Source organism: Haemaphysalis longicornis, unplaced genomic scaffold, assembly GCF_048455015.1.
Source record: "Haemaphysalis longicornis isolate Haplotype H1 unplaced genomic scaffold, Haemaphysalis longicornis Haplotype H1 scaffold_9, whole genome shotgun sequence".
Classification (NCBI taxonomy): domain Eukaryota; kingdom Metazoa; phylum Arthropoda; class Arachnida; order Ixodida; family Ixodidae; genus Haemaphysalis; species Haemaphysalis longicornis.
In genome coordinates this window covers 24,212,738-24,284,826 of record NW_027526460.1, presented here as the reverse complement: position 1 = coordinate 24,284,826, position 72,089 = coordinate 24,212,738, and the positions used below count along the sequence as shown (strand labels likewise).

Sequence of the window (72,089 nt, the reverse complement as noted above, 5' to 3'; positions counted from 1 at the left end):
GAGCACTTCTTGAGGTCTGAGCTCGGTGCGCGGAGGCTGGTAGTACACGTCATCGGCGCAGCGCAAGGGGCTCGAGGTGGCTTCCAGGAAGCTCACTGTTTTCCGCAACGCCGAGCGGACGATGTGTGGCGAGGCTGCCTGGCAGTCATTCTTTGCGTGCTGCAAAGATCGAATGTCAGTCGAAGTTGACATTGCTTCCATTGCTGTAGAAGCCCATGTTCGGAAGATTACCGCCGTGTCCTTCAGAGCGGAGCTGGTTGGTTGGTTGGTTGGTTGCCTCAGACCATGGCACATACCCCCGCGGGGGATTGGCCAAGAGGTTTTGTACCTAATGAGGATGTGACCTATATTATTTTAGATCCCAAAATTTAGAAAAGGAAATACCGAACAGAATTTTTCAGCTACAGCGCGCGTGCCTGTTTCTTCTCCTGAATGTCCTCTTCTGCTTTGTACTGGTGGTTGTGGTTGCCGTGCCAGAAGATATATGGCTCATACCCACACAGTGGGATCGGCCAGGAAAGGGGCGCTCACCGAAGTCTTCTCACTTGCTGCAGCACTGCGTCTACTCCTTCTTGTTCATACGATTATAACGCACACACAGACGCTGTTGGACGAGTGTTGAAAAGGCGGCAAATGATAAAATAAAAATTATCTAATTATGGACAATTAACTTCATAAAAAGAAGAAAAATGAATGAAGAGAATTGTTGGAATGCGGGGCAGCGAAAATCGGGGAAAATGTCAACCAAGTCCTCCGGTGGTCGTTATCAAATCATAAATGTAGGGCTAAGATTCCTTTTATTTTATTGGCGAGGTTGTTGGAACCGCGTAAAAGTGGCGAGACAAGGCAGAAAATCCACTGCTCTCTCGAGCTAAATGCCCGCACGTTCAGGGAGGAGGAGGAAAAGCTTTATTAATATATAATTAATATATGATACTATATGGTAATATATGATATGATTTAATAATATGTGATAATATATATATACGATGTGATACAATTAATATATGATTAAAGGGAGGGAGAGGCTGTAAAGCCTCTCTTGTGTGGGTGGTGTTCCTTAGTCCGGGATCCCATTGGTCCAGGCCGCCGCCCGTGCCCGCTGGACGAGAGCCCGCTGAGAGTCCAGGTCCGTGCAGCCAGACAGGGGCGCATGTACCCAGAGTGCAAGAGATGAGAGCCAGAATAGGGGTTGAGGTTCCTTTCTTAATTTCGCCCTCTACTAATATCAGGGACGGTTATTTTAGAAGTGACGAAAATGTAGTGGGACGGCATACGCATGTACACAAAACGAATAAGATTTTGCTTTTGGGGGAATTCGCACATCATATCCCGTGCCGATAGCATACTGCGGGAATCACCCAGCCGCTACGAATGTCTGAAGCCGAACAATAACTTCACAAAAAATTTCGTGCTTTCTTTTCAACCTTTCCGTGTATGGATTGGTGGTACCTTGGCAGTGGCGGTCATTAGTTCATTAGTTCAAGATTCATAAGCTATCTCAGCAGCATGGCAAATCGTGAACTGGAATGAATCGTGTTTTGTTTCTCGCATTCATTCGGAAGCCCAAAACCCCCGGTCAATACACTCGTCAATAGAGTATTGCCAAATTAAAATTCCATCTGGTAATTATTTGTATTTTAACGGCTTCGCTCAAAGCTTGTGTCAGCTTCCCTGTAATTTGAGTGGATATCAGTGTCAATCAGTTTTGAAAGCCAAGTTTCACACTTAGTCTAGTCGTACATGTCTCTCCTACTGCACAGAGGACGCGAAATATCCTTCCGGGACTTTCCAGACGATGAAACGATTTTCGGACTGCCTCCGGTGATGAAAACCCTGTCGAATAGTTCCTCGCGGAGTAGGCGTCTGGAGGCTCAGCGTTTCTGGAACGAGATCATTTAAGAAAAACTCAACGGACGCCCACGTCGCCATATTTAAGCGAGCTTTTTTCAAGCAAAAGCTATTCGCCTCCAAGCGTTGCTCCACTTTCACCTGCTTCAACTCAAAGCTTTCACGTAGGCGTACTCTCGTATAAGCTCCACGCTTGGAATTTCTCGTTCAGCCACCATTTCTATCAGCGGCAGATTCAGGCGCTTCCGTCAGAAAAAAGAATACATCGCTGCATTTTACGCTTAGCTTGCAAGATCCTTCCTTGCTGCGCAATTTCCAATTTTCCGCACCCACATCGTTGTCGGGTTTAGGCTTCGCACTCTTCAAGCAATATGGGAAGCGTAGAGACCTCGCATGAAGACAAGGGCTCAGAACTTAATTGCGCTGAAGCAAGGTGTTCAGAGGTTGGCTGTTGTATTTTCCTTTGTGATTTTTTTTTTATCTGGGCGTATGCTTCGACCGTTTTTGGTTCAGTCCGTATTCGGAATATTCAAAACGGTCGAGGATTTCGGTGCAGCTACGCTCTATAAGTTGTTTTTGTTGTAGATGTAAGGAATATTTTGGCAAACCCTTGCCAAGGGAGTAAGGTGACGAAGTGTTTTTTTGGGGGGGTTCAAAATGGAGGTGGGTAGTTCATTGCTTTCTCGCGAAAGCAGGCGGGGGGAGGGGGGTCTCCAGTCCAGGTGGCTATGGCAACATGTCGTAGGTTGCGCCCTGAAACCGAGCTCGAACTGGTCACCCAGTCGCTGCTAGCGAGATGGCCCTTCCACTGATCAGCAATTGGGGCTGGAAAACGGAAGGAGGTGGCAGACTTCGGGTGAGGTGGCACGTCCATGACGTGTGGCATACGGCGCAAGAAGGTAAACACCCCATACCTAACGAACAGGTGCTGGGGAGTTATTCACTTACCGTGTGTGCGTGCTTGCGGATAATCCAATCAAAACAAACGACGATAGTTTTGAACAGCAGAGCTGTTCAAAATTGGAGCTTCAGCTTGGTCCGTATTCGTTCCCATAAAAAAATACCAAGAAAAAAATACTGAGCGCACGTAAACGCGTGCCTTTTAAGGAGTACCCAGTGTCGTGCAGGCTTACGCCTGGGTTTGTGCCACGTGAGGAACTCGAAAAAAACAATACCAAGAAAAAATACTGAGCGCACGTGAGCGGGCACCACTTGATGGGCGCCCGGCATCGTCCAACTCGACCTTCGAGGACACTCTAGGCCAGCGTTCGTGGGCGGGTGGTGGTTGTGGTTTGTGGGAGAGGAAAATGAAAGGAAATGCACTGGGGATATTTTGAGCTCGGCAGGGAGCTAACCTGCATACAACCCAGTGCAGAGGAAGGGAAGTAGAGGGGGAATCACACGATGGAGTGAACAGAGACAGAGAAAGAGAGAGAAAGGTATAAAGAGAGCTGTCAGTCCTAGAAAGCTGTCATTCGGGGCACATCAGTCAATCACTGCACTCCGGGCTACAGCCGCTGCGTGAGGCCGGTCGTCTCCAGGAAATGGAGCAGATGGGCGAAGACTTCCCGTTGGATTGCAGCAGCGTTCGTGGCGTGATCTCTCACGTACTCTCATCCTCGCCAGTTCCCGTAGATTCGCGCCTGATGTGTGGAGAACAGAACGGCTCGCGCTACAGACGCCGAGTTCGCGAAGCCGTTGGCCGCAGGTTCAAACGCGTGCTAACGCGGTCCACTTTGGGAGAGATGTGAAAGCCTGCGCACAAAACTATCCGGGCCTGCCATTCATGGAGAACTTTAAGCGGCAAGTTCAGAAATCCATGTGAGGTGCAAAAGCCGGGTCTCCAACGAAGCGAGAGGGGCCGCCAGCTCTGCTGTTTCTCCAGCCTTGCACCACTATAGGCTGCACCAATATTTTTAGCTTTGAGTTCTATCGTCTTCACACGAATGACGGGGCAGCGTTGCAATGCTAGGGAGATTAAGGATGAAGTTCTTTCATGAAGCTCTGTCGCGACGATTCTTACACTACGGTGATGTATCAGGCGACACAGCCAAGCAACATCGCTAAGAGGGCGGACAAAACGAGGGCACGGTCCTTGCACGTCGCTAGACTAGAGGCAAACAATACCAGGAGTTGGCAGAGGACAGAATATGTGTACCTAAGCGTGGCGCTTTTCCCAGCTGAGCTCATCACGCTTTGGTGACCCATTCGTATACTTCACACCATCGTAAGCTTGCAACTCACCAAGAAAGACTTAGAAAGCAAAGAACTAACAAAACAAACCGGGCTTACATTGCGTCAAGACGGTTACTTGAAAGTCGCGAAAAAGGAACTGTCCTACATGAGACAATACACGCATCGTACATGAACCAGGAGAACAATACTGGCTTTAACGGTTCTTTCGTGGCGTGCGGGACAACAAACTTTCAACGCGGTGGACGCAGCAGCGAGGCGAGGGGGGGGCGGAGGGCTTCATTCACGGAGCACACTAGAGATGGCGCAGCGAATTTGCCCAGCGTAAGGTCCCTAAAATTACTAAGGTAGCGCCATCTTTAGATCTCGCCGCCTTTCGCCCTCGCCCGCGCTCCTTTCCTACTTCGTTTTTTGCCATTTTCTTTTTCGCAGAAGTCCCGCCCAAAAAGTTCCTCGCGTCCGAGCCGCAGCAAGAGCGTTAAGCGCACACCTTCTTCCCAGATGGCGCGAAAACAAAACGTAGACACGTCTGAGGTGATGCAAGTCGTGGCACTCATTCGAGGTGACCTTCAACGGGAGCGCCTCTCTCGGCAGGAAGCAATTAAAAAAATACGCATTCGGTCGGAACAACACATCAAACAAGCCACAGCTATGATTCAGTACCTTACTGGCCGGATATCTGAGTCGGAATCTTGTGAGGAACCGCCACGAAAGGTTGCGCATCCCAAAACTGGTCCGCATTGAAGCACGCGTTGCAAATCTTACAATGGAACTGTCGGAGTTTCAATCAGTCCGCCCCTATTCTCAGCAGTCGCGTCGCTCAAATTTCACCCCTCGTTATACTCCTCCAGGAAACCCGTTGCATCCCTCGCCTATCGGGGTACACCGCCTATAGCGACCCCAGTATTACCCATTCCAGCCGTGGTGCTTCGTCAACTCCTGTAGGACAGGCAGCGGTTCTTATCCGCTCGGATGTCGCCGGCCGTCAACTCAAAGTTTCAGGGCAATGTACAGAAAACCATGAAGCAGTCATTGTGCACATTAGATTACCAGATGGCAAGCCCCTCGTAGTCGCTTCAGTCTATTACCGCCCCGTCTCAGGCTCCCAGAGAGGCATCACGTATGACTGGCTGCGACACCTCGTCTCGCAGTTTCCCCGAACCCAAATCATCGTGGGTGGGGACTTTAATGCTAAGAGCACAACGTGGGGCTATGCTTATTCTGATTTGCGTGGCACACATCTCGAGTCCACTATTGAGGAATGCGGACTTACTCTGTTAAACGATCCTGGCTCATTCACCCGCATAGGCCTACATCCTCGTCAAAATAACACAACACCAGACCTCACCTTCGCTACCCCTGGCATTTCCCGTGACTGGAACCCTTATAACACTACGTGGGGCAGCGACCACTTTCCAATACTTATCACCCTCCGCGGAAAGCGACTCCGAGCAAAGAAAAATATTCCTCATATAAACTGGCAAACCTTCCGAGCAATAAGCTCCCTATCCACCCCAACGACGCTGGAAGAGTTCATTGCCACCTTGCAAGACGCCAAGGCTCAGTCTGGTGAAGTTATAGAATGTGACGCAACAACGGCTTCTCTTGACGCGCATCTTGCCAACTTGTGGAAGGGTGCCCATACCCTCACTACTCAGTACCTTAAAAATGGTAAAAGGCACAAAGATCTCCTCAAAATCCGGCACCAATACAAGCTCATACGCGAGTATCAACGCTCTCTCGCTAATGAAAGCTGGCATAATCTCTGTTCCGACCTCGGCCGGGACCGTGGCCTCAGCAAACTATGGAGGGTTTACCGAGGTCTCTCCGGTAAAGGCAAACGTCGCTCTACGCTCTTCGCCACACTCACCCTACAAAATCCGCCTGACATCGTGGAACATAACCTCATCTCCACATTCTTCCCACACGCCTCCTTGAATCCGCACCCCCCCCCCTTTCCTGCTAATATAATTCCATCCCCTGATGAGGACCTAGACAGCCCTTTCACTCTTCCTGAACTTCAGGCCGCTCTTCACCAAGGCAAACTCCATTCTGCGCCTGGCCATGATGGTCTAACATGGCAGCACCTCCGTAACCTGGACGAGAACACCCAGCTGGTACTCCTTGAGATCATTAATGACCACTGGGCCACAGGGACGGTTCCCGACACACTCAAGTTGACCTTGGTTAGCCCTATTCCCAAACCCAACAAGGATCCGGCTCAGCTCTCTAACCTGCGCCCCATCTCCCTCACCCCAACTCTGTGTAAACTCACCGAAAGACTAATCAACAACAGAATGCAACACTATCTCGAGTACGTACAGCCCTGGTTTCATCCATCCCAAACTGGCTTTCGTCCGAATCTCAGCACCCACGACTGCCTTTGGCTCCTTCGCAGAGTCATTAACCGTAAATCGCGTGCCGGTAACCCGGACTATGTTCTAGCCATCGACATGCGAAAGGCATTCGATAATGTGAGTCAAGCCGCCATCCTTACCGAATTGGCTGCTGCATATCCAAGCCAACGGGCTCAAAATTGGATAAAATCCTTTCTGGAAAATCGGCCTATTCAGCTTAGTGGCACGCACCCGGGATGGCGCCCCAGAACCTATTTCTTGGCTAGGGGGGTACCCCAGGGTTCCATCCTCGGGCCCGTGCTTTTTAATTTGGCAATGACGCGAATCGCTCGTCAGCTAGAGACCGATACCACATCACGTTTTGCAATCTACGCTGATGACCTCACGGTGTGGACTGAGGCAGCTGACTATCCGGACGTCGAAAGTATGATTGTTGAACTACAAGCAGCGGCTTCTAGTCTAGCCCACAGCCTCCCTTCACTTGGGTTAGAGTTGGCTCCTGATAAGACAGAGTTTCTACTCGTTCATGGGCTACATAGCCCACCATCTCACTTCCATCATGTTATTTATCTGGCCGGAACGCCAATCCAAACCAAGTGCGACCAGGTTCGCATCTTGGGAATCCCATTGGGCAGCCACAACAGTGCCAGTCGTTGGATCACTCAACTTAGACGCAACTGGAAACCAATGCTGCATTTGATTTCCAGGATGTCTAATAAGTATGGTGGAGCTAGTCAGGCTGCTTGCCTCGCGCTCACTCGAGCAGTTGCCCTTGGTCGAATTCTGTACGGCGCCCCCGCATATGACCGCCGTCCAGCTCACATGAAGCAACTACAAATTCTTCATCGTGCGTCCCTGCGGACGATCACAGGCCTCCCACGGCACACTAGCGTCTGCGCCTTAGAGAAAGCTGCTCCTCTGCCTCCCCTGCCAGAAATTCTTGAAGAGACCCGGAAACACCATCAACTCCGGCGCACGCTCGCTATCCAGGGTGCTGCTATTACTGCATGGGACTCTCAAACGCACCCAATCGGACCCATGCCATCTCCTCCCCCACCCCCTTGGGCTCGAAATACCGTGGTTTCTTCGCAACGGTCGGCTATCCCTCGAGCTAGCGTCGTTCCGCGTCTGCGCGCCCTCCGCCGATGCATGGCACAGAGGCTACCAAACGATGTGGACATATTTACAGACGCCAGCCTACAAGACAACTCTATCGGTTTGGCTTGGCACTGCGAAGAACGCCCTGATCTTAGCGGCGCCACTACTATGGCTACCATCGCCCCGTCACCTCTTCAAGCCGAGCTCCATGGTCTCCTAGGAGCCCTGGATCACATGACCTACATGGCTCGTGCACCACCACCACCCAGGGTTCGTCTCCTCACTGATTCCCACGCCGCCATCAGAGAATTCAATAGGGCTTACTCTGATCACCCTACCGTTCATCACATCCAGGCCATGGTTAACCTACTGGCCCGAAACGGAACGCAAGTCCGCGTAGCCTGGATTCCGGGGCATGTGACCCAGGGGGTCGGCAATCACGCTGCTCATAATGCAGCGCGGGAGAGCCTTCAGTCAACACCTCCCTTGATTGCTCCCGATCTTGCACCAGATCCAGGTCTACATCCGCGCCCCCAACTGGATCATGCTAAATATTCTCGCCGAAAGCGGCTCGCTGAGAAGACTCCGCAGGGCTACCTGCATGGTGTCCCCACCCTACCCCGTTCCGCAGAAATCTTTGTTAATAAGACAATCGCTAATGCGGCCCTCACACCCTCCACACTTCGGAAATGGTTCCATTTGGACTCCTCAGGCTCTCCGTACTGTCCTCATTGCCAGCAGAATGTTTTTTCAGACCTCAAGCACCTCACTTGGCACTGTGCAGCGTTCGCATCTTCTCGCGATTCTTTGCTCAGTGCTCTGCCCCCCAACTCGTCCCCTGATGATCCCCCGTACGAAGACCCCAATTTTCTGCATGCTCTAGGTGTGTTTTCTATTAAGAGTGGCCTGGCAAGGGTAGTGTGAGATGGGGTCTACAATCCCCCTCACAAAGAAATCACTGATCATCGATCTCCAACAAGTCATCTCTAACGATTAAGTGATAACCTCCCCCTCCTCCCTTCTTCCCCTTCCGCAACTACGGCCATGTGGCCTCCCCCATCTTAATAAATGTCATTCATTCATTCATTTTCGCCGGCGAACGCCGCGCGCCATTGGCCAAGGGAAAAGTCACGTGGTTTTTCTTTTTTTGCTCCGCCGCCGGGTCGCCTCGCCGATGCCTCGCCGGCTGGGACATTGCGCAACGCCGCCGCTGCGACGCCATTGCTGGCTTCCGAGTCACCGAGCTTCAGTACCGGCTTTATCGTAGGCGCCAGCTAATAGCAAAGTAAGAATTAGCTGCTCGTTTCGAAAAAATGTCGTACCGGTGTCGTTTTTATGTTGCTTCTCGGTGCCGATGTGTTGTGCCTTAGGCAGCGCGAATATCGTCAGGCAGGGCCCAAGACTTCGTTATTCCGTCCGGGAAACGCGACGCAGAAAGGAGAAAAGTTTGGTTGCATAGATTTGAACAGGCATACTTCAGGCCGACGCTGCCATCACTCTTTAGCGAGGTAAGTTTCTGAATGTTTGTTCTTGCATGCTCTGTTAAATTGTGCGCGAGCTTGAGCGGTCACTTGCGAAGAAATGCGTATTCCCTTCGCGACCGTCGTCCACGCTTTGTTCTGAGTAGGCATTGCGCGCAGCGCCGAGTTCGTCCCGTCATAAGCTTTGCTTTGGATAAGAGGCCGTGTATTTGTCATGTGCGCGCTTAACTTCCAGCATCAATATCAGCAGCGTAGCATGTTCAGTCAGTTGTCGTAAGGTTTTCGTGACGCGAGAATTGTTCACCTGGATTCATGCTTGTTTTGGCCGACGGCAGCTTGCGTCTGACCGTGTATCGTGTGCGTTCCTAGTGCGTGTCGCTCTTTTTGGCGTGAAGTCATGTTTTTTGTGTTAGCGACCCGGGTGGTATTATAATCCCGTTGTTATGACATTGGAGTGATTTGCTGCGTAATATGGGCTTGGTCGGTGCGGCGCAAATTGAGGCTGTTGCGAGAAAAAAAAATTGCGGCTAGGTAAAACAATTTAAGGCCAGCTAATATAGTGACCGCGCCGTTGACGTACGTTTGATTCGCAATTTCTGTTATCGCTTTATTAAATTCGTGCACGTTTGAATGAGCACTTCAAATGCATATTCGCACCGTAACGGCTGTACGCCCTTTCTTCCGTGTATGCACAGAGGAACGTTAATTACAACTTACGTTTGCATTACACGTGATGCCGTACATTTGCAGTGTGCGCGCTTACTTCATCTTAGTAGTCAATGGCGCAGCGTATCCAGTCATTGCGATTTGAACCAAAACACACTGGGCGACTATATTATTTTCAGCAGACGTATTTTTGTCCAGCAAAGCGCTTGCTAAACGGGTTTAGTGTAGCGAGTTGAGCGGACGCGGCACTGAGCAGATGCGCGAACACGAATTTGACCATGCTACGGTAGAACGGTCACTAACTCCCTTCTGCAATGCATTATTGCCTATATTTGCGGAGTGTTTGTGGCACATCTCAAACTCGGTGGCGACATTTTTTTCCCTTCTCAATAGGATTATTTCACGGATCAATTTGAGCAACGGATATTGGAGAAGCTTGGCGTTAAAAAAACTAAACCCAAATGCCACTCCCAACATTTTTTCTCACGGGAAGCCACGTCAGCAGCACAAGCCACCTGCACGACGTCATCACGGACGTTTGTTCCAATAAAATATCTATTTGGTGGCACCAATTCATTTTTGTGATTTATTGTTTTCTCTTGATAATCATCGTGACATTGGTCCTCTTTCAAATTTCTTTCGGGTGTATCCCTGTGTTAGTGCAATGTACAAATATGCCAGAATATATCCCAGCACAAAACAATTCGGTCCAGGCGCCTCCATTAATAATGGCTGTAAACGACCGCGCCCGGTGAAAAAACGTATTACATGATTAATTAACTGCAGTAACTAGTTACATAATTTGTACCTAGAGGGACTCGATCTCTGGTTCGTATGAGAAATAAGAGGCCACAAATCTAATTTCAGTTTACCCGATCGATTGCTCGCAGTCTTCTCTGGCGCGTATTCCCAGAATTACAAGTCTGCGTTTTTCACTCGGTTCGCACATGAACGTACGGCCGCGAGTGCAGTTTAGTGTATCCGGCTGCGAAGTCGGGGAAGCAGGGGCTTTTCACGTCGCTGTGCGTGCACACACGCACAACAGCATGTGTATGTTTTTATCTACTAACAGCAGCCTATAACGACATGAAGGTGAAGGAAACATTTCTACAAAAAAGGCAAAGCACTCTAAACTGCGCGGAATTAAGGTAGGATGTAGGTCGTTAGTAAAAGCGGGCGCAGAGTGAACGCCGCTGAGGATTCACAATTATCGCAAGAAAGGCGAGTGCAAGGACGCCAGCGCAGCGCTCGAACTACGGCATTTGCGAATGAAGCGCTCTGTATACTGCCGCGAACCGTGCGCAAGACCTCTGTGCAGTGATTGCACGACCACAGTCACGCGAATGCAAGAACGGAACTACCGTAACAGAGCAGTTTGAAATGTCCACGCTCGATCCTTTCGCATTCACGAGCTATCCTGAGGTGTTACAGAATGCCGCACACGTAAACAAAAACCGCGCTGTGCGTATGCGCCAGCGGCATCCGCCCCACAAATATCCCCTTGTAGACAAAAATATAAAACAAAACCCTATCACTGAGTGCGTATTGGTAAAACGGGGCTCTAGAAATCCTATAAATGCTACCAAAGAGCGATTTCAGCGCGAAAACAAGAGCAAACTGCAGCGAGCGCCCTGAAGCGTAGCGAGGGCGTCTGCTCTAAAGTGGCCAACAAATATGGCGGCACCGGCACGGAGTTAAAGGGACCGCGGCGCCGCGGGTGAGGGGAAAGAAAAAAGAGGAGGGCAGCGGAGAAGGAGGGAGCAGTTGGCGCTACCTTAGTAATTTTAGGGACCTTAGCCCAGCGTTCCCCGCGCGTAAGTGCCTGCTCAGGTACGGCTTTGTCGTCTGCTTTAGCGACGGTTGTTTTGGGCCTGTTTTGGTGCAGCTTCGCGTCCATTGCGCGGCTTGGTTAACTTGTTCGACAGCACCTCCAGGGTAACCCGCACCCGACAAAATTAAGTGGTAGTACGGCAAACATACGTTAAGGATTGGTTCGCAGGGCGGGAAAACAAAATGTACAAACCCCATACAGACATCTGGCGCTAGAGAAACACTACCTTTTTTTTTTCGCACTGCTTGCCACGAATGGGACTCCGTTTTTTTTAAATTGGTGATTACTCATTCGGTTGTGCTTCAAGAGGTTGTGGAAGAGGAAGAGGAATTTTAAGAGGTGGTTGTGTTTTAAAGGGCGAAAGTAGCAACAGGTTCTGATAAATAGGAATTATAAAAGTTCCCGCAGCTTCTCTCGCAATTCTCAAACTTACTAAGCTAACTATAGTTTAAATCGGTGTTAATGGGAATCACTAAGCTCACATGCCGCATTGTTTCGGTGTCTGCGCTTGTGTCGCGCGGTGGTGTATCCCCAAGCTACCACATCAGGGTGGCTAGGTTCCGCTGTCTCACCCTTCGAAAGACGCTCCTCTCCGTTTTCCCCCCTCCCCCCCCCCCCCCCCGAATCCCAGGTAACGGCTGGCATAATCTCTGGTTTCACTTTTTGTAGAGCCACGTGTGTGAATTCAAGGGACGTCGCATGGGCAATTGTTGTGGGTGTCGTTTAAAGCTTTGCTTTCCAACCACCTTCACCGCGTGGATTGGAGCCAATTTTTTTTGTTTTGATTTTCAATTCTTCCTGATCAGTTTCTAAGATACCAACCAACGATCTACATTTGCCGTATTATGGAGCTTGTATGGGTTAATTTGACCGATTTTGCATTTATTATACCTATATAGGACTTCAAAGGTTCAGTTCAGTTCAGTCCAGTTCAGTTTATTGTAACCGATAACAAAGGTACAGTGCATGGTGTTTGATAATACAGAAAGAGGTCCCGAAGTGTGGCACTGCGGTGGGACCTCTTGTAAATCAACCGTAAAATAATACGTAGAAGCAATCGCAACAGAAGGAACTTAGAAAAGAATTATTGAGAAGATTATTGCAACATTACACAAAACTAACACAGAATAATTTCTTTCAAAAAGAGCGCACATGTTTCAGATATACAATAAAGTGCAAAGACAAAAGGGGCAAAAGACAAGTAGTGAGAAAAAAAGAAAACTAAGCAGAAACAGAAGAAAAAAGACGTGCGAACTTAACAACTGAAAGCTGGGGGTCTTCGATGATAAATTAAAGAATTGATTGTTTGTAAGACGGGAGACTTAAGGTATTTTTTTATTAATAGGCAAGTCGTTCGATAATTTAATGGTGGCAAATCCAACCTACTGTTTACCATCGTTTGTTCTGACCTTTGGAAGTATAAAATTATGTTGTAATGCAAACCGAGTTATGTTATGCTTAGTCAAATCAGTTCTACCAATTATAAAAAGCACACTCTTATCAGTAACAAGTCTATCGGCGGTCATTCCAAGATTATATAAAATAAGTTTATACAGCGGGAGGAGATCCAGGTGTTGATATAAGGAAGTGACATTCGAGTTGAAAGAGCTAAACTTCATGATTCGAATGGCTTGGTTTTGAATGCGCTTCAAAGAAACTAACTGAATATCGTAAGTTAAGACCCAGGATGAAATGCAATAGTTTATATGGCTCTAAATAAACGCATAGTAAAGAGTTAGAAGCGTAGGCAGGCGGAAATAATTTCTTGCCTTAATTAATACTCTGATTCCGTAAGCCATCTTCTTTTTTAAAAAGTTTACGTGGTTAATAAATTTTAAGGAGCTCTCAAGTTCAACCCCCAAAAATGAGCAGTGATCAGTCGGTGGAATGGCATCAGAGTTAATGTAAACAGGAGCAATAGAAGTTAGAGTCTTCAAACGAGACGAAAATACCACAAATCTAGTTTTGGAAGGATTGATTAATAGACCGTTGCTCTGAGACCATGACCAAATATTACTAATATCGAAGTTGAGGTTAGTAGTAAGAACATCAATGGATGAGTGTGACGCGTAGATGGTGGTATCGTCAGCGTAGAGTAGGCAATTAGAATATTTGAGGCAGGTAGGAAGGTCATTAATGTATAATAAAAATAAAAGAGGGCCGAGAATGGAACCTTGCTAAACGCCTATGTTTGTGGTTTTAGTGTCTGAGAGTGTACCAGATGTATTGATAATTTGTTCACGATTAAATAAGAAACTTCTTAAAAGGTGCAGCGGCGGCCCGTTAACACCCATATATGCCATTTGAACTCACTTTTTTTCTTTTTATATTTCTACATTTTAATTTTTTGTTTGTATTCTAAAGGTACCAACCAGCAAAATTCTCACTAAGATAACAACTAAGTAGGTTACTTTGCCTATATATGCACATAATTTTCTGGTATAAGGTATTACATTATAATTGTGTCTTTTCATTGGGGTAATCGCAAGAGATTGCTAATCTATTAATATATGTTTCAACGCATATTCATGCATAATTTCTGTTTCGTATTTATGCCAGTATATTCATTACAAAAAAAGAGCAACAACGGTTAGCACATGATGTTGCTGCGAGGCCCCATAAATGGGCAGACAATCTCAGGACGTTGATTCTCTATCAAGGAGGTCTTCCCGGCTGAATAAAGGCAAACGGCTTAGGTGGAGCAACATCGAGAAGACTCATTATTTCTTCCTGCAACTTAAGGCTGCTGCCGAAGGAGATTAGAGCGATTGCTCGCTCCCGGTAATCCCCTAGCGCACCATTGAGGGAACACTCCTGGGAACCCGCGCCGCATATTGTGTTCTTCTTTTATTCCTTCTCCACCTTACGCTCCCGAGATTCCGAACTCCGAATATTGCCGCTGTCTTCCAAGGAAAAGAATTGCCAACTTCACCTTAATGAGCTTGGAACTTCACGGCGGAGCGGCTTAGGTGGCTCCACTCTCGTGGTCGCTGCCCCCGTATAGCCTCGCGTGCCGGAGAGGACAATGGAGGGCTTAAGTAACTGGTCGTCGATGAGCTCACGAATCCTGAAAGGTTAATGTTTTGCCCATTTTTCCACCACGTGCCGCACCGGTTAGATTGAGACACCAATGGTGGCTTGGCGTGACGTCGTTCTGGCCAGCTCCTTTTCTGTGTAATAACCATAAAAAATGTTGTTTGAGGACGAATGGGTGGCGTGTCCTTCCGTTATTGACCGATTCGTGTACATATAGTGCGTTGTGGTACTCTAATCTATTTTCTCTTCAAGTGCATTGGCGCATATATGTAAGGCCAGAGTTTTCCGCAAAGCTTCGTGTATGTGTGAGGCGAGTCTAGCAAGGACTGACAGTTCAGTTGTTTACATTTTGCAAGGCACGATTTGTATAAGCAGGCTAAGCTGGACGAGAACTCATCGAAGCTGCTCGCTGAAGCTTTCCAATCTTGTTCATTTTTCTTTTCACTCTTCCAAACTCCACATCGACGTTTTTGCCTTCCTAATTACCAGCGCTGCCAGGGCTCAATATCGACCTTTAGTACATCCCCCAACCCCTTCCCAGCGCTGTGGAGTACAGTGGCTCCCTCACAGGGAAGATCGAGCTATCCTCTCCCTCAATCATTTTTGCAATGCGATCGGATCGACCGATCATCAAGAAAGCTCACATATATTTCCCTGTGCCCCACTTCGGGGTACAACAGCACTCGCTCCGGAGGCATCTGACCTGATCCTACAAGCACGCCACTGAAGAACTTCGGTTTAGGCATTGGTGAATGGTATGACGGCGAGAGAGAGAGAATGCTCTTTAATGTGAACTGGTGAGGTCAGCCCTGCTAGGGACAAGGCTTGCTACACGAGATGGGGGGTGACTACGTTGATGAGTGGTGCATGTCAGACATCAGGGTTACAGCAGGAAGAAGACAAACATGAAGCGTTAAAAAAAATGAAAAAAAGGACAAGAAAAACAAGAGATTGCTGCCAACAGAGTCCGGACAAAAAAAACAATTGAAAAGAAAATCGTTAATCGAAACGCTGAAACAAAATGAAAAGTAAATGAAGGGAAAAAAGTAACAACACCAACCCAAGAAAAATAAATAGATGAACGCCACAGTGCGAAAGAGAAGATATCGTGACACACTTGCTCTGTCTCTGATCTAGAGAGATTTGACGGCGATACCTGCTGTACGCGCTACAGAAATATCTTCAGATAATTACTCAGGCAGGGGACCTAGTCGCAGTGCATATGAGCAACGTTTTATGATTTAACCAGAACACTTTAAACGTGAACAGAAATAAATCTAGGCTATTCTGGGCGCTTAAGTTAAACTTGGGGGCTCCTGTACGGGCTTCACACGATGTGCCGTCTGGTGTGGCTGTGCCAGTCTATCCGTACATCAGTGAAGTGCACGCTTCTAGTTCCTGAAATGTTCCGCCCGCATTCAGGATTGCTACTATTCAGCACGGCGGCAGGACAGTAGCTGTTCGTCGTTTTGAAAATATTTTGTATGATTCAGTCCTTTTTCTCGCGTGAAGTAGCTCAATCAGAAAGCGGGGACAGCACGCTTTCACCGGGCGCTTTCGTACAAGCACTGCTCAATAATATATTCGGACATGCACACTTGCCATCAGCACAACACCTGTGGATCCCCGCAGCCTGCACGCACAACGTCTTTCTACAACTTGACCTCATGTCTTGCGACCGGGTGCATGATAAAATAGCTTTAGGAATAATGAAGATGGATGCACGCGGAGTCCCGAAATCGTTTCAGGCATACATTATAGTCAACAAAAAGTGCCCCTGTCGACGATTAGTAGACGATGCCAGGACGACGCTTGGCGCGACCGGAAGAGCTCGAGAAAAGTGCCAAAAGCTGGAAATATTTGTTCCAGAAGCGTAAAGGCTGCACGAAGGATTTCGGGATTTAAAATAAGTGCAAGAAAGTTGGGACAAGCTGCCCTGCATAAACATGACTGCACTGCCATTAGTGAGAAAATTGATATTAGTCTCAGATTTCACTGAGCGTGTTTATGCTAGTTTCCTGGCGTCTTGCATGTTTTCTGAAACAAGCTTCACCCCCCCCCCCCCTTCTTCGAGAGAAAAGTTCTAAGAAACAGCTACGCCACTGCACTACGCAATATATTGCTTAGAGTAACACACGTTTACGCAGCCTCCGCTAGCACCTGCAATTTCTTTTCTGCAAAATGAACTTTTTACGCAGCGATGCGTTCAAACAAACTCATTCACGTTTGCGTGTTCGTATTAGCTGTCATCAGCCAGAAAGGAACTGCGTTTGGAGAACGGTCCACGGAAGCAAATACATGCAGCTGTGAGCGGAGAAAGTACGGGGAGGTCGAGCGAGAGAGGCAAACAACTTGGGAAAGTACGACGGCAAAACGCCAGTGGTAACGCTGTACCATGAGGGATGTCAACGACGGAGCAGGAAATGTCAAACCCACCCAACGCGTTTTCGTCTAACGGAATGCAGTCCTCATAACCCAAGTCCCCACGCAGGGATGCAAACAATAGGAACTGCGTCCCGACAAGTTCAGTGAAAACACAGCGCCGGTGTTTGCTTAGTGATGAATGTGAATTGCTAAAGGCTGGTTTCCTGAGACTCGTGGGAGCCTTTGCCGGCAGAGCGATATTAAAAGCTACTTAACTAACTTTAGTAATTATAATAGAGGCGTATGGGTACTTTTGCTGCAGGCTGGTGGAAGCCGAAGTTTACTTCCACTAGGACTGCATTCCTTGAAGCTAAGGATGATCTAACTGCGGTTATACAAATGCTCCATGTTTTGTAACTTAACTACAACTTGAACATAAACATATTCAAGCAAAAACAAAGTTGGGAAGTTGCTTTTCCCTGCATTCGAAAAACGTTTTATTCCAAAGTGGCTTCAATGTGCCTATTTTACCGCACAAGTAAAAGGATGGGGGCACCTTCACGGTTTCCTGGTTTTTTTTTTTTATTGGAGAAAAATTTAAACGAATACATTCGGATGATACCAGTCAAACGAAGCCATAACAGCAGGCCGATATTACTGGGTAAATCTCGATGGTATGCGCTATCATTTATTTGCTTTCGGCCCGACGTGTGAAGTCTTGGGGAGGTACGATATCCTTCATTAACTTGCACTATACAGATGTTGCAAGAGGGTTAAATTAAATAGCCTTGCTGCTTCTATGCAAGCTATAGCCAACCATTTTTGCTGCACGCACACGCAAAATAGGCCGAGTCAGTACCAGTACTTGTCCTTAGTAGCCGTTGCTGGCATGCATTATAGAGTTTCATACTAATATATACTAAACTCTGGCCCTATTGTCCGGGTGAGCCGTGCTTCACTGAACGTGGAGTCAGGAACCGCGGAGAAACATTCCATTTTTGCGGGGCGTGGATAATTTACCCGCTCGATAGTTGGATGCGGCTGCAAAAATTGCAATATTGTTAGTAGCGTTTGATCAAGCCAAGGGTATATCTCTCAAGAGACTTATTTGTCAGAGATTTTTGTAAAGTTTCATAAAATACAAACGAGACAAAATGCTGGCCCTGTTGTTTTTTTTTTTTTTTTTTTTTTTTTTGTCTTCAGACGTGACAAGAAGCCAGGTTGCAAGCCAGGCCAAGTAAGAAAGTAATACCGTCAGCCTCCATGCCGTCAGCTGTTATGGCTACAGTGAACTAGAATGCTTGGGTATTATGGCGGCCGGATTGGCGAATCGGCATTCGAGCGACAGTTTTCCCTCTAGAATAATTAGTATGAAACTCTATGAACTGGCATACCTGAAGCACGACCACTGTCATCACTTGCCGTGCTTGTATGCTATGACAGGCCCCTCCCCCCAAGGGAGTAAGCGTCGCAACTGGGTAACTACACAACGCGACCAGAAAATATTTTTTTGTAGCGTGAGCAACACTGGCTGAGGTTGACCAGTTTCGCGAGGCTCCTGGAAAGCCGTGCTGCGCAAGCGCGGCACGTGGCGGCCCGGTCCACTTGATCACACGAGGGGTGGCCGGGTGTGGAACCGATGGCTCGTGCGTCGCAGCAACACCGGCGTGCACCTGTGGAACCACACCCCATGCGTCCAGCATCTTCGCCGACCTCCATTCCGCACGTGGCCGCCCGGTCCAGTTGATGATCATGCGAGGGGTTGCCGGGTGTGGAACCGATGGCTCGTGCGTCGCCGCAACACCGGCGTGCGCCTGTGGAACCAGCTTAGCTCTGGGGCGATTGGTGACGCTGCGCCGGAGCCGCTTGATAAATATACATGTGTCACATAATGCGTATACCGTGTGTGTGTGTCATTGAAGCAGCAATAAGCAAGATAATCAAGCTAATCCTAGACTACCAGCCAAGCTAAGAATAACCAGCTGAACCTTAACTCACGCTACGTATATCCTGGCCGAGCTAAGCCACTGCTATTTTTTTTACGGAACGTGGTGTCGTCACTGGTGCCAGAAGAAAAAAAAACAAATAAAGCAGACTTCATAATCTAGTGAATGCAAAAGCATAAATGTACGATTTCGGAATGCATATTATTTCGAAACACATGCCGGTATTTTGGGCACTGCCCTAGCGTCTCGAGTATATATCCAGAGAAACTTGCGCCGCTAGGTGAGACAGCGGTGTGAGTGCGATGTCCAGCGCGGGGTGGGCTGAAATAATCGCCATCTCTCTTTTCTTTTGTCAGTGCCTATCCTGCTGACCAGACCATCGGATAAAATGCAGCATTGTTCTGTGAACTAGACCTCAGGGTAATGTTCAGCTTTATCCTGTGGACCGTACCACGGTGTAGCTCGGCCTCATTCCTATAAACTGACCTAAGAATGCCAAACCACCCTTATTTACAAAAACATGCGGAGAATTGACTTGAGAGAACGTTTTACAGTAAAAAATTCATTTTGGAGAAGAAATCGTAAACACTGCTGGGGCATGAAAGCAGGCCGTCAGTGCCAAAATGCGAGAATACCCCTGCGCCACGGATGCCAACTAGCAGGGACGTTTTATCAGTAGCTCAAATTGGAACACCACCACATGATTTCGCACACAGAGTGATGCTAAACATTATTCTGCGGTCCGGAGCACAGAATGCGCAGTGCGTTGTATTTCCGCCTCGCTGGCTCCCGAGGTTGGCCATAGCCTCCTCTATAACTTTTAGAGGAGGCTATGGGTTGGCGCTCAGGTAGTTTCTTTTTTCTGGCACAGGATGGCGCTGTCGGCAATGGTCCCAGTGACATTTCGAGGATCTTTCTCACTCCCATAGCAAAGAGCAGCGCACCGAAATCAAAACTCTCCCACTGCCCAAGAACATAGACCCTACAATTCGCCATGAGAGAAGACAGGCGAGAATTAAATATCTCAGGAGGAAATTTCAACACCACGCCAACACAGTCTACACTAATGCAAGCCTAGGAGACCACTCAAACTCTACGGTGTTTGTAGTAGACTGCATACCAAGGCGACCTGCAGTACTGCCTCACAATGATAAATATTAGCATCGAGGAGGCCTAAACCGGCGCCATTCTCCTGGCAAAGGAGAAGAGAATAATCGAGGACTGAACATCATTTCAGACTCCAAGGGAGCCATAATGAACATCACGGCCGGAAGAATCCCGAGGCAGTTATAACACATTCTTCCTACGAAACGGACGAAAACCCACAGTCTAAAATGGTGTCCAGGGCACGAGAAGCTGGAGGGTATTGAGGCGGCAAACAGGGCGACGAGAGCCCTAGCTTGCCGCGCCCTACACGACCACTCATACCACTCTCCACCACCAGAACGATACGGCGAACAGCTTACCAAGCTCAGACAGAGCAGGCAGGCAAGGAGCTCAACACCCACGATTCGCAGACACTATGCGAATACGAACAACCCCTTCACTCACAAGTCACGTTTAGCACTAATGTTTCCAAATAACATATGAGACCACTGCAAGCGACGCAAAGTCCACGCTTTCCCACGCAACCTTGTAGTGCCGGACCATATGGTGCCAGACTAACCACACCAACCCTACTACCGTACTAGAGACATGGGAGGCAGCTCCGGCTGGTTCCGCCTAACAGGAATAGGTAAACTTGGTCCGAAAAGCAAGGCAGGGTGCTGTTGATTAAGGATTCCTGATCATGGCCCCCCACCCACACGTCTCCCTCTAATCATTCTAACCTTCCGTTCGCACATTTTCTAAAATAAAGCTTTTCCAATGTTACCAGCAGCGTCTGTTTTGTCATTTTATAACGACGAAGAAAGGTTGTTTGAGGGGCTGAGTTCTCACATAGAAACTATATCTTGCACCCTGAACAAAATGCAACAGTTCAACCTACAATGCAGCGCATAGCTAATATAGTTTCTACGTGTTTGTAAAAGAAAAAAAACTTGTAGAAAAAAAGAAGAAAAGGCAACACAAAAAGAGGTATACAGGACAATGAGTGGACTGATATTCGAGAACACTTTTACTCGGGCTTGACACTGACAGTCTAATCCACTGAAGGAGCTTGACTGCGTATAATCCATTTCACTGAACATCAGTGTGGTTTTTCTTCCGGGTAACAGCTACGCCACGAAGACGTTCGTTTATACAATCAGGAGCCGTTCTAAGGCAACACTTACTCTAAGAAGATTAAACAGGGTTCGCATATAAAATAGGTGGCGTTTTTTTTTTCGTTTCTTTGGAGATCAGAGAAAACTTTTCAGAGGGGTGCTTCGGGAAGTTGCGGTATGACACTTGGGCCAGGGATTAGGTCAAGCGTTAATTAAACTACACCGAGCTAATACTTACTCACCCTAAGCAATCTACAATGTCCGCATAAAAATTGAAGTCTTCGAATTTTCTCACGGAACCTGCATTACCTAAAAGTGTGTGGAAGCATATGCTAATGTAAGACTTCAAAGCATGCACAAAAACGAAAATGGGGATAAGTTCGGATTTTATATATTGCGTTCCCCGCGTTTCTAACGCATTTTTATCAATATTTTTAGAAACGTGCTTAGCCAATTACTGTGCCGCGTAAATTTCACGAGCGTTTGAGGCGCTATTCACTAAGATGCAAATAAGGGCAGTGTCATCTCATTACCAAAACAGCGTGGGCGTCGAAGCATGAGGGGGTGTTGTGAAGGGCTAAGTTTATACCGAAGATGCTAGTATTATTCGCCGCGAGATCGACATGTAGGTGGCGACAGCTCGCGCTGCTAGTGTGGATGCTCCGCTGAGCGGCCCGTAAGAATGCACTGTGGTCGCGCTTCGTGCCTTTTTCCCGCCGTATGTGCGCACGAAAGGCGCAAACAAGAGTGGTATGCTGTAGTTCGGTTCCTCAACGTTCAAGGCATAGCATGGAAGCGGCAGTAAGTTTTCATTACTACGCAAAAAAAAAAAAAAAAAAACCTACGACCCATGGGGAATCTCAGAATGGCTGTAATAGTGACAATGAACTTGTACGCCGTGGCTCGTAGCAAGCTCGGTCTTTCCACACTATGGCTTTGAGCCTGCAATAAAAGCATAAGCAGAAACAAATCATGAAGCCTCGTTCTCTGAAATTCAGTTTACAAAGGCAATCTCAATCGCTTTCACTGGTAGCATGACGCATTCTTGCATTTATGGGATGCCCTGAAATGGTAACACCACCTACCTGCCCCGACATTCTTTTTAAGAGCTTATGATATTTTTTGTGTGTTCGAAAGGAAACATAAAATTACTGAATTTCGATCAGCGCAGAGATATAAATATAACCGCTCTAACGGGTCTTTTAAATGAAATTTCAGCGACTCTGAAGGAAGGTTTGATGAATAACGGTGTCGGATCCCTATTTACGGTGAAAAAGCAGTACTTCAACACCTATTTCCAAAACTGATTAACGCCCCCCCCCCCCCCCCCCCCACCCCCTTTGGTCCTAGATTGACCAAGAATTGTGGCTCGCCTTTTTCGAAATTGTATTGAAAGCAAGCATTGTGATAAAAAATTAAAAAAAGAAAAACACCAGCGAGCCATGGTACACACCCCTCACACATGTGGGCAACATCCTGCATTATATTACGCGATTTTTCCTCTTTCTTTAAACTTAGGTCTACCTTAAGAGGTTAAGACGTGACCATATCAGGCGTTTGGTTATGTCGAGTGAGACCCATTTCTGGACAAGGTGATTCATGTTGGGATTTGAAAATGTTATACAGTGTAGCCCGGTTATAACGAAGCAAGCGGGAATCTGAAATTTCTTCGCTATAACCGCTTTTTCGCTATATCTGGACTAATATAAGACCGCTATAATTGGGACGGGAAATCAAGATCACTTCGTTATAACCGCTATATCGCTGTAAGTGGGTTCGTTATAAATGGGCTACACTGTATACGAAAATGACACACGAAATGCCACATGACAGACGCAAACTCACAACTGCTTAATTTTACCGAGAAATCCCACCTAAATACTCTTGTACATATAGAAATGTATTTTAAATAATACGCAAAATTAGCAACTCAGTATAAACAACGACTGTCCAAAAATGGTATTTAATTTAGAAAAGGTACGGAAGAGCACGATCACACAGGCGCTTGCGGGTGTAAAATACGCCCACGGTAATGTATGGGCGATAGCGCACGGGGCGTGGGCAGTGTAATTGTTTTTGTTTGTTTCTTCTTTCTATAAGGAAACAGCGCAATTTTACAAGGTTGTGGCAAATGCACGGGTATGCACAGGTCTTGTCGCTTCTTACCCGTTTCGCGTACTAAACTTTTATCCTTTAAATAATCCCCACGCCACCTTCAAAAAGCACCCTTTGACGTTCCCAAAACGGCAGACGGCTGCACTCAATAATACGAAAAGTGCAATGTGTGGAAGGAATGTTTATAACACGTTTCACACTCAAGCGGTGACCACGGCGAAGATGTTTCGTGGAATTAAACCAGTGCATTAACCCGCAACGGCCGCTGATTATTGCGTTTCTAGAGGAAATGAGCAAGCAGAGGTAACTTTGAATTCTGAAAACTTATTATTCTTGAAGGAAAGGAACGAATTCATTAGATGTATGTTTTCTCTTCCAGGCGATGTATTTTTTTTTTAATATTGCTTTCTGCGAAAACTTATTTCACACTTTCCAAAAGTTTCTATCATAACAAGCGAATCACGAAAATAAGTCCACACTAAAGTGTTCGGTAAACAACTCAAGTGTAACATAACGCAATCACAAACTTCTAGCCCGAATGGGGTGTTTAAACATTTAGGCGGCACAAAGCGCCACTTAATAAATTATCCGTTTTCGCAGTGTTTCCATCCCGCTTTTGTCGGCCCTGCTTTCCTTCTGCAGTTATAAATTTTCTTTTCTCATTTGTTTTAAGCCCGGTAGTGGGTCGTAAAAGGGTTCAATCCATCCGATGCCTAATTGAAGGAGACGTCCCCCGTTATCCTACAAGATGGACCGTTTATTATTGGATTGTGAAATAATTTGTATGAGGGTTGACGTGAAAGGCCCTGGCTTGCCGCAGGGTGACAAATTACAGCGGTTTCAGCTCTCATCTCGCCGTCTTACGCGATAGAGGGCCGCTATAGCGCCTCAATGTTGCCAGTGTTTTCGGCTAATCTCCTTGGGTTCCCGCCGCTGGTATGTTCCGTGTTAGGGGGTAATGACGACTCAAATTATAAGTATTGAAGGCTTAGCAGCAACGCCAGATGTAAACTTGCATATAAACGATCTTCCTTCGTTGTTCGCGGGTTTATGTAAGCAGTCTTATACCCGTGCCACACGTACACGAAAATGACTAAGTGCTAATGCCTTAAGTTTCAATGCCAATAATTCGCTGCTACACGCAAAAATCTAATGCCATTCGCTGTAATGTCATATTTTTAGGAGTTCCGCAGATCTCATTCGCCTTCACGAACACCTTAAATCTGGCTACTCTCGAACGCGATGGCCCATCACAAAATGGAACCAACGAAACTCCCAGAACCAGAGTATGGACGCGGAAACTTTGGACATGCAAAGCAAAAGCTTGGCTTAGTCTGGTTCAGTCTTAGTTTCGCTTGGTTAATTTTTGATGAAGCTGTGTTTCTGACCACGGCTCAAAGCCGTACGGTCCCGTGCAACGCTTACAGGAGTAGGCCCGGCCTCGCTTTCATTCTCGGCGAACGCGGCGCTCCTCTTTGCCGGGCGCAAGACGAGTCACGAAGCCCGAGACGACCCAGCGGCGCATGCCTGGGAGGCGGCGGGGTTGGCCGGCTGCCGATCAGCTAAGCGCCCGTAACCGCGGCGGCTAATTTAGCAGAACGACTGAAAATGGGGCCTCGTGCGCAGTGCCGAAAGCGGGCCCGGCGAACCACGCAATGCGCTTAGAGGGGTGTGTTGGCGGGGGTGAGTCTACTGTCAAAAGGTCAACTTGCGCAGCCGCGGCCAAACCACTGGACGAAAGTAGTAAAGCTTTGCTTTTAAAAATGGCGCAGCTTGCACTTAGTGGTGCAAGGCTTGAGAAACCGCAGGGGTGAGGGTAGACCTAGATTATTCGGTTTTTTTTATTTATTTATTTATTTATTTATTTATTTATTTATTTATTTATTTATTTATTTATTTATTTATTTATTTATTTATTTATTTATTTATTTATTTATTTATTTATTTATTTATTTATTTATTTATTTGTTTATTTATTTATTTATTTATTTATTTTGTAAGGGAGATGAATGGTACAGGCGCTAGTGAACAAAACACGATAGTGCGCCAGACTCCGCAGCCGCGAAAGCAGCATCGACAGTGGCAACAAGAAAAAAACCACCGACGACGAAGACGACAGGCGCGCGTCTGTGAACCGGCTCAATCTTGGATAACGGTCATTAAAGGCCTTTCGTCAGCTACCTCGCGTTGAGCAATACATCCCCTTAGAATTGGTGGAGGTTGCTGTGGTCCTGACCTCTCTATACACTGGAACTCCGCTCCCGGACGCTCCCCAGCGCCATGGCTCCTCCTCGCGAGACTGAGCCCCCGGCTGCACCTACTACGACGACCATCATCTGTTCCGGTTCTATTCGTCAGCGGGATCCCCCATTCTTCAATGGCACAGACGAGCAGGACGTGGAAGACTGGCTCGTCACGTACGACAGAGTAAGCGCCCACAACAACTGGGGTGACAACGTGAAGCGGAACAACGTGGAATTTTACCTCACCGGTACGGCCGAGCTTTGGTATGGCAACCACGGAAAGCGATACCCCACGTGGTCGGAATTCAAATCGAGGTTTTCGGAACACTTCGGTCGCCCTTCAGTGCGGAAGCTTCACGCAGAGCAGCGCTTGCGAGAACGAGCGCAGCAGCCCGGTGAGAGCTTCCTCAGTTACATCGAGGAAGTTGTGGATTTGTGCAGGAGGGTGAGCGCCACGATGAGTGACGAGGACACAATTAAGCACATCCTCAAAGGCATTTCAGATGACGCTTTTCAAATGCTGCTGGCGAAGGATCCCCAAACGGTCACCGACGTCATCAACCTGTGCCAGAGCTATGACGAGCTCAGGAGACAGCGAGCTCTTACACGGCGATCTGTTGGCCAGGATGTGTCGAGTTTAACTGCTGGTAGCGACAACACTCTGTCTCCGCGCATTCAGCAGTTCATCCGGGAAGAAGTTGCCCGTCAGCTTTCCCTAGTTCCCTTCACACCGACGTCTGACGCCACCCTTGCCCCTTCGTTGAGAAGTGCTATCCAGCAGCAGGTGGCCGATACCATTCCATGCTCCCGCCAACACGCACCTGTGACCGCTTCGCTCATCGGTGCCGGCATCGCGCAACCCACACCACCTGCTATTCCGCCCACGTACGTGACCTCAGTGCAAACACTACCTGTTGCCGGACCTCTAACCTACGCCGACGCCATCTCCAGGCCCTTTGCCGAAGCCGTCACAAGTCAGCCAATCTTCCCAGTCATGCCGCAACAGCCCACTGAGCTCACAGGAAGACCAACGTATCCCAGCTACCTGCCGATGCCGCCTGTGTTGCAGAGGCCGCCGCGCGTACGGCTTGACCCGTCATCTTCGACCACCGCTTGGCGCACGCCGGACAATCGCCCAATCTGCTTTGTTTGCTTAACTCCCGGACACGTGGCGCGTTACTGCCGCCGCGGGGGGATGCCTGCACGGCAGCCTTCTTGGAACGTGCCGTATGTCTCGCCGCAGTCGATGCCTCGTGCTCCGACCAGTTTTGCCGAGACGACTCCGCCCGCCAACTCGCGTGACACCACCAACCGTCACCCATCCCCGCGACGCCGTTCACTTTCGCCGATGCATCGGCGCCCCTTGCCTCCTGAAGCGGAAAACTAGGCGCCGCAGTTCCGGAGGCAAGAGCTGCGTCATCGTCGAACTGTTCAAGACCTACCTTCTCACCCAATAACGTCGTCGACATTATAATAGACGGAGTCGCCACTCATGCGCTTGTCGACACTGGAGCCGCCGTTTCAGTTATCCGCCTAGAGCTTTGCCGCCGCCTGAAAAAGGTTATGACGCCGCATTTTGGACCACCCTTACGTACTGCTTCAGCACGTTCGATCGAACCAGTAGGTACGTGTACTGCCCGGGTGTTCATCCAAGACGTTCTGTACATTGTTCAGTTCATTGCCCTTTCTTCATGCTCACATGACGTCATCCTGGGATGGGATTTCCTCTCCCGGCACAACGCTATCATTGACTGCGCCCGAGCCGAAGTTGAGTTGTTTTCACCGCTTGATATACCATCAGAAGTTTCTCCAACACCTCTTTCTGTGAAAGTTTCTGTCGCCGACGACACCACTATCCCTTCATGCTCCACCGTCCCTGTGCCCTTGATCTGCCATCTTCCTTCCGACGTCAATGCAATTTTCATGCCGTCGCAATTGTTCTGCCAACGCCGATGTCTGTTGCTTCCTTTCGCCTTGCTCAGTATCCGCGATGGCCAAACCACCCTGTTCGTTTCTAATCCTGGAGCTAGTCCTCGCTCTTTGCTCCGCGGCGAGTGCCTTGGACGCGCCGAGTCAGTGGAGTCCGCCGTTGTCATCGCCGCTTTGGACGACCTGCCGCACGTTGAGGTGACCGGACTCTGCCCACCTCCTGCCACTGCATCTCGGGTATCCCCGGAAGTTTTCGATCGTGCCATCGACGCCGACCTTACGCCGCCCCAACGAGACCAACTGATGAAACTACTGTGTCAATTTCATTCGTCCTTTGACTGTGCGCAGACGTCGCTTGGTCGCTCCACGACGGTCAGCCACCCTATCGACACCGGCTCCCACGCGCCTTTACGCCAGCGACCTTACCGCGTTGCCCCTTCCGAAAGGAGCATAATTGACGAACAAGTGGGTGACATGCTCCAGCGCGGTATCATTCGACAATCGAACAGCCCCTGGGCGTCGCCGGTAGTACTCGTGCGGAAAAAGGACGGCTCCATCCGTTTTTGTGTCGACTACCGTCGCCTAAACAAAATAACTCGCAAGGATGTTTACCCGCTACCACGCATCGACGACGCCCTAGATTGCCTTCAAGGAGCAGAATATTTCTCGTCCCTTGACCTGCGCTCCGGAAGCCGACCACCATCAAAGAGCTTCGTAGCTTCATCGGGCTATGCTCGTATTTCCGCCGCTTTGTGCGTAACTTCGCCTCCATAATCGCGCCATTGACACAACTTCTTGGCAACAAGACGGGTCTTTTGGCATGGTCATCGGCTTGCGACAAGGCCTTTACAACCCTACGTCGCCTCCTCACGTCCCCGCCAATTCTTCGTCATTTCGACCCGTCGGCCCCAACTGAAGTCCACACCGATGCGAGTGGAGTTGGTCTGGGTGCTGTTCTGGCTCAAAGGAAAACCAGGTTTCACGAATACGTGGTCGCCTATGCGAGCCGCACACTCACACCTGCGGAGTCGAATTACTCTGTCACTGAGCGGGAATGCTTGGCAATTGTGTGGGCCCTCTCGAAGTTTCGTCCTTATCTGTATGGCCGACCTTTCGACGTGGTCACCGACCATCATGCGCTTTGTTGGTTGTCGTCCCTGAGAGACCCTTCTGGCCGACTGGCACGTTGGGCACTCCGCCTTCAGGACTTTGACATCCGCGTGGTGTATCGCTCTGGCCGCAAGCACCACGACGCTGACGCCCTCTCCCGGTGTCCGATGTTGCCTGACGAGACGAGTAATTCCCCCTCTGAGTGCTTTGTATCGCTCCTTGACGTGAGTTCCATGCCATCCGAACAGCGAAAAGATCCGTGGGTCATGTCGCTTTGCAACTACCTTTCGAACCCGTCCAACTCGTCGCTACCTCGAGCAATTCGGCGCCAAGCGTCCCACTTCGCTATTCGTGATGGCTTGCTCTACAGACGGAACTACCACCCTAATGGGCGCAAATGGCTGCTCGTCATTCCCCGCCATCTGCGCTCTGAAGTGTGCGACCAGTTTCACAGTGAGCCTCAGTGTGCTCACGCCGGCGTGCTAAAGACCTACGAACGCCTTAGACTGCGATATTACTGGCGTGGTATGTATGGCTTCGTTCGTCGTTATGTTCGCTCTTGCACGGACTGTCAACGGCGCAAGCCACCACCCCCTCGTGCGTCTGGCCCGATGCAGCCTTTGGCGTGCCCGATTCGACCTTTTGACCGGGTAGGAATCGACCTCTACGGACCCCTTCCCTGTACTGCGGCTGGCAATAGGTGGGTCATCGTAGCCGTCGACCACCTGACACGGTTCGCCGAAACCGCTGCGCTGCGTGCCGGTACTGCCGACGCCGTTGCAACATTTCTGCTCAACCGCATCATCTTACGTCACGGCGCTCCTCGTGAACTTCTCAGTGACAGGGGGCGTGTCTTTCTTTCTGACGTCATTGAAGCGCTCCTAAAGGCCTGCCGCATCGTCCACCGCACGACTACTGCATATCACCCGCAGACAAACGGCTTAACGGAACGTTTTAACCGCACCTTGGGAGACATGCTGGCAATGTATGTATCATCCGACCATTCCAACTGGGATATGATTCTCCCATTTGTAACCTACGCCTACAACACTGCCAAGCAAGCCACCACGGGTTTCTCTCCCTTCTTCCTTGTGTATGGACGCGAGCCGTCGTGCCTGCTTGACACGATCCTCCCCTACAGTCCCGACGTGTCTGAAGCCTTGTCAATCTCTGACGTCACCCGACGTGCGGAGGAGTGTCGCCAACTGGCTCGCTCGTTCACGTCAGACGAGCAAGGGCGCCAAAAGTTCCGCCATGATGCGTCGACGCCTACCCCAGAATTTTGTCCGGGTGATCTCGTTTGGCTCTGGGTTCCGGCCACGACTCCTGGGCTGTCGAGCAAGCTCATTTCAAAGTATCACGGACCGTATCGTGTACTCGAACGGACGTCGCCTGTTAATTATGTGGTCGAGCCTCTGACTCCTTCCTCTGACAATCGCTGCCGTGGCCGAGAGACCGTTCACGTCGCACGCCTGAAGCGATACTTCGAACCCGCCATGGTTTCGTGCCCCTAAGTCGCCAGGATGGCTCCTATTCGTCCCGGGGAAATTGTAAGGGAGATGAATGGTACAGGCGCTAGTGAACAAAACACGATAGTGCGCCAGACTCCGCAGCCGCGAAAGCAGCATCGACAGTGGCAACAAGAAAAAAACCACCGACGACGAAGACGACAGGCGCGCGTCTGTGAACCGGCTCAATCTTGGATAACGGTCATTAAAGGCCTTTCGTCAGCTACCTCGCGTTGAGCAATACATCCCCTTAGAATTTATTTGAATACTTCCAATTCACGAAGGAGTGGGGGTTATACAACAAAGAATTAAGCGAAATGTTACAATTGTTGCAAAATGGAGAGTGAAGTTTGCAGGGTCGGTGAGGGATGCGGTGGCAGCGGAAAGGCAGTTCCAGTCTTTGCTTGTTCTGGGAATGAAGCAATCACTGTAGTGGTTTATCCGGCAAAATGGCACACCTACTTTAAAACGATGACCGAAACGAGGTAAAATGTGGGAGGGGGAAGAGAGAAGCTGGATTATAATGATACATTTTATGAAAAAGAGAAAGGCGAGAGGATTTTCGACGAAACGATAAGTCGGTTAGGTTCAGAGTTCTTTTCATGGCTGTGACGCTGGCATGACGCGAATAATTACACAAAATGAAACGGGCTGCGCGGTTTTGAACGGCTTCAAGAGTGAGAGTTAGGGTTACTTGACCGGGGTCCCAGATGGCGCATGCGTATTCCAGTTTAGAGCGTACTAACGTTTTGTAAAGGTTTAGTTTCACTGACATGGGTACAGAAGAAATGTTTCGTCGCAAATAGCCAAGCATGCGGTCAGCATTATTAGTGACGTATTCGACGTGTTTTTGCCAGGATATATTGATAGTAACGTTAAAGGGGCACTGACACAAAAATTTTGCATCTTGTTTTTTTGTTGTTGTAGTTGCGATAAGTAGCTAGTGGCCTACTTATCACCTGTAGAAACCTCATCTGCTTCAGCGTGCGACGGTTGTTTAATTAGACGCATTTTTTAATGCGGCCAGTAGTAGTTTCGGTTTCAGCGGGTGCCGCGAAACGATGGATTTTGTGTGAACAAAGGTCACCACGTGACCGTCGGAGGGATATTACAGAGCAGAGCTGCCGTAGCACTGTCGAATCCGCGTCGGCGGCAGTTACTGCGAATGCCCCACGTACTGGTCCCGTGAGCCGCTTATTAAAACGCGACCGTGGACGTGACGCAGGCGCTGCGAGTGCAAATGCTGCCACGGCTAGAGAACGACGCGCGACGCTCGAGACAGTGGGTGGCAAGACGCGCGCTGGAAGCAGCCGGCCGGTCTGCCTACAGGTCCGCCTACAGATGTGTTCGGCTTAGCACTGCGGCGGATATTCCATTGCCGCTCTCGTAAGCGGTGCAGATGACAATTTTTAATGCAACCCGCCATCGCATCATTAACTTCTTTCTCATATAAGCTGCCATGGTTGGGACTTGGGTCCAATTTCGTGCAGCGGTAACAAGCTATCACTCGAGCTACCTGCGCCGGCCTGGGCCACTTCGCAGGTGTGGCCGCCGCCTGCACAGCGACCATGCGGCTCGCTCAGGGGGCTTTTCGTGTTTCCGGTGCGTTTTCGCGTCCAATGTAAATAAAAAGTAATAAAAATAGAGTGCCTGGAATCGCTGTAGAACTTTGGTCGCGGCCAGCTGCCCAATGAGCCGACGAAATCACGGCGCTTGCGCCGCCAACAATCGGGTCGTTCGTTATCGAGAGCAGAAGCTCCGCCCTCCGATTGGAGAGGCGAACCGGCGAAAAACGCCGGCAGTGAGGGAGCGGCAAACACAAACTCGTGACGTGTTTGGATGTTGTTTATTTACAAAACATCCAGGGTATGTCGATTGCGCGAGGTCCTCTGCTGGCTGCTCGGTTGCGTTTCGCAACACTTTAAAATTGATTTTAAATATGTTCTAGGCTGTATTCACCGCTGATATTTTGCAGATGATTTATGTGTGTTCACACCAATCTATTACCGAAGTTATCTCGCCTTTAAAATTTTGTGTCAGTATCCCTTTAAGCCCAAGATATTTGTACGAGTGCACTGAGGATAAAGGGGTATCATTAAGAAGATACATGCAAGTGTTAGAAGCTGAAGTATTTCTAGATAAACGCATGCTTTTACATTTTGTTGAGTTAAGTTTCATTTGCCAGTCATGACACCAAAGAGACACGTTATCTAAGTCAGTCTGAAGACTGATAGAATCAGTTGAGTTAGTGATTTTAGAATACAGCACACAATAGTCAGCACATAATTTAATGGTTGAAAACTTAACACAGTTAGGAAGGTCATTTTATAAATAAAAAATAACAATGGACCTAACACAGAGCCCTGCGGGACACCTGATGTTACGGCAGAGATATCAGAAGAACAGTTGTTAGCCGCGACATATTGCGACCTGTTAGAAAGAGGATTTAATCCAACCGAGCACATTAGGGTCAATGTTCAATTTACTAGTTTGAAGAGGAGAAGTTCATGACAAACGGTATCGAACGCCTTATTACATTCAAAGAAAATTCAGTCAGTGTCGTAACCTTCGTCAGAATTGGCAAACAGATCGTTAGTGAAAGATACTAGTTGGGTTTCGCATGAAAATGTTCTCCTGAAGCCGTGTTAGGAAGGATGAAAAAAAGAAATTTGTTTCAAGAAAGTTTATCAGATGAGAGAAAAGAATATGTTCGAGTAGCTTACAGGAAATGCTTGTGAGGGATATGGGTCTATAATTTTCTGGAAAATGCGGGTTACCTGACGGGAACCACCTTTCCGGAATTCCAATCAGCGGGTAGCGAAGAACACTGTGATGACTGATGACAAAGTTTAGCGAGGACTATGGATGAATACACTTCTGTTAATTCCAACATCTTAGAGCAAATTTCATCGGGGCCTGCGGACGACGAGATTTTTAAACCCTGATTAGCTTTGTTAAGCCAATTCAGCCTACAAAAATTGGTTCCATGGGCGGAAAACCGGCATTGGGTGCATGGGGATAAAATAAAGGGGCTGCGTTTTGAAACGCTGAAGAAAAAACATTATTTAGAACCATGCAGCATTGATCAGGTGATACAAGCAGGTCAGAACATGTTAATTGAATAATCGATTCGGATGCGCCTTTCATTATGCTCTAAAATTTGTGGGGATTCGTCTGAAGAAGAGCGGGCAGTGTGGAATTAAATATTTTTGCGCTGCTAGCAGCGTCGTTATATTCCTTGTTTACACTATAATACTCAGACCAACGGCTGGGGAGGTTAGAACGTTTAGCGCTTCGGAACAGACGCTTCTTTTTGATGCGGAGCCGCCGTAAAGTGTAACTAAACCAAGGAGAGCGAGGGTCAGTGCGAATTTTTCTGGTGGGTACATGTTCATTGAGCAAAGATAATAATTTGTTTTTGTAAAGCAACCAGTTATCCTTGACAGATCGTTCTTCGTAGTTAGTTATGAATTCCTCTGTGAAACGTTCCATTTCTGCTGTAATTAGTGCCGTGTTGGCACGTGAATAATCACGAATAATTTTGAACACCTTAGATCTCGAGGGGCGGCGAGCTTGCGCGGTGAAATGTAGCAACATGTGATCACTTAGTCCATCGAGATATGTGATCGAAGAAACGAGATTAGGTGATGCGTAAGTACGAGATCTAGAGTGTTAGAACAGGTTGAAGTTGACCGCGTGGGCTCAAGAAGAAGTGCTAAGTTTTGCAAAGGTTTTCTAGGATTTGCGAAGTTTTGTTAGGTTTTACGACATACTTGCTAGGCTAGGCTAAAAGTTGAGGGGTGAGGTCAAGTTTCGCCGAATTTTACAAGGCCGTTCCGGTCGGTCCCCTTTACTGACAGCGGATCCCATGTGGGAAGAAGCTAGGCCTAACCCCCGCTCGACTGTTTCTACAGCTTGCACCACTAGAGCAAGCTGTAAAGCCCAAGAAAGACTATCACCTTTAAAAAGGTATAGTAAGGGGTGCGCATACGCATATGACCCTTGTGTTCACACTCGAGCAGTCGCGAAAGCCGGCTTCACTGTTATAATACCCTATCTGCGGTGGAGCACTCTCCACAGGTGGCGCAGTTCTTTTTCTTGGTATTTTTTTGCTACAGCTACCGAACTTAGCTCAAGCCTAAACAGCTCCGCTGGGAATAAATTACTCCCATTCATAATGTTTTAAACATCGCGATGTACAAAAAATCCCTTAGTTTGTAGTAAATGTTCAGTCCACCCGTGTACACGGGTATCAAATACCTCAAGTTGGAGGTCTTTTACATATTTTCTTGGTTTCCAACACCCTGATTTGTAGCTTTACACCCTTGTGGGAAAAACGCTGTTGAAATAATTAACCCCCTTCTTGGTAGGTGTTGAAATGGTGTGGAATAGGTGTCTTATTTAATAAAATTATCTGACTTATTGAACATAATAACCACCTCACGATTAAAAAGCTTATGCAAATCCGCGTGCTGACTTGTATACGCTCACACTAAAATGCATAATTTCAAAATTAGCGCTAAATGATTTTTGCGACAAGCCCACCGACTGTATCAGAGAACTTTCCTGTGCTGGCAATAATAGCAGGAGCAGATATATTACTAAGTATGTACTCGCTCTCCCCATGCATGTCATTGGTTTTCATGCGCAATTCATTTGTCGTCACTCTTGCGCGTGTTGAATGCGTCTGTATATGCTGCCCGCTCAGCCGATCCACATTGTCACGCGTAGCTGCGCTGCCCACGCCCTTATTTTAGGGAGTTGAGCGACCTTACACCCTTATTTTAGGGTGTTCACAAGCACACCCTTTTTTCTTCCTTAAACTCTTTCTTAGCCAAAACACCTTTTAATGGTGTGCGCCATGAGAGAAGATTTTTACACCCTTCTCGGCCAAAATTGGAGTAAAAAAGTTTAGCGTGTAGCTTTGCATTCGGCCGCGAGTTATGGCGGTGATAGTGGCAGGGCTATAGCCTTGCCTTCGGCGTCGAGTTATGGCGGTGAAATTGGCAAATGTACAGTCTTACCTTCTGCAGCGAATTATGGCGATGAAAATGGCCTTACCTTCGACGGCGAGTTATGGCTCTGATAGTTGCATAGCTATAGCAAGGACTCTGCTATAGCCTTGCGTTCGGCGGCGAGTTATGGCTGCGAAAATTGCAAGGGTATAGCCCAGTGATTTCACTACACACTCTCTCACTCTCTAGGGGGGATGGGAGTATACGACTTCCCTTGTTTTTCTGAAGGCACCCGCTTAGTTCGAAACGAGTTCGTAACCACAGCCACGGTCAAAGCCACGGTCGCGTGCTCCTTTTCGGCCCTCAACAGAATTTTGTCGTCAGAAAGAAGCCAACTTTTGCTTAACCCTGTAAATGAGTTGATAAGCATCCCCATGGAAGGTTGACAGCAAGAAACCCAGGTGGATGCAAATGTTAGGAGTGTGGTTAAGAGTGCACAAGTATAATCCTGGCGGTTTAGTTTTTTTTTTTTTTTTTGCTTCAGTTGATAATTTCTAGTAGGTGCGTCGGGATGTGCAAAATGTCTGTACATACATATCCAACCAATTGTGTGCAGCAGTCGCCAATTCATAACATAAGATTTATTGCTACAAACTAGAGAAACTACTGCCGCGTAGTTTCTAGACACCACTGTTTAGTTTTGTGTGCTCAGGAGTTCGACTTTCATCCGCGTGTAAAGTGAAGTGAATGTTCACTATCTTCGTCATGAGGGCTGGAGTCAACGTCACAAATAAAAAACCGAAGACGACTACAGCTTCTAGCTGGTCTATACTCTACCGCCACACACCCTAGAAACTCGAAACCCCTGGCCATACCTTAGGCTGCGAGTTATAGTCGTGATAGTTGCAGTGTCTTTTCTTTGGCAGCGGGTCATGGCTTTGAAAATGGCAAGGTCAAATGCCTTACCTTCGGAGGCGAGTTATGGCCGTGACAGTGGCAGAATATATAGCCTTGCTTCTGCATGGCGCGAGGGCTTACCTTCCGCGGCGAGGTATGGCACCAAGATTTCTGCCATCGGCTGGACTATAGATTTCGCCCTTTGGCTGCCCCAAAATTTCCGCCATCGGCACTTTTTTCCGAAACTTTGGTCATCGGCTGGACTATTTAAGTCTTGGCAGTTTTCTGTCTCAAAATTTTCGTCATCGGCTGGGCAATCGCCTTGGCACTTTGGCCCTCCCGCTGTTTTCGCCATCGGCTAAACTATAGCCTTTAGTACTTTCGCTGCCCCAGTTTTATTGCCATCGGATTGCCTTGGCACATTGGCTTGCCCAATATTTCTGCCATTGACTGCACAATAGCCTTAGTACTTCTACAGCACCAAATTGTTCGCCATTGGATGGGCCATAGCCCTGCCAGTTTGGCTGCCGCAAGATTTCAGCCATCGGCTGGTCTATATAGCCTTCGCAATTTGGCTGTCCCAAAATTTTCACCATCCGCTGTACTATAAAATTTCACTGCCGCAAAATTTCCGCCATCAGCTGGACTAAAGCCTTGGCACTTTGGCTACACCGAAATTTTTGCCGTCGACTGGACTATAGCCTTGGTACTTTGCCTGTCTCAAAATGTTCTCTATCGGCTGTACCATTGCCCAGGCAGTTTTGGGAAAAAGTAACGATTGCGGAAATTTTTCCCGGGGAAGCCAAAGGGCGAAATCTATAGCGCAAAATTTCTGCCATCGGCTTGGCACTTTGTCCCGAAATTTTGGCCATCGGCTCACTTTGGGTGTCCCGAAATTTTCGCAGCCGGCTAGGCTGTAGCCATGGCGGTTTGGCTGCCCCGAAATCTTCGAAATGGCTGTACTTGGCAGTTGCCATTTTCGCCATCGGCTGGACTATAACTTTGGCAGTTTACCTGTTCAGCTGGATTAAAGCCTTCATACCCCGGCTGCCGCAGAATTTTCATCGGCTGGGCAATAGCCTTGGCACTTTGGCTACACCGAAATTTTTGCCATCGGCTGGACTATAGCCCAGGCACTTCGACTGTCCCGAAGTTTTCGCCATTCGCTTGACTTGCAGTCTTGGCACTTTGGCTGTGCCGAAATTTTCGCCATCGGCTGGACTATAGCCTTGGCACTTTGGCTGCCCCAAAATATGCATCATCGGCTGGTCTCCTCAGTACTTCCGCTCCCAGAAAATTTGCACCGCCATCGGCTTGACTACAGCCTTAAAACGTTCGGTGCCCCCCCCCCCCCCCCCTTTTTTTTTTGACATCGGATGGGCTGTAGTCTTGGCACTTGGGCTTGCCCAAAATATCTGCCATTTGCTGTACATTGGCCTTAGTACTTTTACGGCCCAGAAATAGTCGCCATCTGCTGGACCATATGGCACTTTGGCTGCCCAAAATTTCCGCCATCGGCTGGTCTCGTTAGTACTCGCTCCCCGAAAATTTGCGCCATCGGCTACTTTGGCCGCCATCGGATGGACTATGACCCTGGTACTTTCGCTGCCCCGAAATGTGGGCCATCGGATCCTGGCTATAGCCTTGGCACTTTGTCCGCCCCAAAATTTCTACCATCGGCTGGTACGTACTTTCCCTTTGGAGAGGCGCATCAACTGGCTAGAAACACCACATGGAGGATGTAGTCATGAACAATTGAAACGCGATCACTAAAATGCGAATCAGAATTTAGTGACAGCGAAAAATTTTGGCGCAGCCAAATGCCAAGGATAGTCCAGCCGACGGCGAATATTTTGGGGCCGTGAATGCAGGTCATTGTACAGACAATGGCAGACATTTTGGGCAAGCTAAACTGCCAAAACTAGTCCATCCAATGGCAAAAAAAAAATTGGGGCAGCGAAAGTACCAAGGCTGTCTAGCCCAAGGGTCGGCAACCTGCGGCCCCTGGCACGACGTCAGAACTCCCCCATCTTCTAGTCACTGTCTACCTGGAGGCCTACATGGCAGTTTTCACCTTCTTGTTTCTATATCCTGATTCCTATTCCAGTTTTGTTATTTATATTGCAGTTTTGTACGTTACTTTCAATTTGCTGAATTTTTTTCTCTTCCCCACCCCTTGGCACTTTGGTTGACTCAAAATTTCCACCTTCGGCTGGACCATAGTGGGAGTACTTTTGCTGCCCAATATTTTTGCCATCGGCTGGGATGTACCCTAGGCACTTCGGCTATAGTGAACTGGAAGAGTTCACTGTACTTTGGCTGACCCGAAATTTCCCCCATCGGCTGGTACTTTACCTGTGGGAAGTCATCAGCTTACTGGAGGCACCACATGGAAGATGTGATTGGAGGATGCACAGTCATGGACAAATGAAACACAATCACGAAAATAGCACGATTTCTTTCCGTGTAGGTAACACATGCATGGATATGGATGGCTTAATTACAGTAGCAAAATTGGGACATGTAGCTTTCCAAGACCTCAAAGAATAGTAGTTTTAAATTTTGAGTGATCCGGCTCGTATTTTTGTGTTGCATTTCATATTTCCACGACCACCAACCTCCAATCGTTCAATCACAAAATTCTTTCGCTACTGATTATGTAGAAGTGATGCACATTATGGGGATGCTGGTATCTGTTCATGGTACCAAACGGGCTTATGTTTAACTATACTCTCCAGGAACATTTATCCAAGGCACTTATTAAACCGAAAACTAGTATCTCTCCGCGTAAATACAAGCGTGCATATCTTTGGTTTTCTTTCTACCTTTCCAGGATGACCTTCTAAAACTCTGTTCTCTGCTTGTAGCTGCACTGCAGACATGGCATAAAACTGCTGGATGGTCACCTGTCTATCCTCCTCACCAGATTAAGCCGCTCTTCCTCTTGTACTGCGCACGCAGCTTTAGCCCCATATGGTGTCACAGCAAAGCATGTGCGGAGGACTGGTTGAGATCTATGTGAGCCGTGACCCAGCTGAACATGTAGTCACACAGAATCTTCAAGCCAGCATTTCCAGTAGAAGTATGCGAATATTCAAAACTTCAAATACTTCATGCATAGTGCTTGCCATTTAATTCGCAGTGCAATTTTCGTCGTTTGAAGTATTCGAATATTTGCATTTACAATTAATAGAGCAATAATAGCAATAGTCTGCATTGTCCCACGACCTGCAAACTTTCAAGCTTCACTGCACGGCTTGACCCTTTGGGATGAATTTCTCGCACGACGCCAAGCTGCAAGCTGATAAATAAGTGTATATATGCTAACTACGGTGCATGTCGTCTGGAGTGTAGCACTATTTGTGTAATATTTATTAGATAAAAATATGCTTCGAGTGAATACAGGGACTAGGAATCAAGAGTTGTTACTTATTGGCTTGCAGTGACGTGATACCAGCCACTACCATGCCAAGTCTTCGGTTACTGGAGGGACACGCAAGGTATACTTACAGTGGTAACAGGCACTGAAGCACTGCTTGTTCCTGATTTTAAGGCCCATGCCCGGCCTGTTCCTGCTTTATAAAGCCCCAGCCTGACCCGATCTTGTAACACATAGTCTTAGCCCAGCCCTGGCCTCTGTGTCCAGAAATGAGACCCATCTGGGCTTGTCATCTCAAGCCCAGGCCTGGCACAAGCCCAGTTATTTATTTCTAAGCCTAGGGAGGGCCCATGTATGCATGCCCAGGCCCGGGCTTAGACGCTGAAGGAAATTTGTTCATTATATTAGGTTGAGTGCCCTTCGTAGCGGGCAATCAGGCAGACGTGTGTACAGCAGTCATAGATTGAAATGTGAAAATTTAGGGTTAAGTAGTACTTTAGCTTCCACCATCTTCAGTTCCACAACGGCGTAATAATAGCTCGTATTCGTACACCAGAGCCACCATCACCTTCATTGATCAAATTCTTGGGGATGTCACATTTGCCTTGGGAGCAAGTTGTTATGATGAAAATTTTGATGCCGCGTTTTAATCCGCAAGTAGTAAACTTACACTGAAGTGCTTTACCTGCAGTGGTTGCTCAGCAATGCTGTTTCCTTAGCACACGAGTTCAATTCTGAGCCACGGCAACCGCATTTTAATGGGAGCGACATGTAAAACACACATGTACAGTCGGGGACTTAATTTTGCAGACCACGCGAGCGCGTGGCAAAAGCCACCGATGCGCGCTCTGGAGGCCCGGCGCCTGTTGTCGAGACCGCAGCGGCGCGCACGCGCGTCCTGTTTTACTCGCAGGCACGCCGTTTTTCTGGCTTCCTGCAGGGGTGCTGCAACGGTCATTCAAGCACCGCATAGCGACGCCTTTGTAGCATTCCTTTCCTCCAGATGGGGCCTGACGTGACGATTGCGAGGGCTTTGGCGCAAGTGCGGCTCGCGTCTTGATAAACACTTGCGCGTCATGTTTTATTTGTTTGTTTTGTGCTTTATCGTTTACAGACGATGAGACTAGCGGCTTGCGAACGGCGTCCACGAATGAAGCTCGTACGAAGCACAGTCTCACAGTACCGCGCTACCGACGACGAAATGCCAGCTATATGAGTAGCGAACCTTTATTCACCTTGTTTATTGTGTAACTTGGCCACTGAACACATATTCCACATCGCTCTCCGCTGCCCATAAAGTAGGCGATTTTTTACGTACTCACATAAATTGTCTGTTCGCTCTGCCCGTCGCATCTGTAAAAATGGCACCTCGGGCTCACATTCAATGCCGTAAAATTATTCGCTACTTTTGAGAAGCTGTTTTTCAAAGGGACCTTTGCCGGCTTACGAATAGGCCAAGAGATGCTGTTAGCCGAGGAATTCGTTCCTACGGGGGTGAATTGCTTCAAGGCCGGAGCAATTCTTCAAGGTCGGCTTCCATTGATTGATTGTGAGGTTTTAACGCTCCGATGCTACAAAGCCGATAAGGTGCATCGTAGTTGAAAGCTCCGGATTAATTTTGATTACCTGGAATGTGTAACATGCGCCGAAATCCCGAACACACTTGAGCATTTTCTCTTTTCTTCTCCATCAGAAAAGTGCCACCTTGCAGATGCCCAGCGGAGCGGAAGGACAAGGTCAGCAAGAAAACAGAAGGACAAGCTGATTGTTTTTCAGTGATTAAACACCCGTTCATTAGCGACAAGACATTTCAAAGGCCCTAAGTAGCAATTAATATTACGGCGAAAAGTAGCGAATAAGGTTATGGCGTTCTTCGACGGGAACCCGCCGTGCCGTTTTGAATAATGCCGACGCGCCGAACAAACAGACAATACATATGGGTATGTCTTACAATCATTTTTAAGTAAGGAAGTGGACATTAAAATAAAACAAAGTTTTTTTTTTTTTTATCAAACTTGCAACTAGCCTACTTTATGAGCAGCGGAGATCGAGCTGGAATATACGTTCAGTGGCCAAATTACACAATAAACAAGGTGAATAAAGGTTCGCTATTCATATAGCTGGCATTTCGTCGTCGGTAGCGCGGTACCGTGAGACTGTGCTTCGTACGAGCTTCAGTCGGGGACGCCGTTCGCAAGGCGCTAGTCTCATCGTCTATAAACGATAAAGCACAAAACAAACAAATAAAACATCACGCGCAAGTGTTTATCAAGACGCGAGCCACACTTGCGCCAAAGCCCTCGCAATCGTCACGTCAGGCCCCATCTGGAGGAAAGGAATGCTACAAAGGCGTCGCTATGCGGTGCTTGAATGACCGTTGCAGCACCCATGCAGGAAGCGAGAAAAACGGCGTGCCTGCGAGTAAAACAGGACGCGCGTGCGCGCCGCTGCGGTCTCGACAACAGGCGCCGGGCCTCCAGAGCGCGCATCGGTGGCTTTTGCCACGCGCTCGCGTGGTCTGCAAAATTAAGTCCCCAACTGTACATATACATATGCGCAGATCTCCAGGTCGTTTGAATTAATCCGTTGCTTGCTACGGCGTTCCTTGTAATCGTATCTTTGGTATGTTATACCCGAAAGTATAAAATGTTAATGCAGTACATAAAATGCCATTAAACTAAAAGTACAGCGACTATCAGATAAAGCAAAAAATATTTCGTAAAACAATGCACACAACATTGAGAAAGCAGAAGAGCGTCGAAGTTCTTTTTAACGTTCTTTTTGATGCTCTTTCCCACATTTGACATTCGAAACATTAGCGACCCCGGCTCAAGGCTTCGAGCCCAAGCCCACCCCAGCCCTGCAACAATGAGCCCGGGCCGGTCCCGGGTCTGCTGGTAAACGCTTTGGGCCACTCGGCCCTGCTCACGGGCCGGTCCGGGCCCAGGCTTTCAGGTTAGCTCGGCATGGACTCCGTGGCCGAAGTACTTCTGCCGTTTCTGGATTGTCTGCCCGAAACAGTAGTTCCCTATGCCTCCCATCAGTGTGGCTTTGACTGCCCAAGCTTCATTCTGTCCTAGTGGTTAAGAGCCCTACGCCGCAGACCACCTACACCCTGCCTCTGCCACACAATGACTGGTCTGTGGTGACTGGAAATAGGGATTTTTTTTCTCGGTGTTCTTAGATATGTTACCTTTCCAGCGGTTTCCTCAGGACAGCAACAAAGAGTACATGTACCAAATGTTCCCTACCAGTAGGAACACCTGACATTTCCCCATATGAAAAACAAAACACTTCGACCACTTCAGAAGCTTGGAGTCCATTCGCGCATCACTTGCAGCTACTACAACAAGAAAATGGAGTGCTCTACGTAGACGCCTCTCTTGTGAAAGGAAGCAATCGCGCAGCGGTGGTGGTCACCGATGCAGAACGACTCATCAACAGCGCGGCGGTAAAGACTAAGGAGCCCACGACAGCGGAGGAAGTGGCCATAGCCCTGGCGCTCGTTCAACCGGGCGTCGGGGTGGTGGTCACTGACTCAAAGAGAGCCTACAGCGGTTTCAGAAAGGGGGTGATCTCCTTAGAGGCAGCCACAATACTATCGAAAAAGAGGGCACCGGGCCGAGCCATAGAGCTCACATGGGTGCCTGCCCATACAAAGGTAGCCGGCAACGTCATCGCTGACTACCACGCCCGAGCAATGACCCTCCGGGCAGGGCAGGACACGGACACCCCAACTCCGGCACTCACATATAAAGAAATTACGAACGAATACAAAGACGAGCGGCGTACCCTCCCCGAGCCACACCGCACCCTGACCAGGGAGCAACAGACAATACTCAGGCGCATCCAGGCGGGGTCACTAGCCCACCCCGTCCTGTTGCATACATTTTACCCTGAACACGAGGGGGACCGCTGCCCATTCTGTAAAACAAACAGCGGCACGCTCGCGCACATACTGGCGGAGTGCACTGAACTAAAGGCCCCTATACCCCCCCACCCTCCCTCCACCCCCCCTACCCCACTCCACGAGCGATGGGAGACCTTGCGGTCCAGCCCCGCCCTGCCGACCCAGCTCGCGCTGACGGCCAGGGGCCAGGAGCTGCTGGCCCAATACGGTTCCCGCGACCTGGGAACCGCTCCGTCTGGCGTCTGAACACGCCTCGAGCTCAAATAAAGTTACTACTACTACTACTTGCAGCTGCGATTCCATGCATCTGCTTTAAGCAGATGATGTCGCCCTCGTTCAAACTACAGGAACACCACTGCACCACCCACTTCTTTTCAAAATGACTAGCAAAAATAGAGAGTTTTAGCAGTCCGTCCGTTCCGTTCGTTACGTTGCTACCGAGTTGACCGGGACTGGTCTGCGCCTGCGCGTGTGGAAGGGCGAGGAGGCACGGACATGGTGAAGGCAGGCCCGTGGAACTAATCCCCCTACCGCGACATATGCCCAAGTGTCCTGACGGGTCCCGGTCAACACGCTAGCTACGCACGTGACGGAACGGCCGGACTGCTAAAACTCTCTATTGTTTCCTGATCAGACTGTAATAGTCTCATTAAAGTTCTCAAAATGTCAATCACCGGTCTATACAGCAAGCTGCCTAGCAAGCTTCAACATCCCTCCATTGAAGATCTCTGAAGAGCCATTTTCATCACTAACAAAGATTAAGCTTCCAGAACTCACTTCTGCCAATTGACATTCCATCCACCGAGCACATGGATGCCACCATTGCCCGTGCACATCACCAGCTAGCATACCCCCAGCGTGCCACTTTGAGCAACAGACGTAACACCCTGCATACACTAGACATCACTGGAGTTCAGCAGCTTAGAGCACTGTGCCCTTGTACAGCTGCCATACTGCAGCTCCCTTTCTGCATGACTTACAAGTGTACAGTGCAACCTTTGCAATGCATGGTGAACTGTGAACATATTTTTATTCGCATTTTGCACTATTTTTTACACAATGCTGGAGGCCGCAAGAAAAGAAAAACGTCTCTTAAAGGCAGCTTGACCGAGCAGCATGCCCCCCGCATTCGCATCAACGCAACACGGTGAAACACCAGCGAGCACTTGGCCAAACAGAGCATTCATAAAGAATAACAATGCATAGTAGGAACAAAAAAGGGGTGTCACAGTCATGCCAAAAGGCTGGGCGCAAAATTTAACAGACACACACTTTATACACAGCAGCATAGAGATAAACAAGGAACATTGTTAGGGATATTAGATTTGGGCATAAAATGAACAAAAGACGTGGTCAATAAAATAGGCTGAGGAAGTTGACAGCTTACAAAGTTGCATATAAATGTTGGGGATGAAGTACAATACAGATAAGATACGCAGTACATACCAGCACAGCACACAAAAACGATCAGCACTATGGAAATGGGCACTGCATGCGCAATGGGTATCGGGAAACAAATAACCAGAGAAATTTGGTACAACTGATATTGATCAATATTTATGACCAGTACAAGGTAGCCATGTGATGACTTGCAAAAACGAAAACTGCTTCAAAAGTGGTGTTTTTCAGCCAAAAATGCCTCTCACTGAATATATTAGCCTTGGCAGTGTGTTCTGTAGCATATATAACTTTGCTGTTGCATGTTTCAGAATATTTAAAGGCTTCTTGATTAGTAAACGACGATTTATGAACAAACGTTGTTGAGTAGTCAAAGAAATTAGGAACCAGGCCTCTTTTCTCAAACTGTAAATTCTCTCTCTGCATGAGCAATGTCCACTCTGTAATAAGTCCCCAGTGGAAGCCAAACCACGAAAAAGTAAAATGCAGTGCTTTCAAGGATAAGGCATGGTCACATAAACTAAGCCAATTTCTAGACCCCACCGCAGCACATCGTCCTAGCTTTTTCATTTGGATGGATTTATTATTTCATGGTCCTATGCTCTCAAGTAATATTTTGATATAAACAAGATGACAGCATGATGAACTTGCGTCATTTCTTTTAGCTTCACACAAAGCTCCTATAATATCTGCTATTCACATAATGGTCATGTCATGAACTCCACAAAAACTAAGAGGTTATGGCCCCAGAACAGCGCATCAACAACAATTGCCAAAGAACCGCAACAGACTGCTTAGTGATGACACATGAAAGGTACGACCACAAAGAAGTGAACTGTCAAGCAACGCCGATTCTTTTGCGTTGCGTGCTGCTGTACATGGGAGAAGTTGCGACAAGTGTGTAAAGTGGTGAAAGTGTTGGGACGAAGTGACTGACAAACAGTGTGCACTGAATCATGAAGAGTGTAAAATGGGCATGCTCTTTATGTTCAGGAAGACAAAACATCATACAACCCCTGCTTTGCTGCTGACATTACTCAAGCTGGTGTTTACAGAAGACGGTGGTCGCATAAAGTGGCAGATGGACGCAGCTATAGAGAAAAGAAACGGTCAAGAAAAGTGATTGACATCGTGTTGTACCCTATAGCAGTGGCATGATAAAAAGAAAACTATCGGAAGTAGCAGTTGTGTGTCTGCTAAATGACGGGAGGCCATTTCTGTTTGATGCTGCCATCTTGAAGGGGAAGTGAATTCCAGACAAATTTAGGCAACCCAAGCTGGCAACAACTACCATACTTGGCCCGTAAAAGCAAGAACCACCTTCGTGCAGAAGGTATGTTGAATTGCCATCTGCTCTGGTTATTCTGAAGAAATGACTGATAAAGAGAAGAAGGTAGGCAACGCATTGACCTTTCTGTTTCTGGTTATTAAAGTAAACTACCTAAATGACACTGGCGGAAGTAGAACTGCAAGAGAAGCCTGGACAACACTTGAGAAGATGCACTTAAAATTTGAACTGGCTGCACGAGCGGCTACCGGAACGATGTTAACAAGTCGGAACGCCACTTCTTCTCAGCTCCCAGAGACACGATGCTTCTCTTGGCGTGGAACAGAGCGATTCCGCGTGCCGACCGGGAACTTGCAACCAAATCAAAGGTGCGTGATCTGCATTTTCATGACCAGGACATTCAAAAGTGTTCAAAAGGTGCCGAAAGATTTCCCGAATCTTCCCTCGTACCTGTTGAAGCCGCCGGAAAAAAAAAAAAAAACCCCGGAAACGAAAGGAACGTAGCACAGGCCAAACAGTTAGCCCTTCAGTGTCGCCTTCTGATGAGGTTCAGGGTGAAGATGCGCAAGACACGCAGACCGTTTGCAGCGCAGATTTTAAGGAAGTCACTTTGAGTGACCTGGAAGGCGTTCAGCTGCCATCTTTGTGGCGAATGCTTACTCTCGAGGACAGCGACAGGAAGTATATGGTGCGTTTCACTTTTACAACACAACGAAGGCTCCCCAAATTGAAAAATGTGTTGTGGTGGGGACTGAGAACACAGCCACGGCAAGTGCTCTTGGCCGCGTGGTGACGGCGTTGAAGAATGTGAGCATCTGCACATTAGATGACCTAGCCAATCTCATAGACCGAGTTGACCAGCTCAATGTCTGCCACCGGCTGGAAAGAGTGAAAGCTGTGAGCTATGCACGCAAGTGCAAGGTGCTCTCTTCTGAAGCGAGGTGCACGCCGTGCCACAAGAGAATGAAAGAGCAGCAAGTTCGAATGCTCCAGAAGCAAAAAAGAGCGTTGCACAGACAGAAGAAGGTAAAAAACCTTCACAAGAAAGCAATAAGAGCGGCATCTGCAAGAGTTTCCTTCATGGCTGAAGTGGACGACCCAAGGAAGCAGCTCCAAAGCCAAAAACCTGTGGCCATCGAGGAGGCACTGAGCTCACTGCCACCCATCCAAAGGCTTGCATTTCAGACGTCACTGCAACAGGTGAAGGCAAAGGGCCCACGAGGCGTCTGCTACACCAGAGTGTGGATAATGAACTTCCTTTTACTTCGCATCACAAGCCCACGAGCATACAACCTTCTGCGAAATACAAAGCTGCTTCCCCTTCCAACGACCAGCCGCTTAAATCAAATTCTGTCTGGTGTGCCTTGCGAGTATGGCTTTAATGAAGTTGCCCTGGAGTCGATTCAGGCTTTTTTCAAAGACGTACGTCCTATCGAGCGGTGTGGAACTATTGTGTTAGACGAAATCAAGTTGCGGGAGTCAGTTGATTTCAACAAATCAACGCTGAACTTCGATGGGTTCGTCAACTTTGGAGGCCCTTCCGGAGAGCAATTTGCGGCTGACCATGCACTAGCGATTATGTTCATACCCCTTTTTCATGCATGGGTGCCGCCAGTAGCCAGCTTTGCTACGAGAGGGGCTACCCCAGGCTTTCAACTGGCCAAAATAGTTGTCGAGTCTGTGCTGAAGCTTGAGAGCTATGGGGCAACCATCATAGGTGTTGTGAGTGATGGTGCAGGCAACAGGTCGATCTGGACTCACGTTGGAATATCAGGCAAGCTGTATCAACCAGTAAACAAGGTCCCGCACCCAACCCTTGAAGGAGGACGCTCTCTTCACTTAATGTGCGACGTGCCCCACATAATGAAGTGCGTGAGAAATCATCTTTTGACCCCCACATACGGGAAGGTAATGTCCGCCCTACTTTTCAAAAAATTGTTGCACCTGTTAAAGTGATGCTTCACGAAGCTCAATGCTCATGCTTTGTTAAATTTCTTGTAGGCCGGCTCTGACTTGGTGAACTTTGAGCACTACAAGAAGCTTCATGAGACCGAGGAGAACCAACAGCTAAAGGTGTGCCCAAGGTTGACGGAATCTCACGTCAGTCCAAAAAAGCTTCACAAGATGAACGTCCGTCTTGCAACACAGGTATGACAATAGCGTACCTCCTTCTTTGCATGGCTTTGTGTAGAGCCACTAAATAAGCTAAGCTGACCTAGTCACGAACGTGCGCTTTGTGCATTGCGAGCATGGATCGCCAGTCAGACGCAGCACTTTTCGAAGCTGCTGCGCAGCTGCTTGACTCCGACAGCGACAACATGGAGTACGGTGATCCGTGCAGTGACTCTGACGACGAGTTCGACAACGTACGCATTTTGGTAGCGTGCGCGTTGGTACGTGAAGACGCCAATCGTGTGCCTGGCTACGAGCACGTTGTCAGCAGATACAACGAGCAAGAATTCAAGAGGCTTTTCAGGCTGTCGAGGGAGACGTTTGATTGCCTGAGCTCCAGATTCAGTGCTTCAGCCTACTATCTGAGCGCAATGCAAGGCCGTCAACAAATATCAGCTCAGAAGATGTGCCTCATTGCGCTTGTGTACATTGGCTCGCAAGTGTCGATGTATGCGATCGGAGACAAGTTTGACATGACTGAGTCGTCAGTGCATGCCTGTGTCACACGAGTCATTCGCTTCCTCCACGCAATCAGCGCTGAAGTCATCAGCCCGCCAAGTAGCGTGGAGGAAGTGACTCGCATCAAGGCCAGGTTTCTAGCCAAGAGTAGTGGAAAGGGCCCTAGGCATGCTATTTGGGTGCATCAACAGGTCGCACATCGAAATACCGACGCCAAGTGAATTGCTCCAGTCATATTTCAACTGCAAGAAGTGGCCTTCTATCATTTTGCAAGGCATCTGTGACGATAGAAACAAGTTCCGAAACGTTTTCATCGCGTTCCCGGGCTCGGCGCACGACACCCACGTCCTGAGAAAGAGCCTCTTCTTTGAACGCACAGCCGTTGAATGCAGAGAAAGCTACATTCTTGGGGACAGCGCGTACCCCTTGATGCCGTGGCTCATGACCCCATTCAGGGAAAACGAATGCCCATTTCCCACGTGGAAAAGCAACTTTAATAGGCAACATAGCCAGCACAGAGTGGCAATTGAGAATGCCTTCGGGCTCCTGAGAGAGAGAGAGAGAGAAATGACCTGTATTGATTCGTCCTGCGAGAAAGGTGCGGGTCAGGCCACGCAGGGCTTCGCCGCACCTTGTCTAACTACCTGCGCTAGGTAGCGGGCGGAGCCCGAGGCGTCGTGCCCGGCCGGCCGCGCGGGTTACTCGGATCGCCCGCGCCGTCGCCGTCCGTTCGACCCCCGCGAGGGCCGGGAGGCGAGGGGCGCTGGCTTTCCTTTCGCCGTTGCAGCGCCAGAGCTTCCTCGAGCCGCTGGACGGCCCTGAGCTGGTTGCCGTGCTCCGGGGAGCCGATCAACTCGCGAATGTCCGGCGGGAGGCGGTCGCCTCCGTCGCGCGCGCACTGTTCGTCCTGAAACAGCGTTTTAGGAGGCTCTACTTTGTAGACATCCGAACTGTTGAGAAATCCTGCTACATTGTAATGGCTGTGTGCGTTCTGCACAACTTGTGCAACGACGAGAGAGACTTCTTGCAGGAGCTGACATCATTGCGCCATGATGACGATGTGGGCAATGACGCCTCCGAAGGGGACTTCGACTGCAACCAACCAGGCTAGGCCCAGTCTTTGCAAGATTTCATTGCTAAAAGAGCAGTGCTAATTGTGGACACCCCTGCTGCGCCAACGCAAAGTCGACATGAAAGTGCCTTGTGCTAGCGCATATCCGACATCACTGAAACTGCTATATTGCTGAACTGCGTCGACTGTGAAAGGCTCGGAAGTGAGAAAGGGTGGTGCTCGCATCATGCGCAAACTATGTACATAGAGAACATTTGCATGAAAACAGAGTTGGCTGTGCTAGAACATCTGCATGAAATTAAAAAGTGTGCAGTCCTGACATGCCAACTTTATTGTTTGTTTCACTTGTCCTTTTTTGCAAACAGATCTATGAGGTGGTCAAATCCCTGCATTCGCTCCTCGTAGCGCTTTCCCTTTGCCTCTTACCACTGCTGGCGGGCTTTGAAGGCCTTTTCCCTGGTCTCTTCTTGCTTCGCTTTGGCCTCCCCCATCTTTTGGAGCGTCTCCAAGAGGGGACCAAGCTGCGACCTGCTGTGCCTCACTCTCTTCGGTACGGGGTCCCCCTTGTTCTGCACCGACACGTCCTCAGGAGGTCCACCTCCTCCACCCTCAATCGGCACTGGCAGGTCTTTGGGGGGTCCCCAAGGAAGTGCCCAAGCCAGGGAAGGGCTCAAACTGGCAGACCAGTTCTGCCATTTCTCCAGTGCCGAGCTTAATGTTGAAAAATCAGAGGGTACCTGGTTAGGGAGCTGGGAATGCAAACCACGCAAGTGCTTCAACATACAGTGGTCTGACCACGTTGAAAGATATCTGGGTGTAAAGACTGACGTGGGCCAGCGTTGGCGCCGAAAGTCGATGAGCCAGAATGGAAGCCTCACCCAGGGAGGAACCGGAACATATCAATTTACACTAGGTCCTTTTTGTGCAACAAGGTGGCCTACCCTGCGATTCTGTATGCTCCCTACATTACCACTCTTGATGCAGGCTCAGTACTGAGGCTACACCTGTCATGGGTGGTGTTTGGCGGTCCCAATACGAACCGATGTGCCGCACAAATCTCTTCTGGAGCGTGGAGGGGGGAGACATTGGGCTCACAAATGTGGAACTAAAGCTCATAGTCCAGCGCTTTTTTATATTTTCACCACCAGACTCGCCCATTCCTTAAAGCGGCCAGCCAAAGCCTAGGCTCCCTCCACTTGAGGCCGTGGCTCGCCACATCGATTTCTGTCGATCACAGCCCCTGCATCTCGGGTTCCACAAAGAGAAAGCGAGTGCGGTGGCCCCCCGCAGACGCTGTTTTCGAGGGAATATCTGCTCACCGTAAAGCCGCGAAAGCTATACTGGGACTTGGTAGCACAGACACTGCCACCATCCTGTGCACCGTCAGCCACCGGTCCCTTAGGGTGGTGACGATGTGCTCGAGCTAGTTAGACAATCGCCCATTCCAGTTGGCACAAAGGACTTTTTCTTTTGTTTTCATGCGGCAGTGTTGCCAGTCATGGCCCGTCAGCAGGAGCGGGGCTTCTTCCTTCCCTGGGGCACAGGGTGCCTCCTATGAGGAAAGGGGAGCGTTCCAGTTAGTGAGTGTAATTATAATTATGTTTTTGTCGTTGAGGTGGCGGACGCAAAGAAGAAAGAGCTGCTCACGAGTGCCTGGACCCCTTCCGCCAATTTTCCATTCAAGCCAACGGGCACAAGAAACCTGAAGTTCCAGTACTGGTGGTTGCAGCGATGGAAGTGGTTGGTCTACTCAAAAGCTGAGAACGGGGCCTTCTGCAAGTACTGCGTACTTTTTTCACCACTTGGTGTTAGCGAAAGAGGTTTGTGCTTTCGCTTGTGCTTTCTAAATTCAGGGGTGAGACAGCTGAATCTGATTTGGGAGCAGTTTTTGGAGCAGCGAAATCTCGATTTTGGAGCAGAAGAATTGTGACTTGGAGCAGAATGATGACATTTATTATGTCACCTTAGGAGCCTAAAATCAAATTTTTGGCAACTCGGGGGAAAGTGGGGGGGGGAGTGCACTTTTTAATGGATTTTGAACGTACATAACACTGAAACAGCCTTTCAATTAAGTTTTTTTCTACTAGAGTATCACAAGGCACGAACTGCACTACCTTTTTACAAGCCATTTATAAATTCTTAGGCTCTATGCATAGATAGCATGGAGTGCCGTTGAAAACATTGAATCGAAAAATGAAGCAATCGTAAGGCATTTTCATTATCATGTGAATGCTGAAATTATTATTTTTGTAATCCCAGACTCGGCTTTACACACAATTGTAGAGGCATGGCAAAAGTTGCGCAAAGCGAGGTGACAATCTTCACACCCCACCAGCCCTCCCATTTCAATCCGCAAGGTGCGCATTCACTACGATCGCAATTTGAATAACGTTGGTATGTTTAGCCACCTCCCTCTTGGCATTAAATTTTACTTCAGTTAGATAAACCATTATTACTAGCGTGCAATAATAGCTCGTCCCGCTATCGGCCACTGCTTGAACATTTTGCGGCGATGTAGCCTGCGCCGCCACTTCTGCAGTGTCGATCGTCTCATTTCCGCCGCTGGCAAGCTCGCTGTCAAAGGCAGCAATAACTCAGCGTTTTATTATAACAACACAACGAGTCCGAAATTTCACTTCAAGCACGCACCGCGCCTCTCACTCGAGGCCGAAACACGGCGAATTCCCGGCACCCACGTTGTTTTTGATGAACTTCCGTTCTTCGAGTCACGCAACTTCCCTCAACAGATCAAACGACTAAATGAAAACCCAGCCACCCCCATAACCAAAACCACAGTAGAAATCAGCGAACCACGAGCAACTGCTTCGCCCGACAGCCATGTTTTCCAATATTCACCACACCAAGATGGCGGCGGCCCAGTAATGTCATTCCGGAGATACGGCGCTCCGAAAATTGGCGTCTGTTCATCAATTTTCACCAGTAGTTTGTCGCCTAAGTACACATACGTATGTTTTCTACAGGACTTTGCAATTGTTTTCCATGGGAAAACTTAAAAAAAAAAAACTCGCAGAATATGTATAACATGTGCAACCCGACATGGTGACCTTCGAAAAAAACTATCGTGGGGACAATTTTATGTGGGTTTTTTATTGAATGATCAATCAATTAAACCTTTACAAACAGGATCAACTTGGGAGTGCTGGAAAATTACGCTGTCAGTAAGCATTTTACCCCACTGAAACTGGCGCGAGCGTCAAAATCATTGGCTCTCAGACTGTTTTGGAGCAGTTTGGCGCAATTTTTGCAATTTTCGAGCTTTTGGAGCAGCCTGGGGCAGGAAAGCAGATTTGTATCAAAAGTGCGCAATATGCGCATCTGTCTCACCCCTGTAAATTTGATAATTGGAAAAAAGCAATTCAGATTTTCAACGAGCACGAAAACAAAACTTTTCACAAAAACACGCAGACCAATTTCTGCAAATATCACAAGGAAAAAAAAAATGCCGATTTGCCAAGACATCGACGCCGGTCTGAGGCAGCAAGTTGCCAAAAACAGAGAAAGGTCGACTCCTATCATCACAACGGTACTGTGGTGCGGAAGGCAGGGAGTTCCTATGCGAGGCCATAGAGATGGCGGGAAAATGGATTTACACACTGAGCCCGGCGAAAATGAAGGGAATTTTAAAGCGCTCTTAAGATTACGTTCATGCAACGGCGATGAGTTGCTGAAGAAACAGCTAGAAGAATGCAGTGCTAACGCAACATGAACGAGCTGGAAGACCCAAAATGAAATAATATCCGTGTGCAACACCATTATCTTGCGAAAACTTCTTGCTAAAGTCAATGCTGCAAAGTGCTTTGCTGTAATGGCGGATGAGACGACAGATGTCGGCGGTGTTGAGCAGCTGTCATTGTGTGCTCGATATGTCGATTTAGAGCAAGCTGGGGTAAGAGAGGAGTTTCTCCAATTTATTCCGGTGGCTGACATGACAGGTAGAGGCCTGGCCAATACCATTTTAAGCAGCCTGAGTGACATAGGCGTCGCTACGGAGTACCTCAGAGCTCAAGCTTATGACGGGGCTGCTTCAATGAGTGGGGCTTATAACGGCGTTCAAGCGCACATACAGCAACATTTCCCCAATGCCATGTATGTTCACTGCGGGTCGCACAGCCTGAATTTAAGCCTGTCTAGTGCATGCTCCGTACCCCAGATCAGAAACTGCATGGGAACAGTTTCTAAGGTACGCGAGTTTTTTCACACTCCAAAACGTCAAGCTGCTCTCACTGCTCAGATAGAAAAGCTAGTCCCGATAACCCGTGTGACGCGCCTAAAATCGCTTTGCCCTACCCGGTGGGTCAGAGGCATGAAGCTCTCCTTGTGTTTGTTGAACTTCTCAAACCTGTTCTGGTGACTCTCCAGGACATTGCCGTTAACTGGAATGACCGGAAATCTTCCTCGAATGCTGAACTCCTACTGAGTGCAACGCAGAGAAGCGAATTTCTTGTATCTCTTTTTGTGGCGGAGAAGGTCTTTAGCTTGAGCTTTCCATTAAGTAAGTACTTGCAAACTATAAACAACGATCTTTCGTCCACCGTCCAGTTGGCTGAGGATGTTTTAGGAGCAACGGTATCAGTTCGGTCGTCATCTACCAGGATAGCAGGCATTCTTGGCGTGAGTCGAGGGCTGCCTGTGAGGCCCACACAAGGTGCTTTGGCCCTCTGCCGGCACACTAACAAGATGCCGGAGTGTGCCCGCATTCGGCACATTTTGAAAGAAATTTCTCCGGTCGCATTTATTGCTCTTGCAGTACAGAATCCGAAAAGCATCCGCGATGTCATAGCTATTTTCAGCAGATGGAACAACTTCAATCTCTACGCCTCCAGCCTACAACACAGTGAACAAATTCTTCCCGGGGCGATGGCATCCTTCCTGCCCCCGATTCAACCACTTTCAGCGAGCTACAACTGGGCAGAAGCATAGAGCGATTGGAAACAAAGGTACAAGGTCTATGAGCGAGCTGTGGAATATCAGAAGGAAAAGGATGAAATGCGGGTAGCACCGCTGCTTCATGTTGGCAAAGAAGAACTCCTACAGAAGTACAACACCTTCGCACTCTCTGATAAGCAACAGAAGTTACTAACGGTCCTGGAGCAGTTCGACCTTCACTTCAAAAGGTACCAAAATACAACGCATGCATCCCATGTTTTTCATACCATGAAGCAAACAACAAATCAAACATTTGAGATGTTGGCACAGGTGGTCACCAAGCAAGCTGATCAATGTGCTTTTGGTAAAGCACGCAACAGAATGGTCACCGATTGGCTCGTAAACTCTCCAGGGCTTACGCCGAGGACATGCAACAGTCGCGGCCGGCAGTGTTCGCAGTGTATCACCGCGAACCGCCAAGCCCATGAAGCGCTCAAGTCGTGCAGAACCAAGCCCAAGCAGAGGCACCCTCATGCCGCCAGCAACATCAGCTGTGGCAGCACCAAGCATTCTGACAACAGTGCCACAACTGCAGCAGACCCGATCATTATGTGGCACTGTGTCAACAACTTCGCCAGTGGCAGTCGTGTCCTGCTCGTGTCGTGCGAGAGCACCAGGAAGATGGATCCTTGTCCCCGGACGTGCTGACCGTTCGCGCTGTGTAGCGGTCCTCCTCACGCCATCAGAAACGTCACATCGACCCGCTACCCTCGGTACACCAGGCAAGCAGAGCGAGCTATCAGAACAGTCAAAGAGACATTCAGCAAAGCAGGAGAGTGTGGTGAGGACTTGAAAATGGCACTCCTCAACCATAGGGCAACACCAACATCCAAATTGCCATCTCCAGTAGAAATGTTGATGGGCCGAAGAATTTCCACGTTACTTCCGGTGCATGTACTACAAAGGCTCACCATCAAGGGCTGAAATCTCGTCAGGTGGGACAGCGCAAGCACAGTGACCAGTACACAGCCCCTCGGAAGCTGGCCCGGACAACAGGTATGGTTCCGGCTCAACGACAAATGGACAACAGGTGTCATCACAGCCTTGGCTGAAGAACCACATTCCTTCATGCAGAAAGCAGTGATGGTGGGATGTACCACAGAAACTGTTATCACCTGCAAGAGGCACACTTGCTACTCCGAACCCAGGGGCCCGACATCCAGTGCGAAGAAGTGCGGACCTCTGCCCATTGCCTAACACAAATGAGCCCCCGCCCCCAAACCAACCAGTAGATGTGTCAAGTGGTGCTGGCTGTGAACCCTCAGCTTTCAGCCGAACCCATTCAGGAAAGGAAGCTCGCCCTCCTAACCGCATGACATGGTAAAAAAAAAGGGGGGGGGCTGTGTTATGCGGCAGTTGGCAGCGCCCACTACGTGCAACACTGTTTTAGTTGTTCGGGCAACCCTAAGTAGGCCACCAGAAAATAAACACAACATGGCCATGGTTCTTGGCAGCAGCCCATGTACTATGCGTGTTTTTAATCCAACCCATCTTTAGTCAATCCTCACCCATAACAGAACCCACTCATAACAGCAAAGAAACATAAAATCTGGCCTTTACCAAAGAACATGGGAACAGAGAACCAAAAAGGCAGGAGAGAAGCCAGAGCGATAGCTACAGTCGAACCCCGCTACAACAAACTTATTTCCAATTTCCCATCAAGTAGCCATAGAAGTCAATGTAACAAAGTCCTTGCCAAATGAACTGTTTATCTGGCTTGTTTTCGCTTCAATGAAATTTTCTCTCAGTGTAGTTAGGCTTATTTGTATTTTACGATAAAAATAAGCCTAACGCCAGCCATCTGTAACTTTTTATACATCCAGGGCACTTAGTTTCACCAAAAACGTGCACCAAGCACCCAGACCACACAAGCTTATCAGGCCGGAAGGCACGGCACCCTGATTGGTCAGTTAAAGTGACGTCACTGGCGTGTCAAGGCAGTCATTTCTGGCAGCGTGAGCTTGCAGGGCGACTCATCCTTTATGTAATGCCAGGTAGTCATGTCATTGCGTGGAATTTTAGTTGGCGACAGCCAGCTAAAATTTATGTGCAGGTTGCGGCTGCGATTGTTACTGCTTATTGAGACGTGCACTTTTAGCTTTGGAGGCCATGACTCACCACGGCTGGCAGAAGCAGTGTCTCGCATGTGTTACCGGCTGGCAGATTTCACCGTTCCGTACGTTGGTAATAACGATCTGGACTGGACCGGAACAGATCCCCAGCAGATATGTGATAGCACGAGGTGTGTGTATATAGGGTGTATATATGAAACACTTGCATCATTTTGTGCATGTGCAAAGGTGGGATGGTGTCACAAACTGCAGGCCAGGCCCTCCATTTTTTATATTCGGGTGGCCGACCTGACGGCCTCCCGGACGGGGTTCGGCCATTTTGCACCTCGCTGAGGAATCCGGGGGTCCCCTCGGCTTGGTGCTCACGCCCTTTGTTTCGCCCTGCCTGCTAAGAGGACAAAAGCGGGCTGCGACATTCCAGCGGACGTGCAGGTGCCAGGGGTGACGTCATGATCACTAGCTCGGACGCGCGCGCGCGATCGTGGCGAGTGGCCGGTGGCCCCGGGAGGGGGAACCGGAGGAACAATGGGGAAGACGTCGGAGCAGGTTTACGGGACGGCCGGCGACCGGCGGAGGTTATGTAAGCGGGTGCAAGCGGTCGCTTGGGGCAGTCGGCTGGAGATTCGTGAGCGTGCTACGCGGGGAAGGGTCCGGGGGTGGCGCGCTTTAGCGGAAGTACGTCGGTAGGCTCGCGAAAGAACGACCACGGCCTAACGCTCGAGTTCGCCCATCGCCGCGAGTCCCATGGCCGACCAGCTTCTGCACTCCGGAGCCCCGAAACACGTAAGCGGCTGCCCGGCGAGGTCGGCTCCACCTCGTCGTGACTTTCCGTCGGTGAACTGGCGGGTTCTCCTTGCTTCGTAGAGACTTTCTTTTGCCGCGCTTTCCCCCTCGTAATTGTTTGTTGCATTGGATTAAGATATTCGCCTCCTTCCGGGTTTTTTCTAGCGTCACTTGTAGCTAACGAGCTGAGAGTTGGGTTTTTTTGGTGTCTTGTTTGCAGTAGTTGTTGTTGGTGAGGGTAATGATGTTTGAGGACATTTTGGGTGTCGTGTACAGCTTGCAGAGCTGCTAGATGTTTCTTATAGTGAATGCTGTTGTCGGGGGTTAACGATGTTTGTCCCATATAGTGTTTCCCGTGTTGCTAGTATTTTTTTTTGTAGTTGCATTGCTGAGGTGTAACAAGTGTTTGCCTCTAGAGTGTTTCGCGTGTCGCGTACAGCTGTCTCAGTTATAAGTTCGGGGTCGGAGGTTAAGGCATAGGCCACGACAGATCGAGTGTCGTCATAGTGGCCACCCTGTGTATTTGGTTTTCCTTTGTTGTGTTACTATCTGGCTAGCGCCGTGCACTAGCCTCCTAGCGCGCGCGTGCACTTAGTGTACGGCAGATTAGTGCCTGCGCGCACAAGGCCGATGGCAGTGTGAAGGCTTCTTTTTCTTGTGTCGGGCGTTCCCCTGTAATCTTTTGTGCGTGTAGTAAACCCATATAGTAAAAACGCAGTCGAGCATCTCCGTTGTGATTTCATTCACCCCAGCAATCTCGGCACACGTGAAAACTCACGGCTGGCCACCCTGCTAAAATATAAACAACTGTTGCCTCACGCCCTTCTTCATTGGTTTTTGCTAGCGGACGCAATTATCCAGGGGAGGGGTATGTGACAGATGGATATTAAATGTTGCCATAATTGTGTTGTAAGCCCTGTTGACCCAGTTGCAACGTGAAGTGGCCCCTGCCGTGTTCGTCTTCACAGTGCTGCTCCGCCACTTCCAGCCGGCAGATGCGGGTTCAATTCGTCGATTGCTGAACAGGAAGATAACTGCAACACTGAAGTGTATGCAGGACATCATCCTGAACGCCAAGGTAACAATGGATGAGCTCGTATAGGCCTACATATATATATATATATATTTTAGGAAGTGGATATTTTTCCGGCAGCCAGCATCTTGTCCTCCCTTTAATTATACCAGCACAATGGTGGCGCTGCTGTCGCAACGTACAGTGCCGGCAAAGTTACTGGAGCAGAAAATGCCAGCAGCCGGAATTTTTTTACTGTCATGAGTTATGCCTGCAATGGGCATTCTGTGGTACAGTTAATTTGACAGAAATTTGACGTAGAAACAGTCAACCAACCGGGCCGGCATAAAAACAGGTGTGGAAAATGCTGGCTGCCAACAAAATATCCACGTCCTCTTTTTTATTTTACTGGCTACATATAACTGTATTTCAGACATAGCCTTAAAGAATGAGAAAAAGTATAGAACTTTGGTAAGTTTTGCTTGTATGTATGTCTATAGAGGGTACAATTCTGCTCTAAAAAAACGTTGGCAGTCCATGTGCATTGCCAGCAACTGCAATGTCACTGTGTGCTTGAAATCCTTGTTATCAAACTTGACGTACCCCTAGCGTTTGCACTGAAATCTGTACCTGGAAAGAGGAGCTAAACGTCCCACACATGAAACTTGGGAAAAGTCAACCTATTAAAAGTTAGTCGTGGTAGAGAGTGTCATTATATATGCGTCCATGGTTTAAAAAGAACTTGGTTGTGAGCCAATGCCTTTTTCGCATTTTTACATGAGTCCTGCTATTAACTGTCACCAACTACCTGAATTGTCAATCGTGCTTTGCTTCGAAGTTGCTTACATTTGCTCCGAGAGCCTGTTTGCTTTGTTGTTGAATTTGCGTGCAGCGCCACTTCCTGAACGTGACCAAACAACCAGAACGCTCCCTGTTTGCCGTGGATGGTGTTATGATCGGGTTGCGGAGCCGACACACCCAAGCTGGGACGTCGGCACTAATTAGCGCATTTTCATCGCCAGTCCCATCATCGCCCTAGGCTTTGTCAGTATTGCCTCATGCTTTGTGCAAATCCGCGTAGAATACAGTGGTTTGTAAACCCCACGCCATCCCCGCACATGCATCTCTATCTCTAATTGACTGAAGACAACAAAGGAGACGACTTCGGCAGCGCAGGCCATGAAATCGGTAATCGGCGAGCGTCACGAGTCAAGCCCTCAGGTGCGCCTCGCGCTTGGACAAAAGGTGTCCCTCTGTCTCAGCGGCACCAACCCATTCTCTCCCTCGTGGTCATGTGGGCAAGCAACCAGAACGGCTTCGAGCGTGGGCAAAGCCCATGTGCGTCAATTTGTGGGTCCGTGATTGGACCAGACTTTTGGGAGTTGAATTCCCTAGGAGGACTCTAGGGACTTTTGCTGAAACAAAAAGGCGGTGTTGCGAGCCGCCGAGGATTGCTGGCTGTGCAATTCGTTGGAGGCACAGCATCCAAACTTGTACTCATCATGTAAATATTAGTATAAATTTTTTCTTCTTCATCAGCATGCATCGGTTTCCTGATCAACGTCTCTGGACACCAGTCACGCTACCAAGATGGATTCCCGAACCCGGATGCCGCAACAACTGGTTGCAGCGGTGGCATTGAATTCGCAACAATGCATACCCCGTGTCCAGTGATTGTGGCATCAATGAGATGTCCACAATCCTTGTGAAAGCACCACTGGCCAGGCAGTGTGGGCAAGGCATATTGTCACCAGGCCAAGCTGCAACTGGTGCCAAGAACACCGTTTCCCGCTGGGACCGCTCTGAAGCCAAGGGTTACGAGAGGAATGACTGAATGAGAGGAATGCCTTTCAACCAAATCGTACGTGTTCAACGTGCATTTTTATACTGAGGACATAACGAAAACCTACACGCATTTCATTTAAAGGTGAGAAAGTTGAAACTGAGCGAGGAAAGTGGAGTCTCGTTGAAGGAGCTGTGCCGAAAATATTCCCAGATCTGCCTCCTTACCTACACATACCCCCGGCCAAAAAGAAAGAAATTGCCATGCCGAGACCAGGTTGTTGCACAGACCTCGTCTGCAAAGAAAGCAAAGACAAGCGCTAGAGCTGTTGCCGAAGAAAGTGCTGCAAATTTAGACGTGCCGGCAGCGAGAAGTAAGCCTACGTTGAGAGACGTGGAAGAAGTTTGTTTGCCACTGATGAACTGGAGAAAGATTGTCGGCAGAGATGACGATGGAAGTTACGTCGCTTTCTTTGTTCAGAAAATGGAGGGAAAAATGGTTTTCGCTGAAAAGTGTGTCATAATCGGGGAAGGAGCAGTAATTGTGAGCACCCGTGGTTGCATTGTGAAATCGTGCAGTCGGGTCAACACCATTGCTCATTTGGCAGGCCTGTTGCAGAACGTTGACCAACTAACGTTGTGTGAAGGCTCTTCAAATGGTTAGACTGGCAGCGCACTGAATGAAGAGAGAAGTACAAAGTGCAAGCATCTGACGAAGAGCCAAAGATGTCGTCCTTGCCTGATCCTAAAACTTGAGTTCAGGAAGGAACTCTGTCAAAAACAACTCGGGCTCAAGCAACTGAATCAGAGATCAAACATATTTCAAAAGACAGCGGTATGGGCTGCTGTACAACGAACCAGGCTATTGCTTGTATTCACAGGCGAGGCACGCATGCAGGCAACCGTGTGAGTGCGCCGTCACTCGTTACGTCGGGCTCCGCGGGATGGCGGTACTTGTCCATGCTAAACACATGACTGTGTTGCACGTTAACAAACTTTACCTCAACGAATGCAAAGTATTGCCTCGAGTCCAATGTGAGTGTGATTAAAAACATCTATGTTGACACCACCGTTGAAAATCAGGTTGAAACAGAGGTGCAGGTGTAGCGGCCCAAGCCGCGCCATGTCCGTGGCGCATCGGCCATGCCTGTGGCCATTTCCAGTGTTGCCAAGCGAAGAAGTTGACAGCTGAACTTTTCAACGAATACCACGTGCATTAAGAAGGTACAAGAGCTTAAAACGCAACTCACTTCAAACCCAGACGACAGCCTCAGAGAAGCCCTCGATGTTCTCCCACCCATACAGCAAGAAGCCTTTCAATCGAGTAAAGGTTAAGGGTCCTCAAGGTGTGCGGTATAGCACCACATTGGTTATGAACAGCCTCCTCCTCCGAACCGCGAGCCCAAAAACATACAAACTTATAAAAGCAATGAACCTCCTGGCCGCGCCAACATGTAGCCGGTTGAATCAAATTATTGCAGGAGTACCACGTGAGTATGGTTTTAATAAGGTCGCGCTTGAGACCATAAAAACCTACTTCAAGAACACAGAGAAGTGGAACCGTGGTACTATACTTTTTGACGCAGTCAAGCTGTGCCAGTCCTTGGAATTCAACCCACCAACCTACAAATTTGACGGATTTGTAAACTTCGCTGGCACTGCTCCTGATGGAAATAAGAAGTTTGCTGATCATGCCGTAGTTCTGATGTTTATCCCTGTTTTTGACTACTGGGTGCAGCCAGTTGCTAGTTTTGCTACCAGAGGTGCAGCATCTGGCGTCATGCTTGCAAAGATGGTGCTAGAATCAGTGCTGCAACTAGAACGCCATGGAGCCTCCATTCTTTCTGTGATGTCTGATGGTGCCGGGAACACTCAATCAATGTGGACACACTTGAGAATCGCTGGAAAACTCAACCCAGCCACAAACAAAGTTCCACATCTATCACTAGAAGAAGGGCAGTTCCTGCATTTCTTGTGCGATGTACCGAGCATGAGGAGGTGCATCTGGAACCACCTATTGACGCCCACGTACGGCATGAGTACTATTTCTTTACAAAAGTATTGAGACTAACGTAGGTGAAAGTTTCAGCAAGTTTATGCGATTTGATTACATTGTTACGGCATTACTGGAGATGTCGGAGTTCTATCACAATCTTTTTACACATAGGGAAATACTAGAGGAAATAATTTCTGACAACACAGTTGGAAATAGTAAACACTAAAGTAATGATGCATGATGGATGTCGAAGCCGCCCAATTTTCATTTTATCTGAATTCATGTGTTTCCTCTTTTAGGCTGGTGCACACAAAGTCAACTTCGATGACTTTGATGACTACAAGGAGCTTTACGAAACAGAGGAAGAAAACCAACTGAAAGTTGTGCCAAAGCTTGCAACATCTCATGTCAACCCCAGTAACTTGCAAAAAATGGATGTGCGTCTGCCAACGCAGTTATGTAAAAACTGGACCCATGACTTGATTGTTTTGTCACTTACGAGTAGACCTACATATTGTGTTTGCTAATCCTCTACGCTTATTCCCTGTGCAGTTTTTCAGCTGGAGTGTTGCAATTGTCTTGAAGTTCTACAGAGAACAAAAAACACCGGGCTCTGCAAGTGCCCACGGTACAGAGGAGTTCACCTAGCTGCTGAACAACCTGTTTGACGCCCTAAATGCAAGACTTCCTCTGGAGGGAATCAGACAGAACTCTCGTCAAATTCGGGTGAGTAGCATAAAGGCAGTAGCAGCTACGCAGCAGGATAATTCCTTGATTAGAGTTCACAAAATTAACTCGTATGAATTCTTTGTTAACAGGTAATCAGAATTCCCTGAAATGCTTACTCTACTGAGAAGAGCTGCAGAGAGGACAACACCAAGATGTTTCATTCTCGGATGACTGTTGAGTCCCTCTGAGCTTTGATGTCTGCTTTTGACGTCATTGACCTCCTTCATAAACAAGGAGTGCCGTACGTACTCCCAGTCAAGTTGAATCAGGACCCACTTGAGGTACACCACTTTTTCTTCCGATTCAGAAATTCCACATTTCCAGCAATATTATATTTCTAGAGAGTGCCCATGTGAGTGCAAGATATATAAAGCTCGTTTGTTTATTTCAGCTTTTCTTTGGTGTTGTGCGAACATTCGGCAGTAACGAGCACCACCCCATCATTACTAACTTCAGCCAAGTCTTCCGCCTTCTCAGCCTGCATCCGCCTCTCAAAATGGCCACAAAGGGAAACTGCACAGATAAAGCCAATCCAGTCCTCATTTCTCCAAAGCAACGTTGAGCAACAAAAAGATGTCAGCCTTGTTGGAGAAAGAAGCTAGGAATGAAAAACTTCAGAGCCTTCTTGCTTATCAGTCACCCTTGAAGAATGCCCTGAAAGTGCAACGGAACCCTCATACAGCCGCTCCACACCCCAAGATGCTGTTTTGTATTACCTTGCCGGATATGTTGTGAAGAAAGCTTCGAAGTTTCCGAATGTGTCGAGCGTTGGGCGACGATTACAGACCCGCAGAGCGTGCCTCCCGCATCGGTTTTCACAGAAGCAAGGTCATTTGTGCCTGCAGCCTTGAAACACCCATCAAAATCGCTGACCGAGCTGCTGGGTGCAATTGAGTCAGTTTTAGATGTGGAAACCAAAACACAAAAGGTCTTCGGAAGCTTGTTTTGGAAGATAGTTGACGTCCTCACAGATTTGACACTTGCGAGAGTAGGCCGAAATGTGCACTACGAGAAATTCACGGTGCAAATACGTAGTAAAATTCTACTTTACGATGCACATGCACTTTACTCCCGATTTCTTGCCGAGAGGAGTCAGGTCAGCAAAAAAGTGAAGAATGCCAGGAAGAAGGTTCGCCTCCTGTAAATAGCTTTGCAGGCTTGTAAATACTTATGTAAATAGCTTTTGTGTATAGTTGCCATGATATTGTTATGGGGTAGTTTTCTTGACCACACATCTGGACCTTCAAAGAAGGTCCGTGTAATGCTGGATGGCAAAATTAATCAGGAACTGTTTTGTATCAGCCAATTATCTTATTTATCCTGATGGCTCGCACATTACATGGTCGTACATTGACGCACTACAACTCCTACAATGCCAGGAAAATGGGCGCCTTGGGTACAAAGTCCACTTTGAACAGCAGCAAGAAGAAAAAATGAAAACCAGGTGGCCCATTCAAACCCTGAATGCTTCCATCACTGACGCACATGACTTGCTGAATTTACTTTAAAGTTACCCCAATTTCAGAGTGCACATGCCACAACAAAATCCATAAGCATTATTGACAGACTATTTTGGCTTTCCAAACTCAAGAAACCCGCTAGCCGAGTCTTACAAAGCACCACTAAGCTGTGAAAACGCAGCTATGAGAGGCGTTCCTGCACGAAACAGAAAGCTACATTAAAGCACTGAAGGAAGCAAGTGCCTGTCTTTGAATCGACAGTTCAAAAAAAAAACTGCATTTGTGGGGCCTGTATGGACGCTGTCATTTTACCACACACGTTTTCAGCAAATTACATTGGCTACATTGACTTCCTCACTACAAGGTGGATTCCACGATTTGGAGTGCCAGCCATATTGTCACTGACCAAGCCAGGGTATTTGTGAACAAATGGACGGCACAAGTTCATCATAGGAATTGCGCATGTAAACTCTCTCTCCCTTACTGGCCCCAGTCAAATGAACTTAGGGTTGCCACGTGCCCGGTTTTTTAGACAGCGAGCCGGTGGCCGATCCCTACTTAAAACTGGCCGTCATTGGTCAGATTTTTTGGCCATCGTACCACGGTTATTTTTTTTTGCGTTTTACAGGCGTCATTCAGAAACTACGATGATAAATATGTCGCAAGCTGCGCAAAGACACGCGAGCGCGTATTTTGTGGAAGGATGATGTGTTCTTCATTGTCAAGGATAATTAGGGACTTGAAAACCTCCCGGGCGGACAAGTTGCAATGCTGGACCATGGCTGTATTTTGTGAATGTCTATGACAGGGCCCTTGCCTACCTTGAGAAGTTGCTGGACTTTGAGTGCTGTTAACAGGTAATCAGAGAATTCCCTGAAATGCTTACTCTACTGAGAAGAGCTGCAGAGAGGACAACACCAAGATGTTTTATTCTCAGATGACTGTTGAGTCCGTCCGAGTCACTTTGATGTCTGCTCTTGACGTCATTGACCTCCTTCATAAACAAGGGGTGTCGTACTCCCGGTCAAGTTGAATCAGCACGGTCTTCGACAATGGCTTCGTGAAGCTAACATCGAAAGATCCGTGTCCTGATGGTGACTTCCAGCAACTCGTGGATGAGGCCGTTGACAAGATGGCAAGGGAAGCCAGCCCGCGCCAACGAGAGGAGCTTCGCTCTATTTCGCTCTGCCACCACGAGGCCTTCACGTCCAAGAACGACGCACTGGGACTGTGTCCGCACGTAGAGCACAGCATCGAACTCCGAGACAACATCCCCGTAACTTCGAAACCCAACCGGTGTTCGCCTTTGGATCGCCAGTTCAGGATGCTCGCTGAATTGGATCTGTGCAAAGGTGCACCCAGCCTACCGGTCATAATTGTCAGCTCGCTCCGAAGATTCGCAGAAATCTCTCCGCCGAGAAGCGGAAACGGTCGGCCACGGGGCTCTCAACACCTCCGGGGCTGCCCCCCCGAAGACGTGGAGAACGACCGCAATTTACGGCCACGGCTGCGCCGCGAGGACCCGAGCTTTAAAAGAGCACGAAACGGACTCGGGTGTGCTGTGTTTATGCCCGAGAACATGGAGACGCCAGAGGCAACGCGGTGTTTATGTTCGCTCTCTCTCTCTCTCTTACGTGTGTGTGCTATTCGCGGAAAGTCGCCCCACGCCCGAGCAGCGCGTCAGACGTCTTCTTTGAGTGCTCCTCCGTCTATATATGTAATCCCAGTTTTTTTCAGTTAATTAAACATCTTTTTTAAATTCTCAAACCCCAGTGTTTTCCCACTCAATATGAGCCATGATCAAGCTGACATAATGAATGCAGGATGGGTTTTTGGCATGAACGTTGAAGAGGAAGGTGAAGAACTGTACTCGGAGCTCTGCCGTTTGAGGGATACTCTCCCTGTACTTCTAGGATGTGATAAGAAATCGAGCTCAATCTGACTCGAATTCTTGAAGGGAGGTCACATGCCCGTTTACTGAACCCAGCGGTTTCCATTCCTGGAAGCAGTAAGTTTGCAGAACGCATTTCTAGCGTCATTGGGAGGTTGTGGACAGATTGGAGAAATCAGCTAAGCGTCCCAATGGTTAAAAAAGAGCTCTGTGTACAATATTATTTGGTGTACAAATCTGAAGACTTCACAGGGAGGGCGAAAGAAAACAAGCAACTCATCCGAGCTGCCAAGTCAAATTTTAAGTATACATTCAAGTTCTGAAAATAGGAGAAGGCGAGCATATAGAATTTTTCCTTTTGTCTTTCTGCATTGTTGGTGTATAGCATAGTATTGCATGTGCATGTATAGACGAATATTAAATACATTATGTCATGTGCATTGCATACTTTTTTAATGTTCGTTTCTTGGGATAACCACCCGCGGCCTAGAGGAAGGGTACGCAAGCGTCCAGTGCTTCTCCTGGTACGGTACGACGCTGGCGCTGCTGGGAGAGCTTAACATCGCGGTCGTCGCCGCGCCCCACGGCTGCCAACCTCGCCAACCCCAAGTGGACTCTGCCGTTTTATCCAACATTCGGCCCAACTGCAGTACACCACTCCTGCCCTACACCCCTCTCTACCAGTGGTGTTTCAAGACAATCCGAACCGAAGGAAGACCTATTTGTCTGACTTCAGTGTCTCTTGGATCAGCGGAATCAAGCCCTCGCACGTGGAGACCCTCCTGGGAATCCTTGAAAAGAACGGCCTCATTGACCTCACCGAGAGGTGGGCAGTGGACGCCCTCACCCTCTTTTCGAACCATGCAAGCGTGATGGCGACCGGATCCGTCTGCCCCAGTGACGACACCGCCCGGCCCGTGCACCTGCCGACGATGTTCCGTGACACGCGCGACGACCCCGTGCCCACCCTCATGCGCTGCTGGCGGGACGTCGGGGACCGCATGGCCCACGTGCCTCCTGAGACAAACTGGACTGACTGGCGGCCGTGCGCTGATTGGACGCTCCCACTGCCCGACATCCGCACCGTGAGCACGATTGCACTGGGCGTCTATGAATTCACAGAGCGCACCATCAAAATGTACGCTCACTCTTTGCTGTCGATGCCGTACATCGGCGCCGCGATCCACGTGGCAGCGGAGAGGCGCTTCATTGGCTGGCGCGAAGCACATGCTGCTGTGGGCGGCAGTTTTGAGGTGTACATGCAAGCGCTCAACACGGGGGTGATCAGCAACGGAGAGCGCACCCTCTACGAAGACCTCTTCGCCGCAGACGCCTACACTCCTGCGGCGCTCAGCGAGCTAGTCGAGGGCGCACAGCGCGCAGTCTCAAGTGCCCCCAGCCTGGAGGTGGAGCCTGGCATCTCAGTGCTGAGCCTGATGGCACGCCCCACCCGCTGGGAAAGTCATGTCTGGGACTTGTACCGTGTGCGACCGCTGAACAAGATTCTCGTGGGCACCATGCCGGACATCGTCTCCTACAACTGGTGTGACTCGGTGCCAGTGGAGGACATGCCCTTTGTGATCAGCACGATGGTCGAGAGCGGCACGAGGCCGCTGGAAGAACTGGGAGGCAAGGCAGCCTACCCGCCGACCGGCTTCAACGGCCCGCAGCTCATGATGGCAAACTACCAGGCCGAGTTGGGCTTGAATGATCTGGCGGACCCCACCACGGCCGACATTTGGCTCAACCGCCTGGTCCACTTCGCCCCGGCCTACTTCCTGACGGAGTTCGACTCGGGCCAGGCTGCTGCAAGTGCCCCCACCCCCGGACAGGCCCCAGTGCCCCTGATTCGCAGGCCCGACTCGTGGCGGCAGATCATGGGCATGGACCAACACGACATTCAGCAGCAATACCTGTGCGTGTCGACGACTTGGATGCCGTGGACGGACTGCCTCCGACACAAGGTGGTCGCGCTGTTTTTCCAGGATCACTCTACCTTCTGGCAGCAGCTGGTGCGCTTCGGTTACGGTGGGCTCTCTGCCGGCATCACGTGGGACGGGTCCTGCCCACGCCTGGCCTGGTACAAGCCCTTGGCGGACAAGGGGCCCGGGCTGCGCAGTCTGCTCGACCGGTACTCGGGAAATGGGAAGGGAGGAGGTGCGAGAGAGCTTGGGGCGGAGAGCTCGCCGACCACCTCCTCCGAGCAGCCGCCGAGCACAGATCCGCCACAGGACAACACGAACTGAAGGCTCCGGCTGGCTGGCTGAAGATGCTCTCCAGCGCACAGCGACACGACGTGGACAGACTGACCGACGTGGACCTCGACGCAGAAAGAAGACATGCGGTGAGGTGTGCGGCGGAGTTTGTTCTTTCCGTGGGGGCGGGGGAGTTGTTCGCCAACGTCGCGTTAACTCTCGCAGCCCATGGCTACGGCTTTGACCCCGCCTTTCTCATGTGTGCGTATGTGGGGGACGCATTGTTTGGTTCCGAGCCGCCTGCATGCCTGGAAAAGTTGAACAGAGCAAACACAACACTCCTGCCCGAAGCTTGGATGGACAGGGTGTCGCTCGAAGATGTAGCCAACAGGGTACGGAAAGACATCCGGCCCGACCGCTCTATGTACAAAGACCGGGATGCAGACTTGGAAGCAAGGCTCGACGCCGCCCTGAGTGATTACGACGATGACAAGCTTGTCACGGCCGTCTTTCCGCCACGTTCGCCTCAAGATATAGGCATCAGGTACATCCGCGCCGCAGACCTATGGTCGTACTACGAGTGTCACCGCAGTGTAGCTGAGCTCCGGGAAGTCCTCGTTGAGCTCAAAAACTTTGACTACATCTCGATGACAAATCTTCTGCTGGCGCGTGTGGTGTTTACCGATCCTATCTGGTGGTCGACGCTTCGCCGCGCGGGGTGCTTCGATGCAGGCACTGAACACTATCGTCTCGCCTGCCGAAGGCTCTCCGACTTGGTGAAGAAAGAAAACGTGGACGTGCCCTCTGACGTGCGCGTGTGTTTTTATGAGTGTGCCTCGCTTTACGGGGCCATGTGCCCACCTGTTCCAGGCTAAGATCCGGTCGAGAAGACCCGGAAGTTAGCAGAAGGCGGGCAGGACTATCACGGGCTGCTGCTGGCCAGCCGTGATGGGTACACGGACAGAGATTCGCGACCTGGCGGCCTTGCCGCATCGAGACGACCCCGACACGCGCACCTTCCATGAGTTCCTGGCCTCTGAGGAGTGGGCGCGCGCTGGATCTTCGTCCCTGGGCACGGTTGAATACTCCCTGACGACAGAAGAAGGCGAAAAACGAGGCCGGTTCAAAGCACGGAAGAACTTCCTCCTAGACATCATGAGATTACTCGTAAGCGGCTAATTACATGGAGAGTGAGTGGATCGAAACCTCCCCATCAAGGCAGGTTAGAGCGTTGTGGGGAACCAAGGCCTGTTAGTTGGGCGGGCAGTAATCTCTAGGTCTCAAAATAGCTCGCACTATTTCGTCTTCCTTTTCCCCCTCCCCTAACAGAGTAACATGAAGGCGATTTTGTACGCCGGCTAAACACTCTGTTTTCTAATAAAGAGCTTCTCTCTCTCTCTCTAATGTTCGTTTGGTGGATTCAGATGCAAAGAAGGGCTTTTAATGGAATGGTCGAAGTAGTATGTGCGGTTACTGTTCAGCGCAGCCCCTTCAGAGCAATTACCACAATCTCAATCACTTTCAGTACAAACGTTATGTTTATTCCTCTCTATGAAAATGCTGCTATAAATAGCATTGCATGTCAAAATAACTATGGCATCTTTTTCAACACAAATTCAACCTTTTATACAGTTCCCCCCCCCCAGAGGGCTGGGTTTTTTTTCCGGGGAAGGGCGGCAACCCTAAACGGACTAATCGAGAGAATGGTTGGAACTCTGAAGGAAGTGCCAAGAAAAATCATCACAAAGGGCAATGTGTGGAAGAAGGAACTTCCCAAGGAAACATTCGTGGTCAATGTCACCAAACACCATAATGGAGAGCATAGCCCTCATGCACGGTTACAACCCAATGATACCTGGAGAATTGAACCTCGGCATGGTTGAGGCTTACATCGAGGAAGAGCAGTGACTTCACAAAGGGACAACAAAACATGAAGAAAGGCCTCGAGAGCAGCCACCAGCAGGCTACGAGCCACTGCAACACCAAACGTCCAACTCAATTCCATGAGAGATCTCGACCTCCCCGAGATCGGCACATGCAACACGCTTGATGCGTGCTATGAAGGCCCATACGAGATAACTGCCTAATCAGGTACAACAGAGTTCCTAACATCCAGTGGAAACTCAACGAGAAAACCACAAACACTGAGCAACTATGCAGGTGTAAAGAACATGACCTTATCACGAACGAACTAATGCCATTCCGCGCAGACACCCGTGCCTAAGAACAGGCACAAGTATGAGAGGTGTGTTGGTCGGTAATCAGCATACCTGGAAAGCGAGGACCATGGGCGTATGTCAGAAGTTGGTAGAGGCAACGACTTGAGGCACTTGGCCACTCATTACCACTGCAACTGCAGCCCGAAACTCGCACAGAAAACTGCAGGAACGTAATTAATGGCAATGGCCATGCCAGGACGCCCTGACCACCTCGAAAAGAGGGTACGCCGCCAGAATCGACGCGAGCGCTTATGTCTATGGGTGTTCCTGGAGGGGGCGGTTTTGTGAGAGACTGACTGTGGCGTGGGAACCCTGCGCCAGGGTGTCGCCCCACTGACACACACCAGACGTTTCTTCTAAGTGCTCTACCCTGATCTTATGTGTAACAAATGTAACCTCAGTTTTTCCAAGTAATTGAACACATTAAATTCCCAGAACCTAGTTTCTCCCATCCCATCTTCAATACGAGCCATAACCGAACAGACACACTGAAAAAAACTTTTTGATGGACTCACAGTAATAGGGAGGCTCAAGTACCTTCTTACACACAAAATGTGCCAAAATCGCTTGGACATATTCTTTGGCTGCACCAGGGGAACGGGTGGTTTCTCCAACAACCGAGCTGCTTGCCAATTTAAAGCAGCTTAAGCTTATTGACAACAAAGTGAAGTCAACGGACACAGGAAACTGTGTTGCAAATGTCGTCGCAGTGCTAGATGTGTCAAGTGCCATCAGCAAACCTGAGTCAACTGTGGACAGCCAGGACAGAAGGTGTGTAGCACTGAACCCGTTCGATGACTACCATGGCTACATGCATCGTATCGACCTGTGACAAGGCCTGTTCGCTGTAGTGGGATCTGTTCTGCCCTACATTGCTGGATTTGCTGCACGCAAAGTTGCTGCAAGTAACATTGCAAAGAGCGTGTTGCTGCTCTGTAATCATGCGAGAGCTTCCTGCCCTCATTAAGGCAAAAAGTCGTGGTGGACTTGACAGATCCACCGACAAGGCAAGCAAGAAGTATCCTCAGAACTATGCGCTTTTGCACTGACTCTGCACTTCTATTCTCTGGCTGCATACGAATATGTAAGAGCGAAGTTCAATGACACTTTGCTTGCTCAGCGCACGATGCGCAAGTGGTACAAATCAGTGAACAGTGAACTTAAGTTCACGTCTAAAGCGTTCTCGTTACTGATAAATGTGGTGCAAGGCTGGGATGAGCCACTGTATGCAGCTGAGATGGTGAATGACATGTCCACCGAGGAACACCTCCAGCTAGTGGGCAACGAGGTAGATGGATATGTTGAACTTGGCACAGAACTGTTTCACGACAGCCTTCAGGAGGCAACCAATGCTTGCGATTGAAAGCCCCTTTGGGATATTTCCTCACTTAATCCCTTTCTATACCTGAAAGGGAAGACTTAGTAAAAGAGAGTATCAAGAGTTCCATCAGCAGGAGTAGAAGCTGTTTCGCTCACGTTTTATGGAGCGGCTTCAAACTTCACCATGGAGAAGTAGCGTCCAGGTGTGGACCTTAGTTACC

The 72,089-nt window shown here is 48.8% G+C and overlaps 1 protein-coding gene across 1 annotated transcript; it reads left to right on the top strand.

Annotated features, from left to right (window-relative positions):
- Nucleotides 1-25,234: 25,234 nt before the first annotated feature.
- Nucleotides 25,235-55,057, top strand: LOC144153110 (uncharacterized). Its single transcript, XM_077684769.1, has 3 exons — nt 25,235-26,466; nt 47,761-47,843; nt 54,856-55,057. Exons 1-3 carry the CDS (start codon nt 25,423-25,425, stop codon nt 55,055-55,057), a joined length of 1,329 nt encoding a protein of 442 aa, XP_077540895.1. The 5' UTR covers nt 25,235-25,422.
- Nucleotides 55,058-72,089: the final 17,032 nt, after the last annotated feature.

Coding starts and splice junctions, on each gene's coding strand:
- LOC144153110 (XM_077684769.1), top strand. CDS start 25,423: ATGGCTCCTCCTCGCGAGACTGAGCCCCCGGCTGCACCTACTACGACG. Junction 26,467..47,760: donor TGTTGCAGAGGCCGCCGCGC/GTACGGCTTGAC, acceptor AATTTCTTGTAG/GCCGGCTCTGACTTGGTGAA. Junction 47,844..54,855: donor CAGCTAAAGGTGTGCCCAAG/GTTGACGGAATC, acceptor CAAGTCGTGCAG/AACCAAGCCCAAGCAGAGGC.